General features: G+C 55.4%; 1 protein-coding gene and 1 pseudogene across 2 annotated transcripts; both read left to right on the top strand.

Moving 5' to 3' along the window:
• Window positions 1-17,327: 17,327 nt before the first annotated feature.
• Window positions 17,328-20,121, top strand: LOC142821277 (von Willebrand factor A domain-containing protein 5A-like; annotated as a pseudogene).
• Window positions 20,122-28,346: 8,225 nt separating this feature from the next.
• Window positions 28,347-48,761, top strand: LOC142821175 (von Willebrand factor A domain-containing protein 5A-like). 2 transcript variants are annotated; one of them, XM_075911989.1, is made up of 18 exons: window positions 28,347-28,409; window positions 30,102-30,160; window positions 30,273-30,475; window positions 30,944-31,166; window positions 33,403-33,575; window positions 34,198-34,312; window positions 34,664-34,824; window positions 34,935-35,023; window positions 35,168-35,312; window positions 35,919-35,998; window positions 37,177-37,291; window positions 37,378-37,542; window positions 37,978-38,081; window positions 38,329-38,537; window positions 42,711-42,980; window positions 44,688-44,824; window positions 44,911-45,037; window positions 45,365-48,761. In XM_075911989.1, exons 2-18 carry the CDS (start codon window positions 30,121-30,123, stop codon window positions 45,442-45,444), a joined length of 2,436 nt encoding a protein of 811 aa, XP_075768104.1. In that variant the 5' UTR covers window positions 28,347-28,409; window positions 30,102-30,120; the 3' UTR covers window positions 45,445-48,761. The 2 variants fall into 2 exon arrangements, with proteins under 2 accessions (XP_075768104.1, XP_075768105.1); XM_075911990.1 differs by lacking the exon at window positions 45,365-48,761 and having other exon boundaries at window positions 42,869-42,980; window positions 44,911-45,038.
• The last annotated feature ends 21,428 nt before the right edge of the window (window positions 48,762-70,189 follow it).

Here is a 70,189-nt window from a genome sequence, read left to right on the forward strand (position 1 = left end):
TTTTGCTGGGTCGTGGTACCCACGGCAGCCAGTGGGGGTTCCCCCAGAGCCAGCAGCATAGAAACCAGCCAGGTACCCCCACTACGTCACAACTACCATGTCGACAAAGCAGCTTGCTTTGTCGACAGAACTCAATGTAGTCTAGACGATCTTTGTTGACAGAAGTTTTGTCGACAGTATCTGCCGACAAAACTTCTGTCAACAGAAGCCTGTAGTCTAGATGTACCCTGTGTGAAAAGTGGAGGGGGATTACTCTCCTGTCCATCCCAATCAAAGTATTAACCAGAGTCATCCTGGAATGAATGAAAGATGCCATAGACCACAAACTAAGAGAAGAACAGGCAGGTTTTAGGAAAGGACAATCTTGCACAGACCAGATAGTAACACTTCGGATCATCATAGAATAACGCATTGAATGGCAAGCACCACTCTATATCAACTTCATAGAAAGCCTTCGATAGTGTGGACAGGCAGTCCATCTGGACCATCATGCAACATTACGGAGTTCCAGGCAAACTGATTACCATCATTAAGAAACTGTATGAACAATAGTCTTTCCAGGCCATCCATGATAGAAAACTGTCAGAAAAATTCCGGGTCACAACAGGTGTATGCCAAGGCTGCCTTCTTTCACCATTACTCTTCCTGATTGTCTTAGACTGGGTCACAAAAACAGCATATGCTGACTCAGGAAGGGGACTCCAATGGACTCAAACTAGGAAACTTGAAGATCTAGAGTTTGCAGATGACTTAGCCCTGCTTGCAGACAAATTAGATCACATGCAAGAGAAGACAGATGCCCTACAGGAAACAGCAGAGCAAGTGGACCTCAAGATTAGTCAAGAGAAGACCAAGTTGATGTGTATTAACAACAGACAGGAAGGTGAAATTAAAGTTGAAGGAAAAGCAGTACAAGAGGTAGATCAGTTTGTATACTTGGGGAGTGTTATCAGCAAGAATGGGGGAACTGAAGAGGACATCAGTGCAAGAATAAGAAAGGCCCAAGAAGCTTTTGCTATATTACGACCAGTCTTGGGTACAAGAGCCATTTCACCAAGAACTAAATAATGTATTTTCAATTCCAATGTGAAATCAGTGCTGCTGTATGGCTTGGAGGCCTGGCGCGTTGTCCAGAGCAACACCAAAAGAATTCAGACATTTGTCAATAAATGCCTTAGTCACATTATCCAGCTAAAGTGGTTCACTAGAGCACCAAATGAAACCTTGTGGACCAGAACAAATCAGAAACCACTGGAGGTCCAGATTAAGAAAAGAAAATGGCGATGGGCAGGCCACATTCTGTGTAAGGAATATGAGGAATGTATCACAAGACAAGTGTGAGAATGGAGTCCAAAGGGAAAGAGGGAAAGAGGACGTCCCAAACAAACACGGCGACGAAGCTGCCTGGATGAAGTAAAAGCAGCTGGCTTAACATGGGATCAAATCAAGACTATCGCTAAAGATCGCAAGAGATGGAAAATGACTGCAGAGGCCCGATGCTCCATTAGGAGCCCAAAGGTCTAATAGATAGATAGATAGATAGATAGATAGATAGATAGATAGATAGATAGATAGATAGATAGATAGATAGAAGGCATGTTGAAGGTAGGGGATTTTTCCTTTGTCTTTCTGCTGTGCAGACAGCATTAAAAGCCGAAATAAATTATTTTGACCTGAGCTACGCAATTGTTGTAGCTGAAGTTGCATAGCGTCATTCAACTTTTGCCCATCTGTGCAGGAATGTCCTAGAGTTCTTTGCGGTGGTCAACAAGCATGAGAATAAGGGGGATCCAGTGGATCTAGTAGATTTCCAGAAAGTCTTTGCCAAGGTCCCTCACCAAAGGCTCTTCAGCAAAAGGAAGCTGTCATGGGCTAAGAGGGAAGGTCCTTTCCATGGACTGGCACCTGGTTAACAGACAGGAAACAAAGGGTAGGACTAAATGGTCAGTTTTAAGAATGGAGAGAGGTAACTAGTGGGGTCTCCTGATGGGCCATACTAGGACCAATCCTATTCAACCTATTTTATATCATCTGGAGCAGTGGTCCCCAACGTGGTGCCCGCGGGCGCCATAGCGCCTGCTGGGGCATTTATGTGCACCCGCTGAATCATCTGAGCTGGCCCCGCCCCCGGCACATACGTGCTGCCAGCCCCGGGTGCCTGGTGCGTGGGCGGCCCTGCCCCTGGATGCCCGGTAGCACCGAAAGGTTGGGGACCACTGATTTGGAAAAAAGGGTGAAGAGTGAGGTGGTAAAATGTGCACATGCTATAAAAGTCTCAAGATAGATACGTACCAGGCAGACCACGAAGAGCTACACAAAGATCTCAAAAAAAGCTGAGTGACTGGACAATAAAATATCAATAAAATATCATCTGACATTTAATACTGATAATATTGAATATTGCAAACATGATCCCCACTATCTGTGTAAAATGATGGGGTTTAAGTTAGCAATCCTCACTCAAGACACACACACCTTAGAGTCATGATGGGGAGCTTTTAGAAGACATCCATTCAGTGTACAGCAGCAGAGAAAAAAGCAAAGAGAATGTTGGATATTTAAAAAAGGGGAGAGGGAATAAGTCGGAAAACACCACCTGGCATCGATATACCTCCATGTTACACCCACGTCTTGAAGGCTGCATGAGGATGCAAGATTCCAGCTTAAAAATGGCACTGGAAAAGGTTCAGAAAAGGGCAACAAAAATGACCAGTGACATGGAATGGTTTCTGTTTGAGGAGAGATTAAAATGCCTGGGGCTTGTTAGCTTGGAAAACAGCAGACTAAGGGGGCACGTGATTGAGGTCTATAAAATCAAGACTGGTGTGGAGAAAGTGGATAAGGAACTTTCCCATAATAAAAGAACGAGGGGTCACCAAATGAAATGAATAAGCAGTGGGTTTACAAGAAAGAATAGGAAGCATTCCTTCATACAATGCACAGTCAACCTGGGGAACTCCTTGCCACTGGGTGTTGTGAAGTCCAGGAGTTGAACAAAGTTCTAGAATGAATTAGATAAATGAATGGAGGGAAGGTCCATCAATGGCTATTGGCTAGCTTCTGCTTATCAGGGTCTGGGAATGGGAAACAGGAAGGGATCACGTGAGGATGACCTGTTCTGTTCCCTCCCTGTCGGACACCCGACATTGGCCACTGTCAGCCGACAGGACGCTGGACTGGATGGACCTTTGGTCTGACCATGTCTGGCCATTCATATGTTTTTTATCTTTCTGGTCAGTTAAAATACGAATTGGGTCTCTCTCCTAGATTGCAACGGTCACATCTGCCCATGATGCCTCGCCATTCTGAATATTTCAAGAGATAAGATGGGTGAGGTGAGATCTTTTCCTGGCCAAATTGACTAAAGCTTATTAAGTGCTAATAAAGATCCGCTTCTGAACTGGGTTAGTGCTACAGATAATTCTCTTCTCTGCCAGTCAACAATGGCTGCCGTTAAACAAAAACATTTCCACTGGCTCCAGAAATGAGCCGTGGGATTCCATGGGGCTGGCAGGGTTCAATTTCAGAGGGCTGACGTTGGTGTGTGTTAGTGTTGGCCGATGGGCTAAAATGAACAATGACTCGTTCGCGGGTTGGGCAGACCCTGTGGGGACGGGGTCACTAGCCCCATGGCTCAGCAGGGAGCCCTCTGCACCAAGCCAGGGGTGGGCGAGCGGAGCCATGGCTCCCTGCCTGGCCGTGGGGCTGGAGACATCCCCACAGGTGCAAGTGGCTAGGGAGGCTGCCCAGAGCAGAGATCTCCAGTCTGGGCTGTAAGGGGCGGGTGAGTTCCTGGCTGTGGGGCAGTCTGTGCATTGCTCAATGGCATCTATGCATGGATGGATCTCTGCACTTATGGGGTGGACCCCCTGTGGCCAGGGGCTTCTCATTCTCCTCCACCTCCCCGTTGTCACTGTGCATCTCTGCTGGGTTCTCAGAGCAGCTCACACCTGCCCCTTACACCCCCAGTTCTTGGCCCCCCCGGGCCTTACAGGGGTCCCATTGTTCACTGCTGGAAGTCCCTGCTGGGTACCCCCTGGCACCTCTGTCCTCAGCCTGATCCCAACCCTGCTACTCCCTCTTCTTCCTCAGTTTCCTGCCATCGTAATAATTGGGAAAAGCTTCAACATGAATAATAATCACCAATGTTAGGGGAAAACCCCACGTTCTGCCAGGCCTACTCAGAGCTGGTGTCTGTCCCTAGCACTGACCCTGGCAGCCTTTGTCAGCTCTGCTGTCCCCACCTCCTCTCACTAACCTTCTCCTGGCCCCAGCAAGGTCCGTGTGTAATGTTCAGGCGGGATTGTGCAGAGGTACGGCACCTGTGCATGGCGAAGGGCCGTCTCGGCAGCCATGGATATCCAACCTCGCCAGGCCAGACTCTGTGGTCCAGCACCAAAAATACCTTGACATCCCTCCCGCTGCATGACAGGAAGCAGGGAAGTCAACCCCTCCCAGGGAGAGGGGTGATACCGACTTTCAGGGCTGTGAAGTTGTCAGGTCCCGCGGTGTTAGTACATTTCGGAGCTAGGCTAGAAGTGACTGCTAAAGTTTTTCCTTTTCCACCTAAATTCCGGCATTTTACATTGGGCTCGGAGTCTGAGAGACCCTTGCCAAATCCCCCTTGGATTCCCAGGGTATTACTTATTTTAACAAACTTAGGTTGCTTCAAAAACCATGAGCTTCTAGGGACCAGGGGAGGAAAGGTTGATTTACCTCGGTGGTGGGTCTGTCACAAGCTAAGATCTCTGATGTCTTCTCCTCGCTAAGGGTTTCAGGGACCAGGATACATGTTAATCAGTCCAGTTACTCACCCCACAGCATTCACCTGCCTCGGTGTTCCCAGTAAACAGAACATCACAAGGCAGAACAGCGACTGTGTCTCCATCCCATGTCTGGTACCTGCCCTCAGACACTGCCAAATGGGGAGAGTCTTTTCTGGATCATTATATCTCCTTCCATGGGAAGGGGAAGTCTCCTGAGGCAGGTCTGCATGGGGAACCTAACAAGCAAGGAAACGTTAGTGTCTGATTCATTCTTAGATAACACCAGCACAGTCAAACTTCTAGTCTCCAAGGGAAAGTCAGGATGAGAAAAAAAGCATTTCATCCTCCAGCAAATCTCTCTTGGCGGGGTGAATGCTGCTGAGATTGTGAAGAAATAACTTGCTCCTTCTAGGAATAAATGTTATCATTGAGATTTCCAGGGCTGCCTAAGTGATTTAGACACCAGGATCTCTTCCAGTTCCCTTAGGAAATTTTGAAAGGGTCACCATACTTAAAGGTGGGGTTAAGCACGTACAGACTAAGCAGTTGCTTTGGGGTTCTAACCCCCACAATGGAATAAGTTTCTTTGAACATTATGGGAAGGGACTCCCAGAAATATTCCTCTTTGGGACCCTTGGTGGGCAAGGACCAGCTCTACTACTTTTTCTAAACAAACTTCCTGTTGCCCTCTCTAGAAAGCACACACATGGTGGCTAGTCCCCCTCCGATGACCTTGGCTAATTAGCTCAGGTAAAGTGATTTAGGTACCTCGGCCTGATTTTCCAGTGTCCTCAATGCTGAGGCTTCGCAGCCTGCGTCTGGTTGATGGTTACTTAAGTGCAGGGATGGTGGAGGACCAACAGCAGGGAATCCTGTAAAGCAGCAGGGCAGCGAGCCATCTACAGGGAACTGCTGGGGACACTGCCCAGGGCATAGCTGTGGGGCTGCCCATCAAGATTGGTGGCCAAGGCAAAAGTGGGTTCCCAGCCAAGCAGCAGGGCCCATGGTCAATGGGAACCAGATGGGAGGCAAATGGGCCTGGTCAGGGCTGGGGGGGGGGAGGAGGGCTGGTGGAAGTGGAGCCAGAAATAGTTTCCCCTAGTCCAGCAAAATCCCTCCTCCAGGACTGGTCAGGTCTGGAGGTGCCAGACCAGGGAGGTCCAACCGGTATTAGCATGGTCGATACACGACAGAAGGACATGGACACCTCCCTGTAGAGGAAAGCGTCACACATGGGCCAATTTGGGGATCCATGGCCATCCAGCAAATACACTTCTGCCCTGCCCTGAACTCCATTCTACATCTGCATTCTAATGCTTGCTGCTTCAGTGTGAAGGAAATGTCTGTTGGAACTTTCACAGAAGCACACCTGTCATAATCAGGAGGGCTGACCAGCACCGGGTGACTAAGGCGTTAACTATGTCTCCTGTAGCTAGCCAGGCATCGGGTGGTCATCAAAGAACAATGCAGGTAGGAACTTCAAATGGGAAAAGAGCGGCATTTCTCTCTGTTTCTTTCTTTGAGATTTAGAGAGGTTTCTTCTAAGACTGAAGGAGATGGGAGTCCCATCTCTCTTCCAAAACAGACTTCTTACGGTGTGCAAGTAGGGCAAAGCTTAGATAGTCCATCAGATTTTATTGTTTTCCTTGTTTGGGAATTTGGAGTTAATGGCTGAACTGGTAATGCTGTTTTCTCTCTTTTGTAACTAAAGTTTTGGCCCATGGGGTTCCCCTGAGTATCAGGATCAATTGATGGCTCTCTCCAACTAGCCACTGTACTATACTTGAAACAGTAGCTTTATTTTGATAGTAAAAGTTTTATTCTTTTTTTTTCTTAACCGGTATTGGTTGATCTTCGTGTCCTGAAAGGTCCATCTGTGTGTGTCTGCATGCCTGACTGAGGACCCAGCTACCACAGACTGCAGCAGTGGATTTCTCTTTTCTTTTTTAAGCTCTTTTGGGAGAAAGAGCTTGGGGTACGCCTGGGTTGGTTTCAAGTGTCCACCCCTGGTTATGGATTTAAAATCACATGATGGTGGCAGCGGATTCTCCAAAATCTGGATATTAGGCTTTGGGGGGAAGTTTTTGACCAGAGTCAGGCATGGTTTTGGGGTGCTCTTGTAGGCCCCCACTTCTGCATTGGTCACGTCAGAGTGGGGAACAGCCGTGACGACACCCCTGGCTACTCATTTCAGATATAGAATAGCCAATTCTCACAGACAGCTCCCAGACCATTAGCACACCCACGAGCAGCTGACATTTCTGAGAGACCCTTTTTTCCAAGCCTTCCTCTCCTTTACTTATTCAGTGAGATTTTCTCAGCACCCTACCCCTTGTCGAAACCCCATCTAGGCCCTGAATCGTAATTGCTCCTAGTTCTATAGGCAGCCCTCACTTGTCCACCGAGCAAGGCCTCAGAGAGGTATCAGGATGGGTGGTTCTATTACCAGGGGTGATGAACTGCCTAGGAGAATTGAACCCAGTGCTCTAGGGCTACCAGGAAACCCACATCTCCACATTGCTTTGCTACCTGTCATTTCATGGTGCCTCGCATCACACCATCTGATGGACAGTGGTTTCAGAATTTCCTGATTGGGCCCTTGGTTCTGTCCCTGGTGGGGAACGTACCAAGGAAGAGGGGGTGCAGGCCAGGAAAACAAAACGGGGAGGTTCTCTGGGACCAGAAGAGGAACTTGCGTCTCGGAGGGCAAGAGAAGGGAATGGGGAGAAATGACCTAACAGTAAAATCCCTAGATAAGGACACAAAGAGAGAGGACACCAACCTTCTTAAACTAGCAGAAATGCTCAGAAAAGTGCAGGAGATTTAGCAGGAGCAAACTGCCACTGTCAACACACGGGATAAAATATGGACAGCTGGGTCCCATCAGTTTTCCAACCAAAGGGGTCTCTTCCACCGCCTTGCTGTGAGAACTACAATGGTCTTTAGCCTCCCTCCGACCTCTTTATTTGCCCAACCTCCCCTTCCCCATGGGCCAAGATAAAAAATGGACCATGGAAAATGATCAGCGCAGTGAGGTGGGCGATCAGTTGGGCAAGGCCTTTTGCCTCCTGGAGGTGAGACCTCTGCTGGTGCTTGGTCAGAGCCAGTCCCAGTGAAGTGTAGCCCATTCAGAGCTACGAAGTTGTTCCTGGTCAAGTACCAAGAAATCACTGCTGGTGCTGTGCTGTTTGCATGTAGCCTGTGCGAGGGCAGCGGGGTTGCACCCAGAGCTCACCTTGCTGGATTGGATCCAGACTGCAGGCTGGTATTTGCCCACCCCGGTATTTCAGGATGTCAGCCTCTCACCAACAGACCGTGGGTCTGATACAGGATTGGGAGGGTGAGATTCTGTGGACTGTGGTGCAGGGGGTCACACATGGGCAGAGGAGGATCACTGCTGAATCTCTGCCATTTCACAAACACGCAAGAAACTGAATGTAAAGTAAATTTCATCTAGCTTGTATGATCCAAGATGATATTTTCTCTCATTGCCTCATTCCAAACACACTGGTTAAGACAAACCATGTGTATTAACTACAAAAAGATACATACGAAGTGATGCTAAGGGATAGCAAACAGAGCAAAGCCAATTATCTAGCAAATAAATAAAAATGAAAACTAAACCTAATGCACTAGATGGATAGGATCGGAATTAGCGATTTCTCATCCTGATTGATGACATAATCAGTCCATCAACTTTCCCTACAGAGAGTAAAAATTCCTTTAGCCTGGGACCAAAATTCATCCCAGTTCAGTCTTTGTTGCTTGGATTTTTCCTGTATTTGTCTTTTGTGGGTAGTGAGGTTAAGAGAGGATGTCATACCCCAACTTGTATAGTCTCAGAGGGGAAGCCGTGTTAGTCTGTAGGTAAAACAACTTAAAAAACAGCAATGGTCCTTGTGCATCTTAGAGACTAACCCCCAAAAATAGATAAATAGTATCATGAGCTTTCGTGGGTACAACCCTCTTCTTTAGATGACAAATATGGAGCAAGAAGCACAGAGGTTGAATTGTAAAGCAGAAAAAGGGGGCAGACAAGGAAGGAATGAAAAAACCCCTGTCAATTAAAGTGCCTATGCTAAATGATGCTAATAGAGTGGGCTGTAAGTGCCCGATACTCAGCTGTTGATCTCATTTGGGTGTTGACTATGACGGCCCATCCAGTTTGTGTCTTTGTGGAAGCCCTGGGAGATAGTGTCTGACTGGCATTTGAAGGCCTGTTCCGACGACTCTCTGTTTGGTTCCAGAGATTAGTTTGTAGGAGAAGAGCCACTTTGAGATCCACCAGTGAGCGCCTGGGAAAGTTGAAATGTTCCCAAGAGGTGTCTGTGTGTTGTTACTTTGGTCCCCATCCCTGAGAGTTCCACCACCCAGGCCCTACAGCCCAGCCCTAATCTCTGCCCCATGGCTCCCCTCCACTCAACCCCCCCAGCACCCTCCACTCCAGGACAGACTGTCTCCTGGTCCCCTGCTCCCATCCCAATCCCATTTCCTTCCTGGGGCATGTGTCCCCCACCAGCCCTGCTAGATCCCCTCCCCCCATGTCACCGCCCCTCCTCCCACCCCCAAGCTGTGAGGTCTCTGCCCTTTTGCCCCCTCTCCATTCCCCAGGCCAGTGTCTGCCCCCCAACTCTTCTCTTGTTGCAGGGCGCCAGCTGACTAAGTGCCTGGAAGCCACAATACCCTGCTGGGCTGCAGCGCTGGCCCTGCTGTCTTCAGGCTCTGAGTCCTAGGGACCTCTGTACCCAGCTTCCCATTGAGAGTCCCAAGGCCGGCAGGGGACACTTGGCGCAGATCCCCCTAGCCAGCCTGGGCCTAGCTGAAATGTAACTCGCTGCTGGGATCCCACTGCTACCACCAACGTGGGAGCCTCTGCCTCCCGCTGACAGAAGAGGAGCCCGCTGGCTGTAGCCTCTGCTTTGATTTAGCATAGTTAGTGGTGTTCCTGTAAAGCACCACGGGCTCGGCTTTGGTGGCTGGACTTCCAGGCTCAAGAGAACGAAAGTCCCGCTTGTTCCTTGCTTCACATTTAGAGCCTCTACAGATATTGTGGCCTTTCAGGGGCTTCCTTGTTCATAACCCGAAACTGTGCCCACAACCTTTTTGTGCCCCAGAATTGACACAGACCAGCGTCCAAGCGCCGGCCACGCTCCCCAGGGTGGTTTGGCTGGGAACGTCCACCCGTGTCTGTCAGGGAAAACTACTCGGCCACATTTCTCTTCTCAACCAGCCACGGATCCCCCCCAAATCCCTCGCTGCCCAGGTGACCCCCTCACCCCATTTAACCTCCTGATACCTCCTGATACCACCCCACATCCCAGCTTCACCAGCATCTGCCAGGCAGTTTCTGTCCTCGGAGTCATTGTATAGCCAGACAAGGGTTGTGACACACTAGCCCTGCCCCACACCCTGCATATCGGAGTCCGGACGGCCAGTCCTGGCTCACCTCACCTGGCTGGGGCACTGCTCCCGGGGGAGCCCCGTCGGCGGGACCCACGTCCGAGCTGTCCTCAGAGGCGAAGTCCATGTCACAGTCCATGGCCACGCTGTCGAATGCCTGGCCCGCGAACAGAGACCCCGAGGAGAGGTCATAATCGGCCATGCTGTCCAATGCCTGGATCCCGAGCAGAGGCCCCAAGGAGTCACGCTGGGACTGGAAAACTGGGGGGCTGCAAGAGGCCAACTGGCAGAGACGCTGGCTCCCCGCTGTCGGCGGAATGCATGCCCCGAATGCCATGCCCACGTACAGGCAGGCCACCTGGGGGGCAGAGGGAGAGAGGGAGATGCTGGGGCAGGAAACCCCTCTCCCCACAGGCCCCGCCCCCCACACCTGGCCCTTCCTCCCCCTCATAACCAGAGTCTCGCCCCTCAAATCCGGGGCGCCCCAGTTCCAATGCCCCCAAGCCGGGATCCACCGCTGGCCCTAGGGGGCAGATGCTGGGCCCCACGGATGGATACAAGATGCTGGGGGGGGGATGGGTGGCCCCTTAGCCAGGCCATGTGGGTGTCCCTGCGGCCGTGTGTGGCAGTGTGTCTGACTGTCTGTCCGTCCTTCTCTGGGTCCCTCTGTCTGGGGGACAGCAAAGTCCTTCTATCAGCAGCCAAGCCCCTCCCCCATCCTGCCAGGACCCGCCCCCTTCTCCTGCCCCACGGATCAGAGTCTGGGTTGGCCCCAGGGCAGGGAGAGGGGCAACAGGACATGACCTCAGAACCCAGACACCCCTCCATGTTTCTGGATCCCCCCCACTGTAATCCCCCCCCAAAATTCCTCCCCCCCTCACATCTCACCCCCCACGTGCTGGGTCCCCCCCCATGCTGGGCCTCCCGTGGGGTTACCTGCCAGCGGGACATCCCGCCTCAGCAGCAGACCCTGCACCAGCTGCCCCCGCGCCGCGTCCATCCCCACGTAGGCCGTGAGGGAGCAGACGACCCCCGAGCTCAGACTGGCCTCCAGCACCCGGCTCCGGGCCCCCTCCAGCTGCAGCAGCAGGGCCTTGGCTGCCAGCCGGTGAACGGGCAGCCTGGGCAGGAGAGAGGCAGGGTGAGCTCAGACGCCTGGGTCCAGCCGCGCAGGGAGAGGGGCAGAGGCTGGTGGGGGAGCAGCGGGGAACCAGGGCTCCTGGGGTCCCTCCCAGCCCCTTGAGGGAACTGGGGTTCAGTGGTCACAGAAAGGGGGCAGGAGTGGTGGGGGAGCAGTGGAGAGCCAGGGCTCCTGGGGTCCCTGCCAGCCCTGGGAGGGCAACGGGGTTCAGTGGGCAGAGCCAGGGGGGCAGGATTCCGGCTTGTCCCTGTGGCCCGGGGCAGGACCCCTCATGGCTCAGTCCAGCTGAGTGGGGGGGGGACTGGGCGGGTGGATCCAGTTACCTCTCTCCAGCCTGCGGCTGCAGAGGGAATGGCAGCGTCTCCTTGTAGCTCTGCTCCCGGATGCAATACTGCAGCGTCACGCCCCCACAGCAGCACCTGGGGGCAGGAGAAGAGGTCCAAGTTTGTGTGTGGGAGTGGAGAACATGCCGTGGAACGAGGTGTACCGGTAGTTCGGAATAGGAATCCTAGTCCAAACTACCTAGTTCGAGCCCCGTGTAGCTACACGGGGTTCGAACCAGCGGGGTTTTAAAAATGGTGGCTCCCCGCTTATGCAAATGAAGCCCGGGAAATTCAAATCCCGGGCTTCATTAGCAAGTGCGGTATGCCTACATTACCCTGCTAGTTCGAACTAGGAGGGTAGTGTAGACAGACCCTCAGACCCGAGGGTGCCCCGGATGGGCCTGGTGCTCTCACCTGGGGCTGCCCATGGAGCTGGGCGTAGATCAGGCACCGCTGCCCAGGGAAGATCACCTCGGGGGCTGGGCCCAGCAGGGCCGCCTCCATCCCGGGGGGCAGGTCCCAGCTCAGCGCGATGCAGGTCACGGCCAGCTGCAGGGCCCGCTTCAGAGACTGCAGCGCCTGGGGGGACACCGCACGGGTGGGGCCGGACGCCTGGCTCCTCTCCCGCCTCGGGGGGGGGGCTGCACTCCTGGGATCTCACCTTGGGCTGCATGTGGTCCTGGCCCGTGATGAACTCGGCGCTGCCCCCCCCGGCCCAGGCGATGCCTTTGATCAGGGCCGTGGAGGCGCCTTCCCCGATGCCGAAGGAGAAGCACCTGCCGGGGGGCGGAGCCTGAGATCGGAGATGGCAGGGGGAGGGGCCATGCTGTGGGGGAGGGGCCAGGCAGGCGGGGCTAAGGGGCAAGTATCCTTGGGGCTATAATGGAGCCGGAAAGAGGGGGGGGGGTTCCATGCTCTTTCAGTATCACCAGGGGTGCTCTGCATCCAGCCCCCAAACTCATTACGGGGACCCTGGGAGGCCACCTCAGCATCACCACAAGCCCCTTCACTAACCCCCCAGACCCTGGTACGTCGGCCCCCACTGGCTGGTCCCTGCCCCAGGGCCCCTGGAGAGCCCCTACCTGGGCACTGCTCCAGTCCCCGCCTGGGTAGCTCAGGAGAGTGAGGGGGCAGTTGGAGACCACGTGCTCCGTGCCATGGGGTGACTCCAGCATGGCTCAGTGTGTAGGGCAGCTCCCCCGGGGGGGCCTGCGGGACCCCCTGAATGACGTCCTCTCTGGCCCAGCCTGCAGGAGGAGACACGGGGGTGAGGGTGGAGGGGAGAGGAGGGAATAATAGGGGGAAGAGAGGATATGGGGGCTGGGGGAAACACTGGACAGTGGAGGGGGGTTGGGCTATCAGGAAATGTTGGGTGGTTGGGGGGTCACACATGCTGGAGGAAGGATTACAGGATTGTGGGGGAGCATAGCCAAGGTCGGGGGGCTATGGGGTTAGGAGGCCCCGAGGGGTGCTTCCCCTGTGGGACGCATGGGGCCACATCTACACTGCTTCCCTCTTCCGCAAAAGCCTGTGCAAAGGCAGCACAGATTAGCATATTGCCAGACTTCATTTGCATAATTAACGAAGAGCTGCTTTTGCACAAAAACCCCTCTCGCGCAAGAGCCGTTCTTCCTGAAAAAGAGAGGAACCCTTTTCCTATGGGAAACCATGGGATTCCTGGGGGGGCACAGCAGCGATACGGGGCACAGTGAGCTAGGGGGCAGGCTCCCCATGGGGTATACGGGGGGAAGCTGGGGCTGACAGTGGGGCACGTAGCAGGGCGGAGGAGGACTCTAGGATTTGGTGGGATTTGTATTCACTCCGGTTGCTTTGTATGAGACTCTGCTGGGGGGGGGGGGGAGAGAAGAGTTATGTAGAGTTGAGTGCAAGTTCCATCCTGTGTGCGAGCGCCTCTTGGTGGCTGGAGGGGGCCTCGCAATATTTACACACCTGGAGTCAATGCCTACGCTGTGGTCAGGCCTCTTCTTTTACCCCCCCCCCCCCCATGCGCGCACACACATCCGGGTCTGGTTTGCTGGAGTTGGGGAGGACACAGACCTGCCCACTCCTCTGGGGCCCAGCCCAGGGGCCCGATACGTAGCAGTTACCTGCCAAGTCTCAAAGCCCATAATCGCCGTCACTTCCCCGGGGTGCGGTTTCCCCCAGCCCTTCCCAAGGGCCTTGTTGCTCAATCCCCCTTGTGCGGGATCCGCAGGGTTGGCGCCAATCGGCCGTTAGCCGCAAGGATCGCGCCCCGCCCAGCCACGAGAACCCAGCGCCCACTCGGAGCTGTCCAAGGTCCTGCTGCTCCCCACTAGGCCCAGAGAGCTGCCTGGGTTGAGCTCCAGTCAGGGATGGCCAGGCCTTAGCTAGTAGCACCTTATAGTGCAGCCTGCCGCATCCTGATTGGCTGTGGTGAAGGCTGCCCCTCTACCCTCCTTGGAGGACCTCTCTGCTGCTCCTGCTGCTGGCCAGGGTGCTGAAAGGCCTCCAGCGGGGAGGACGGGCTTTCTCCGCAACCATCACAGAGGAGGTGCGCGGGGAGGGGTGGCCCCGCCCTCTCGACACCTGACGCAAGGGGGAAGATGCAGCCAGAGACAGCCCCACAACATCTGGGTCCAGGAATCTGAAAAAAGCAGAGGCCAGGGCTTCCTGGAGGGCTGGGACCAGTGGGGCGGTGGGTGAGTTAGTGTTTGGCTAGCTCAGGGACGGGGAGCTGGCTAGGGGACCCTTTCCTTGACCTCGGCCAGGCTGGCTGCTCCTGGTTCCTGTCACAATGAGTCTGGGTCTTCTGAACCAACAAACCTTCTCTTCTACCTGCCACCTGAGAATCACGTCTGGCTGCAGCTGGGTGGTGGTGTGGGGGAGGCAGGTTTGCAGCAGAGTGTGGAGTGGAATGGGGCACATGGCAGGGGGTCTTGCCGTGGGGGGGGTGAGGTGGGGGAGGGGACATGTCATGAGGGGACGTGGTGTGGGAGGGGGGACTCACCCTGGAGGGTGTAGGGGGAGCACAGCACTATGGGCAGTACCTGTCCCTTCTCACAGAGCTGGGCCTTCACGCAAGTGCCCCCCAGGCAGGCCTGGAAGGCTTAGACAGCTGCCTGGGCGTCCAGGGGGAAGACGAAGACGGCCTCCATTGGCCCTGCCTCCTCGTTCCGATAGCGCAGCTCGCAGGCCACGTCTGCCACGAAGCCGCGGAGCAGCAGCGCCACTGAGCCGCTGCGCAGGGGCACTAGGAGGAGGAGGGGGGTCAGCCACAGACCCCTCAGACCTCCACCGGCCCCGTGGAGAGGGGAAGCCACGGACCCCACAGAGCCCCATCAGCCCCGGGGAGGGGGGCCAGCTATGGGCCCCACTGACCCAGTTGAGGGGGGGACCGCCATGGGTCCCCCATCGACCCCCGGGAGGGGCCTCCATCAGCTGGCTCTGCTCACCCACTGCTCTGCCCCCTGCCCTGACTCACCTGGGTTCTTGGTGCTGGTCAGGAAGCTGTAAGGGCAGATCTGTGGGCGGGATCTGTGGGGCAGAGCGGGGGAGGGAGGTGAGACAGCAGGACTCAGGGAACCGACCGGCTGGAGTCCCCCCTGCCCGGGGTTCCCATCTCGCTCCTCTCGGCAGGAACCGGTTTCCCACCAGCACTGTATCCTCACTTCGCCCCCAGCGCTCTGAGCTCTGCCGGTCCCCCGCCAACTTGTGCTTGTGCCTAAGAGTGCTTGTGTGTGTGTGTGTGTGTATGTGTGAGAGAGAGAGTGTGTGTACATGTGTGTGTGTGTGTGTGTGTGAGAGAGAGAGAGAGAGAGAGAGAGTATGTGTGTACATGCTTGTGTGTGCGTGTGTGTGTGTGAGAGAGAGAGAGTGTGTACATGCTTGTGTGTGCGTGTGTGTGTGTGAGAGAGAGAGAGTGTGTACATGCTTGTGTGTGCGTGTGTGTGTGTGAGAGAGAGAGAGTGTGTACATGCTTGTGTGTGCGTGTGTGTGTGTGAGAGAGAGAGAGTGTGTACATGCTTGTGTGTGTGTGTGTGTGTGTGTGTGTGTGTGTGTGTGTGTGTGTGAGAGAGAGAGAGAGAGAGTATGTGTGTACATGCTTGTGTGTGAGAGAGAGAGAGTGTGTGTGTGTGTGTGTGTGTGTGTGAGAGAGAGAGAGAGAGAGTATGTGTGTACATGCTTGTGTGTGAGAGAGAGAGAGAGTGTGTGTGTGTGTGTGTGTGTGTGTGTGAGAGAGAGAGAGAGTATGTGTGTACATGCTTGTGTGTGAGAGAGAGAGAGAGAGTGTGTGTGTGTGTGTGTGTGTGTGAGAGAGAGAGAGTGTGTACATGCTTGTGTGTGTGTGTGTGTGTACGAGTGTGGGTGTATCATCTCACACGTCTGTGAGGGGGTGGGTCGCGCTACCTGCATTACCAATAAATGGGGCGTTTTGCCTTGTTCCCCTGCAAAGATCCCAGGCACCGCTTGTCAGAACAACAGCAGGGCCTGCGGCAGGGAGTCCCGCAGGTTCACCACGCCCCAGCCCAGCCTCAGCCCCTCTCCCTGCCCAGCCCGGCCCAGGGGCAGGGAGTCCTGAGCGGTAGCTACTCTCGGGCCCTGCTCTCTGCAGCTCCAGCGGAGAGAGCCCGGGCCCTGGCAGGCGGGGGCCCCTGGGCGAGCAGATGGAGGGGGGAAGGGCAGGCCGGGGGGGGGGGGGGTTCCCCGCGCGGGGGTGGTGCCTTCAGGAAACTCTCTGAGCAGAGAGAAAAGTGAAAGTGACTTTCCAGTCCGGCCCCGCCCCCTTCCCAGCCAGGGAGCGTCTGCAAACTCCCCTCCCCACCTCCTCCCAGGGAGCGTCTGCAAACTCCCCTCCCCCCGCCCAACGCAGCCAGGGAGCCCCCTGGGGCGGGACGCGGTATTGTGCAGCCTCCGCCCTGAGCTGGGTCTGGGAACCTGCGGGACTCCCTGCCACTGGCCCCAGCTGGGCAGGGAGAGGCGCTGAGGCTGGGGAGGGGGTGGGGAACCTGTGGGACTCCCTGCCGCAGGCTCTGGTGTTGTACTTACAAGTGCTGCACCGGATCTTTGCAGGGGAACAAGGCAAAACACCCCATTTATGATGAGACACACACAAGCATGCACACACACCCCACGCTGTTCCCAGCAGTTGCTCCCCCAACTGCAGGGGCCAGGTGAGTTGGGGGAGAGAGGAGGGGGAATGGGTCTGTGCACCTTGTGTGGATGAGTCGACTCGGGGTCCCCATGCGAGGTGCTGCACGTGCCCAGGGTGCCCCCTCACCTGCGGCTCCACAGTGTGTGAGTTTTCCGTGCAAGGGGCCTTCTGGCGGTGGACCCACGAGGTGGCTGTGGGTCCAGGCTTCATTCTGTGGACCTGATTCCCTAGCCCCACTGATCTCCTTGCGTGTGGATCCGGCCTCCAGTCCAGGCAAAGGCCTGTAGGGGGCTGGCCTCACAAGCCTGGTGCATCCACACCCCCTTCACTCCCCGGGGCAGGAAGCACAAGGGAGCGCAGGCCCCACAGGACACCACTCAGAGCCCTGGGGACAAAGAGACGATAACAAAGTCCACGGGAAAACGGTTCCTGCCAAGAGGAGCAAGATGTGAAGCCACAGACGGGGCGGGGGCCGGGCAGGGGGCACCCTGGGCCAGTCCATCCCATGAGTCCTGCTGTCTCACCCCCCTCCTCCACTCCACAGATCCCACCCCACAGCCGAGATGTCGGCCTATGGCCTCCTTACCAGCGCCGAGAAACTGGGTGAGTTAGGGCTGGGGGCAGAACCATGGGTGGGCGGGACCATCTGGCGAGGCCCCACCTCCAGAGCTCGTGGGGAGGTCTGTGGGGCCAGTGGTTGACCCCACTCCCCAGGACCAGTGGGGCCTGTGGCTAACCTCCTCCCCCGGGGCCGGTGGGGGTCTGTAGGGCCCATTGGTGACCCCCCTCTCCTCAGTGCCCCTGCGCAGCGACTCAGTGGTGCTGCTGCTCCGCGGCTTCGTGGCGGACGTGGCCTGCGAGCTGCGCTACCGGAATGAGGAGGCGGGGCTGGTGGAGGCCGTCTTCGTCTTTCCCCTGGACGCCCAGGCAGCCGTCTACGCCTTCCAGGCCCACCTGGGGGGCACCCGCGTGGAGGCCCAGCTCCGCGAGAAGGGACAGGTACCGGGCGAGGTGTCATGGGGTGACGGTGTGTCCGACAGGTGCGGGAGCGGGCGAGGGATTAGCCGTGGGGTGACGGTGTCTCCGGCAGGTGTGGGAGGGGCCGTCGGTGACGGTGTCCCTGGCAGGCACGTGAGCAGGCGGGGGAGGGGCTATAGCATCACGGTGTCTCCGGCAGGCAGGGGAGCGGGCGGAGGAGGGGCGGTGGTGACGGTGTCTCCGGCAGGCGGAGGAGGGGCGGCGGTGACGGTGTCTCTGGTAGGCATGGGAGCTGTATGGGGAAGCGCTGGCGTGGGGCCAGACCTCGTTCCTGCTGGAGGGGGCTGGGGCCGGGGACGACGTGTTCAACTGCTCCCTGGGGAACCTGCCCCCCCCGGCGCGGAGGCGGCACTGACCCTGCGCTACGTCTGTGAGCTGCCGCGGGAGCCCTACGGCGCCGCCTGCTTCGTGCTGCCCATCGTGCTGCACCCCCGCTACACCCCCCAGGGTGAGTGCCCCTCCCCCACCACAACCCCCCAGGGTGAGTCCCCCTTCCCCTCTGTGGCCCCCAGGGTTAGTCCCCATCCCCCACCATGCTCCCCACGGCAAGTGCCCCCTCCTTTGCCACACACCCCACTGTGAGTTTCCCCTCCCCCGCTGTGCCCTGCCTGCGCCCTCACCCCTGCGTTTCCCCCTGGGTGCAGATCCACCTAGTCAGCCTGGGCCTAGCTTAAATGTAACCCGCTGCTGGGATCCCACCGCTGCCACCAATGTGGGAGCCTCTGCCTCCCACTGACAGAAGAGGAGCCTGCTGGCTGTAGCCTCTGTTTTGATTTAGAATAGTTAGTGGTGTTACTGTAAGCACCATGGGCTCGGCTTTGCTGGCTTGACTTTCAGACTCAAGAGAACAAAATTCCCGTCTGTTACTTGCTTCACATTTAGAGCCTCTATGTGTATTGTCGTCGTTTATTGGCCACATCGCCTGTGGGCCCAGTTTTCCTATGAGTTTGTGCCTCTTTAACTATGGATCACGCTCATGCTGCTAGAATCCTGCGACTTGACTCAGTTGTAGCCAACAGAGCATCTGAATTCATCCTAACTTCACCCCCACAGCCCTGACCCCCGGTTCTGTAACCCCTGCCCCTCACAGCCACCGCTTCCACCTGCATCGTGAGGAGGGAGGGGGTGTCCATGGGAGCAACGGCCTTGAAGTTTCAAATTTCTCCCCGTTTTTCCAAACGACTAAAGGGTCCCTGTAGAGCCCCACTGAGACAGCTGTGCCAAGTGAGGGGTGCCTGTGTCACTAGTCCTCACGCTTCACCCTAGAGGTAGCCTGTGACGGACCAGGCCGTGTCTGGGCACAGCTTAGGGCGTCCGCTCAGGGCGAATTGCTCAAATCCGGGGCTCTTTACAGTCCCCTTGACTGGCGACCTCTCCACACAGGCCACAAACCAGTCTCACAGAGCGCTTCAGCTGCCTGCCTGAAGCCTCCCGAGCAAAACCCCTCCTACACCCCAGCAATATCCGTGCCCCAGATGGCCCCGGGCCTCATACACAGGTGGGGGGTCCTAGCACCCAATCCCACCTACCCCAAACAAGTTCTGTCCGGTTCCAAGAAACCAGCCACAGATCCCTGGTCAATTTACCCTCTGGACCTTACCCACAAATCACGCTGGGCCAATCCTTTAGGATCTATATCTAAAGGTTTATTATTACAGGAAAGAAAAGCCTGAGAGTAAGGTTATTAAAGTACAGTACGTTACATGCACTGAATCTCCCAGTCCTCGATGCAGGCTCTAGCAGAGATGTTACAGCTGCTGGTTTAAAAGTTCTTATTGCACATCCTAGGATCAGGATGGGTTCACAGGTCTTCCGGGCTCTTCAATCCCTGCAGTGCTGCCTCTGGGATGAAGTGCTGAGCTGAGAACAAAATGGCATCGACCGCATGGCCTCTTTATACCCCCTTCCTGGCCTCTTCTGGTCTCAGCCGGTCACCTGGTCCTCAGCCTCTCTCTGCTGGCAGCTCTTGGGTCTCCGCCCTCCTGCTTTAGGTGTGTCTTTGGGCCATCAAGGGCCATTGTCCCACAGGGCTTCGCTACTCCGCCTGTCCATAGCAATGCTTAACCACATTCAGAGAAATATTCAGCTTCCACACAGATTACAGATCTACACACACAGACATTATACACTCACATAAACAGTGTACACAGGATCAGAAAACAACAAGCTCCCATTCAATACCCCACATGGCTCCCTTTTATACCAATTTCTGGGGCCAACACCCCCACCTAGGGGTGCAGCAGCGATCTGGCTGCTTCCCTCCAAATCGGTAATGTGACACCCCCTGTTGACTTTTCTTTAGCTTCTCATCCGCTGTAATCCCCAGGGCCTTTTCTGCCGAACTGCTACTTAGCCAGTCGGTCCCCAGCCTGTACCAATACTTGGGATTCTTCCATCCCTACGGCAGGACTCTGCACTGGTCCTTGTGGAACCTCGTCAGATTTCTTTTGGCCCAACCCTCTAATCTGTCCAGGTCACTCTGGACCCTCTCCCTGCCTTCCAGCATCTCGACCTCTCCCCCTAGCTTAGTGCCATCCGCAAACTTGCTGAGGATGCAACCCATCCCCTCAGCCAGGTCATTAATAAAGATACTGAACAAGATGTGCACCCAGAAAATGGTACGAGTTTCCTGTTGTGACCCTTCTGACTAAAATCCGCTTCCTTTCTGTATGTAAATCTATTGCGTGGCCCGGGCCAAATCTGGCAGAAATTGGCGTCACTGTTTTACTGTCAATCAACATGCGCTAACGTGGGACAGTGGGAGAAAGAACCACTTGGACACTAGTGGAACGACAGCTGATTTAGAACAGATCGAGATGTGGAATACATTGACTCTAAGGCCTTGTCCATGCTCTGTCCAGGGTTGCGATAAATCAATCTCCGTGTGTGCTCCCGTTGGTGCCAGTAGTCCTTCAACACAAGGAGAGTAGCTGGTGCCGACGGGAGAGCAGCCCCTGCCGTTTTTCACACACCCAACGCCATGGTATGTTGACTTCAGCTACTCTCCTTGTGTGACTGAAGTAGATGGACGGTGCCTGTTAGTGTAGACAAGCCCTTAGGGAGCTACAGCGTTTTATCCCAGCAGTGGGGGTGTTCCTGTTTCCAGGATTGGGGGTTCTATTCTTAGGCCACACCTCCACTTTCTCTGCCGGAGATTGACCTGCTGGTGTTCATGTTAGCAGGTCTAGTGAAGACCCACTACATCAAATGCTGAGTGCATCAGTGGTCAGTGCCAGGGTTCCTCATAGCAACAAGGATTAAGGGAAAAATCACTCCTGTTGGCCTCCTAGGCTGTGTCTAGACTACATGCCTCTGTCGGTAGAGGCATGTAGATTAGACAGATCAGCAAAGGTAAATGAAGCCGCGACTTAAATGATCGCGGCTTCATTTACATTTACATGGCTGCCGCGCTGAGCCGACAAACAGCTGATCAGCTGTTTGTCAGCTCGCCGCTAGTCTGGACGTTCCACCTGTCGACATCAAAGCCCTTTGTCGGCAGACCCATTATTCCTCGTGGAATGAGGTTTACCGGGGCTGTCGACAAAGGGCTTTGATGTCGACAGGGGGAACGTCCAGACTAGCGGCGAGCCGACAAACAGCTGATCAGCTGTTTGTCGGCTCAGCGCGGCAGCCATGTAAATGTAAATGAAGCCACGATCATTTAAATCGCGGCTTCATTTACCTTTGCTGAACAAACAAATCTACATGCCTCTGCTGACAGAGGCATGTAGTTTAGACGTACCCCTACTGTGAAGACGGCGCCAACCTCGGCTTAAGGTAAGCTGACTTCAGCTATGTATTTTACGTAGCTGGAGTTGCGTACCTTAAGCTGAGTGGCCAGGCCTAATGTCGATTTATTCTCTCTACTTGAACGTTCAAAAAGGGGTCTTCCTTTCCTTTCCTTTCCTTTCCTTTCCTTTCCTTTCCTTTCCTTTCCTTTCCTTTCCTTTCCTTTCCTTTCCTTTCCTTTCCTTTCCTTTCCTCCTGGAGAAACTGGAGAAATGTTTGGAAGATTCGGGGGTAGCCGAGTTAGTCTGTGCAGGATAAACTTAAAAAACAATAAAGGGTCTGGTAGCACTTTATAGACTAACCAAACATGTCGATGGCATCATGAGTTTTCGTGGGCACAGCCCACTTCTTCAGAGGAGGGGAGTTTTAAGGTTAGGAGGTGCAGAACCAAAATAACTGTTGTGAGGTACATAGCATGACGTTTAATAAGGACAAATGCAAAGTGCTCCACTGAGGATGAACAAGCCGTGTCACACACACAGAACGGGAAGCGACTGTCTAGGGAGGAGTCCCGCAGAAAGGGATTGTCACGGCTCACAGGTCGTGCCCACACTTGGCCCCTCGGCTCCTGGGTGGAACCCCCCCCCCAGTGCGGCAGCCCCTTCTCGGGGAGCCCCCTCCTCTCCCACAGCGTGAGACGGCCCTTTCCCAGGGAGTCCACTCCAGTGCAGCGACCCTCTCTTGGGGGGCCCACTCTCACCTGAGGGGTCCGCCCCTCCGCCTCCGGGACGGTGCCACTCAGGGCCTTAAGCTGCCTGCGTTCACTGTGAGCCCCCTTGGGGGGTCCCTTCTCTCTGGACGCCCAGGGCCTCCCCTCCCAGAGGGAACAGCACCCCCCTGTTCTCTAGACCAGAGCGACTATCAGCCAGAACCAAACAGGAGGGTTTGTTGAGCTTTGAACACGGCAACGGGTCTCTCAGGCCAGTCGGCCTGGGCCCCCAGCCCCACGTCAGCCTCCCCTGCAGCCAGCTGAGCCCTGCTCTCCATCCCCAAGAAAACAACAGCCCCCAGTCTCCCAGCAGAGCCTCCAATACCCCCAGCAACATCCCCTCCCCTGTCCATTGTCTTCCCCTCAGGCCACCTCTTCTCCTCGTCCAATGTTCTCTCCTCGCTGGGGTCAGCTGGGTTGGTTGCTGGGGTCCCCCTTCTGCAGCCCCTTGTCTGTCATCTGGCCAGAACCGGCTGCGTCCTTCAAGGAGGGTTGGGGTCATTGGGGTCCCAGACACCAGGGCTCCATCTCTCGGCTGTTCTCTGAAACAACAAACTGCCCCCCTTTGTCACATTAAACCAGCAACTCCTGGGCACTGAGTGCCCCCCTGAATGTAACACCCCCCTCTGAAACCCCCACACTCCCCACTTCCTCACAGGGATCTAGAGGTCAAGGGGGGTCATAAGTTAAATGGGAGTCAACAGTGCGATGCTGTTGCAAAAAAAGCCAACGTGATTCTATGCTGCATGAACAGGAGCGTTGTGAGCCAGACACGAGAAGTCATTCTTCCGCTCTGCTCTGCGCTGGTTAGGCCTCAGTTGGAGTCTTGTGTCCAGTTCTGGGCACCACATTTTAAGAAAGATGGGCAGAAATTGGAGAAGGCCTAGAGAAGAGCAACACACATGATGGAAGGTCTAGAGAACGGGAGCTAGGAGGCAAGACTGAAAGAATTGGGTTTGTTTAGTTTAGAGAAGAGAAGATTAAGGGGGGACGTGACAGCAGTTTTCAGGTGTCTAAAAGGGTGTCACAAGGAGGAGGGAGAAAAATAGTTCTCCTTGGCCTCTGATGATAGAACAAGAAGCAATGGGCTGAAACTGCAGCAAGGGAGGTTTAGGTTGGACATTAGGAAAAACTTTCCAACTGTCCGGGTGGTGAAACACTGGAATAAGTTGCCTATGGAGATTGGACACACAGCTGTCAGGGATGGTCCAGACCAGGGGTGGCCAATCCACGGCTCATGAGCTGCATGCAGCTCCTCTCCCCCAAAAGTGTAGCTTATGAAGCTGCTCCTGCACCCCCTCCAAATGGCCCCTGCCTCTGTCCTGCCCCCAGCTTCCCTGTGTTCACTGGGGCAGTGATTTAAAATAGCTCCCAAGATGGCAGCCGTCAATGGGATATGGCCAAAAAGTCTGAGCTTGTTTCTTAAAGGGGCAGCCTCCTTTTTTTTTGGTTTGACAATTCTGGGGGGGTTTCCTTTTTTCCTTCTTCGACAATGCTGATGCAGCTCTTCATGTTTTTTCCTCCACTGTTTCAGCTCTCTTTGATAAATGGGTTGGCAACCCCTTGGTCCTGCCAGGAGGGCAGGGGACTGGACTTGATGACCTCTCATGGTCCCTTCCAGTCCTAGTACTCCCCTTTCATTTCCTTCTACCCCCCCTCCGCACTTTGGGACCGTTACTCTAAAAGAACATTCACCACATAGGATTTCTCCAATGAGGGCACATTCTGATGCCAAAATATGGCTGAAACTGTTTGAAGAATGAGGAGTTTGAAGATGAGAGTTGCAAACAATGGGGGGATTTTGGCCTTTTTAGTTCTATAACGTGATTCCTCCCTAAATATTAGAGAACAATTTACACCAGTCCTGGTTCTATCAAAGCAATAGCGCCGATGCATCGGTGGGTATCGACAGATGAAAAAAGACCCAGGTCCAGTTCCATAGCTGGTGTAACTCTTACGCTACGTCTGCATTGGCATGACCTTGCGCAAATACTCTTTAACACAAGAGTTGTTGTGTTAGAGTATTTGCGCCAGAGAGCGTCTACAGTGGCATGTACCTTTGCGCAAGAGCATCCGTGCCAGTGTAGATGCTCTCTTGCGCAAGAAAGCTCCGGTGGCCATTTTAACCATCAGGCTTTCTTGTGCAAGAAATTCATGTTGCCCGTCTACACTGGCATGATTTTGCTGCCTGTCTACACTGGTGGGGAGTTCTTGCACATGTTCTAATGTATGAAATCAATGCTTCTTGCACAAGAACTATGACACTCCCGCTCTCATGGTCAAGAAGTGTTCGTGCACAAGAGGGCTTATTCCTGAGCGGGAGTGTCATAGTTTCTTGTGCAAGAACTCCCCACCAGTGTAGACAGGCAGCAAAATCATGCCAGTGTAGACGTAGCCTTCATGACTCTAGGGGTAAAACAGAAGCGATAGTGATTTACGTCCGTTGTGTGGTTTTGTCCGATGATCTTACAAGGAGGAAAATCCTACAGAGTCAAATACCATTTTCACAAATGCTTTACTTGAAGGTTGTTAGTTGAAAGGGATTTTCATAATAACTGGCATGACAGAGAAGGGACAGAGCTGAAATAAAAAGGAACCATAATGAATCTGGTATTTTGCATGCGCTTAGCTTCCTTAATAGGGGGATCTCGGAGCAGTGTGTCAGATTACAGTGTGGTGTGTGTAGGAAATGGGGAATGATGGAGAGAAGAGACTGGGTTTCCATGCAGAGTCGGTATTTTTGGATATTCTCTGATTCTAAAATACTTACACACGCAAAGGGTGGTGGTGAGCTGGGTGAACTGTGCTGCATACACAATTTAAAACCAACGTGACTGATGGTCTCTCAATAAACCGACGTGGCGACAAGGCGGGAATTCCGCCTCTTGGACGAGCTACTTTGGGGACTTTCTAAGGACTTTCCTCCCGCAACCCACTCAGGGGATGCGGAGCTGGCTGGGAAATGGAGTTTCCATCCCCCAATGGATCCCAACGTTCCCATCTCTGTTTCCAGCTGGGCTCAATCCCTATGTTTCAAACTGTAAAAATGCCCGTTTTGATTCCGAAGCGCCCCACTCCCGGAAGCAACCCCCCTGGCGGCGTGTAGTACAGCCGGGACAGCCCGACCCCTCCGGTGCGGGGCGCTTTCGCCTCCTCCCGCCCCCCCCTTTGTCCCTGGGGCGACCCATCCCCTCCTCGCAGCCCCCCTCCCCCCCGGCTCGGTGGCCGACGAGTGCCGTACCTGCATGAGCACCGCTCCGACGGTGGATCTCCCCACGCCGAACTGGTTCCCGACGGATCGGTAGCTGTCCGGCGTGGAGAGCTTCCATAGGGCGATGGCCACCCGCTTCTGGAGGGGGATGGCGGGTCTCATGTGAGTGTCCCTTCTTTGCAGGGCAGGGGCGAGCCACTCGCAGAGCTCCAGGAAGGTGTCCCTCCTCATCCTGAAGTTCTGGGTCCACTGTCCTCCCAGCGCTCCAGAACGATGCGGTCCCACCAGTTGCTGCTGGTGTCCAGACGCCAGATGCGGCAGGGCACGCCAGTGCCGGGGCGCCGCAGCGGCTCCTCCACGGCCCCCAGGGCGGCCAGGCGGAGAGGCAGGGGGCTGACGTTCCCCAGGTGGTGCCAGGCAGCCTCGAGCCATTGCTGGCAGGCTTGCAGCAGCAAGTCCAGAACGTGCACCAGAAGGTGCAGGGCGAGCTCTGGCTCCATGTTGCCACCTGCGGCCCCCCCCCCCGAAGGGAAGCACCGACACAGACGGGCACAGAGACCAACGCTTTGCTGTCCCTCGGCGAGGTTGGCAAGCAAGCAGGAAAAGCTGAGAACCGGCTCTCGGGGGGGGTCCCTTTAAGCACGAGCCTCAGATAGCCTCAGACAGCAGCCACACAAAGCAACTACTGACCTGATGCCCTGCCAGAACCGGTTTCAGCTGCCCTTAAATGCCCCCCTGCGTCCAATCAGTGTGGACGCGCTAGTTCGAATTAGCAAAACGCTAATTCAAACTAGTTTTTAGTTCTAGACGCGTTAGTTCAAACTAGCTTAGTTCGAATTAACTAATTCGAACTAAGTTAGTTCGAACTAGCGCTGTAGTGTAGACGTAACCAGATAGACTGTAAACTAGGTTTGGATAGATAGATAGAGGGGGGCGTGGGGATAGATAGATAGATAGATAGATAGATAGATAGATAGATAGATAGAGGGGGTGTATGGGGATAGATAGATAGATAGATAGATAGATAGATAGATAGATAGATAGATAGATAGAGGGGGTGTGTGGAGATAGATAGATAGATAGATAGATAGATAGATAGATAGATAGATAGATAGAGGGGGTGTATGGGGATAGATAGATAGATAGATAGATAGATAGATAGATAGATAGATAGATAGAGGGGGTGTATGGGGATAGATAGATAGATAGATAGATAGATAGATAGATAGATAGATAGATAGATAGATAGATAGATAGATAGAGGGGGTGTATGGGGATAGATAGATAGATAGATAGATAGATAGATAGATAGATAGATAGATAGATAGATAGATAGAGGGGGGGTGTGGGGATAGATAGATAGATGGATGGATGGATGGATGGTGTGCCTGGGAATAGACAGATGTCGTAACTTCGCCCTAAGAGCTCTGAGCGGTGTCCTGAAGGGTTGGCACCTCCTTGGGCTTCCCACCCCAGGGAGTGAAGGGGGTGTGAATGCTGTGGGCGTGAGTCCAGCCCCGTTGCCCGGGCTGGAGGCCGCATCCATGTGCAAAAAAAGATCAATGGGTCTGGGACTCAGGCCCACGGAATGAAGCCCAAACCCACAGCCACCTTGGGGGTCAGCTTCAGGGCCCCCTCCTCCGTGGAGGGGGATGTGGCAGTGCTGAGATGCCCCCCAGAGGCAGGTGCATGTGGGAGGGGGCAGTGTGGAGCCACAGGCGAGGGGAGATGCTGGCCACACGAGGCACCCCACACAGGGACCCCCGATCGCGTCTTGTCCCCATGGGGAGTCCCGACCCCCCCTCCCCTCCAACTCATCTATCCCCTGCGGTTGGGGGGAGCCAGAGTGAGTGTGTGAGTGAGCGGGTGTCACACACCTGTGAGCCGGGAGGGTTGCTCTGTAAATGGGGCGTTTTGCCTTGTTCCCCTTCTGAGTGCAACCGCAGAGCCTGCGGCAGGGAGTCCCACAGGCTCATGGTCATCCCCCTGCCCCGGCCACCCCGCCCCCTGCGGAACCAATGGGGCTGGAGAGACCCCCTCGCAGCGGGGAGACCCTTCCCGGCCCTTGCAGGCGGGAGGCCGTGGGGGGGAACCAAGGGGCCGGGGGGGGGGGAAGCAGGTGGAAGGGGGCGGGGCGGGACGGACACTCGGGGCAGAGTGAAAAGCGAAAGTCACTTTCCAGTCTGGCTCCCCTCCCCAGGTAGCGTCTGTAAACTCCCCCCGTCGTCCTCCCCCGCCCCCGCGGAGCGTTTGCAAACTCCTCCCGTCGTCCTCCCCCGCCCCCCGCGGAGCGTCTCCAAACTCCCCCCCCCCCCCCCCCCGCCGTCCTCCCTCCCCTCTCGCGGAGCGTCTGCAAACTCCATCCTCTAGTCCCCCAGCCCCCGGAGCGTCTGCAAACTGCCCGCCCCTCCCCAGGGATGCTCCCTGGCTGCATTGGGCGGAGGGAGGGGAATTTGCAGACGCTCCCTTGATCCGTCGGGCGGGGGGAGGGGAGTTTGCAGGCGCTCCCTTGATCCGTCGGGCGGGGGGAGGGGAGTTTGCAGGCGCTCCCTTGATCCGTCGGGCGGGGGAAGGGGAGTTTGCAGACGCTCCCTTGATCCGTCGGGCGGTGGAAGGGGAGTTTGCAGGCGCTCCCTTGATCCGTCGGGCGGGGGGAGGGGAGTTTGCAGGCGCTCCCTTGATCCGTCGGGCGGGGGAAGGGGAGTTTGCAGGCGCTCCCTTGATCCGTCGGGCGGTGGAAGGGGAGTTTGCAGGCGCTCCCTTGATCCGTCGGGCGGGGGGAGGGGAGTTTGCAGGCGCTCCCTTGATCCGTCGGGCGGGGGGAGGGGAGTTTGCAGACGCTCCCTTGGGGCGGCGGGGCTGCCAGCTGTCTGACTCAGAGCTTCGCGCAGGGAGCAGGTAGCAGAGCGCGGATCGGTCCCCCCCCCCCCAGATCCCTGGCCCCTCCCTCCTCTCTGGCTCTGGCACCCCCAACCCTGGACTCACCCCCCCGACCCGGGGCTCGGCCCCTGAGGAACATCCCCGGCCTGCCAGGGCGGATCTGGGGGTGCCTGGTGCCAGGGGACCCCTAAACCTTCCTGCCCCCTCTCTGGTCCCCTGCTTTTCCTAATCCCTGGGTGGCTCTTCCTGTGCCTGCCGTCCTGCTCTCCGTGGCTCTCTGGGGTCCTGGGGGGTTCATCCTGCCCCCCTGCCCAGAGACCCGATGCCGGCTCCGCACCAGAAGCAGCCGCAGCTGCCAGTGCCCTGGCTGGGGAACCGTCACTTTCACGGCGACTCCCTTTCTCCAACCGGGCCATTGGGTGTCAGAGTTAGATTTCAGGGACCCCCCCCCCCCCCCCCGCTCTGTCCCACACCTGTAGCGCATACCCCAGAGCCAGGGGAAGGGTACTTCCCTGTGGGGGGGGAGGGTGGAGCAGGGCTGGGTACTGCAGGCAGACACCTTTGCACCAAAGGAAAGCGCCCGTGGCTGGGGGAGGGAATTCGACTGACGGGGAGGAGGGTTGTCAAGAAGCCCTGAGGGTGACCTGGGTCCTCCCAATGTTCCCACCCGGCCTCGGAGTCGGGCATTGTCCAGGGATCCGGAGCCCCTGGGACACGGCAGCTCTTGTGCCCCCTCCGGTACCCTCAGATCTCTGCCCCTCCGCGGAGACTCCCTGGCTGTCTTGGAGCCGGGATCCTGCTGCAGGGGAAGCAGCCGGTGTCGCCGTTCTCCGGGCGCTTGGACACTGGCCCAGGGCTGGCGGGGTGGTGGTGGTGGACACTGGTCCAGAGGTGCGGGAGCGGAGGGCAGGATGGCCTGTTACTGCCCTGGTATGTGGCTCCCAAGAGCTGTGGGGAGAGCAAGCAGCCCTGCCCCCCACTCTAACCACTACCCCCGCTGCCCTCCGAGACCCAGGGAGAGAACCCAGGAGACCAGGCTCCCAGCCCCTCTGCTCTCACCACTAGGCCTGCGTGCTCCGTTTGCCCCCTGCCGCCGCCCAGGATGCCCCTAGGCACTGTGTGAGGAGGCACATGCCGTCTGGAGGAAAATGGATTTGGGGATGGTCCAGGGAGTGGCTGCCTGCCAGACACTGCGGGGCTACGGGCGCATCCCCATTCCCACTGACCAGCACTCTGCCCCGCCTCCAGTGCCACCCCCATCGCTCCTATTGGCCAGGAATCCTGACCAATGGCAGAGCCCACAGCCACTTGGTGGTGCCCCGCCCCCGCGCCCCCCTACTCTGCCTGGGCCCAGAGCACCTATCCCCCCCACTCCCCTCCCCCTGCCTGGACCCAGAGCCCCTTCCCCCCAACCCTCCCCCTCCTGGGCCCAGAGCCCATACCCCCCCCCACACCCATCCCCCTGCCTCGGCCTGGAGCCTCCTCCCAGTCTCCAGACAGCTGGATTCCAGCTCTAGCTCCTTCCTGCACCCCTCATGCCCCTCCCAACCCCACTCCAGAGCCCGTGTTGGGGGGCAGGGATCCAGGGGCCAGAGAGGAGCTATCGCTGTCATCTGTGAGCTGGGCCTGGGAACCTGTGGGACTCCCCGTCAGAGGGCCTGGCTGGGAGCGGTCATGGTTCTCATGAGCCCTGCTATCTCTGCCCCACAGATCCCATCCCCCAGCCGAGATGTTGACCTACGGACTCCTGACCAGCACCAAGGACCCGGGTGAGTCAGGGCTGGGAGGGAGCCATGGGTGGGCTGGGCCATCTGGCTGAGGCCTCTCCCCCAGGCCCGGAGGGGGTCTGTGGGGCCCATGGCTGACCCCCATTCTCCCCAGTGCCCCTGCGCAGCGGCTCAGTGGCCCTGCTGCTCCGCGGCTTCGTGGCGGACGTGGCCTGCGAGCTGAGCTACCGGAACGAGGAGGCAGAGCCGGTGGAGGCCGTCTTCGTCTTCCCCCTGGATGCTGAGGCGGCCGTCTACGCCTTCCAGGCCTGCCTGGGGGGCACCTGTGTGGAGGCCCAGCTCCACGAGAGGAGAGAGGTACCAGGGGAGGGGCCATGAGGTGACGGTGTCTCCGGCAGGCGTGGGAGCAGGCAGGGGAGGGGCCATGAGGTGACGGTGTCTCCGGCAGGCGGGGGAGGGGCCATGGGGTGACAGTGTCTCCGGCAGGCGTGGGAGGGGCCATGGGGTGACGGTGTCTCCGGCAGGCGTGGGAGGGGCCATGGGGTGACGGTGTCTCCGGCAGGTGTGGAAGGGGCCATGGGGTGATGGTGTCTCCGGCAGGCGTGGGAGGGGCCATGGGGTGACGGTGTCTCCGGTACGTGTGGGAGCGGGCAGGGGAGGGGCCATGGGGTGACGGTGTCTCCGGTACGTGTGGGAGCGGGCAGGGGAGGGGCCATGAGGTGATGGTGTCTCCGGCAGGCGGGGGAGTGGCCATGGGGTGATGGTGTCACCGGCAGGTGCGGGAGTGGACAGAAGAAGGGCCGTGGGTGACGATGTCTCCGGCAGGCGAGGGAGATGTACGAGGACGCGCTGGCGGGGGGCCATACCTCGTTCCTGCTGGAGGAGGCCGGGGCCGGGGGCGACGTGTTCAGCTGCACCCTGGGGAACCTGCCCCCCGGTGTGGAGGCGGCGCTGACCCTGCGCTACGTCTGCGAGCTGCCGCGGGAGCCTGACGGCGCCGCCCGCTTTGTGCTGCCCATCGTGCTGCGCCCCCGCTACGCCCCCCAGGGTGAGTGCCCCTCCCCGCCACACTCCCCAGCATGAGTCCCTTTCCACCACCTCACTCCCTATGGTGAGTGCCCCCTCTCCTACCACACCCCCCATGGTGAGTACCCCCTTCCCCACTATGCTCCCCACAGCAAGTCCCCCCCGCCATGTGCCCCACTCCACTCCACACCACACTCCACTGTGAACCTGTTACAGGATGTGGGGAGACCCCAGGCCCCCTTCTCCCCCCCAGCTGCAGCCAGACGTGATTCTCAGGCAGCAGATGGAAGAGAAGGTTTATTGGTTGAAGGGACCCAGCGTCGCCCGGACTCATTGTGACAGGAACCAGGAGCATCCAGCCTGACCGAGGTCTGGGAAAGGGGCCTATTGCCAGAGCCTGCCTGGCCCCCCAAGCCAGCTCCCCCCTCTCTGACCTAGCCAAACACTAACTCACCCACCACCCCACTGGTCCCAGCCCCCCCAGGAAGCTCTGGCCCCTGCTTTTTTAAGATTCCTGGACCCAGATGTTGTGGGGCTGTCACTGGCTGCATCTTCCTGCTCGCATCAGGTGTTGAGAGGGTGGGGCCATACCCCAAATGCACCCCTCCTGTGATGGTTGTGGAGAAAGCCCGTCCTCCCCGCTGGAGGCCTTTCAGCACCCTGGCCAGCAGCAGGAGCAGCAGAGAGGTCCTCCAAGTAGGGTAGAGGGGCAACCTTCACCACAGCCAATCAGGATGCGGCAGGCTGCACTATAAGGCGCTACTAGCTAAGGCCTGGCCATCCCTGACTGGAGCTCAACCCAGGCAGCTCTCTGGGCCTAGTGGGGAGCAGCAGGACCTTGGACAGCTCCGAGTGGGCGCTGGGTTCTCGTGGCTGGGCGGGGCGCGATCCTTGCGGCTAACGGCCGATTGGCGCCAACCCTGCGGATCCCGCACAAGGGGGATTGAGCAACAAGGCCCTTGGGAAGGGCTGGGTGAAACCGCACCCCGGGGAAGTGACGGCGATTATGGGCTTTGAGACTTGGCAGGTAACTGCTACGTATCGGGCCCCTGGGCTGGGCCCTAGAGGAGTGGGCAGGTCTGTGTCCTCCCCAACTCCAGCAAACCAGACCCGTGTGTGTGTGTGTGTGTGTGTGGAGGGGAAAGGGGGGTAAAAGAAGAGGCCTGACCACGGCCTAGGCATTGACTCCAGGAGCGTAAATATTGCGAGGCCCCCTCCAGCCACCAAGAGGCGCTCGCACACAGGATCCTGTACACGACTCTACACAACTCTCCCTCCTGCAACACATGGGACAGCAGAGTCCCATACAAAGCAACCAGAGAGAATACAAACCCCACCATGGCCCAGAGCAGTGGTCTCCAACCTTTTTACACCCAAGATCACTTTTTAAATGACAGACCAAGCCAAGACCCCTTCCTTGAAGCCCCGCCCTCTCTATTCTCCTCCGCTCCATCACTTGCTATCCCCAATCCTTATACTGCTACTTTAAAAAAAATTCCCACCATTCCTCGCAGCTCCTCACCTGTGCTGTTGCTCGGTGAGTAGCTGCTCCTCAAATGAGGAAATCTAATGTAAATGTCCTGCGCAGGCGCACAGTTCAGAGAGGGCTCAACAGCTACTCTTAGAGCCTCCGAGATCTACCAGTAGATCGCGATCTACTGGTTGGTGACCACGGTCCCAGAGCATCCCTCCGCCCTGCTACATGCCCCACTGTCAGCCCCACCTTCCCCCCCGTGTGTCCCATGGGGAGCCCGCCCCCAGCTCACTGTGCCCCGTATCGCTGCTGTGCTCCCCCAGGAATCCCATGGTTTCCCATAGGAAAATGGTTCCTCACTTTTTCAGGAAGAACGGCTCTTGCGCAAGAGGGGCATTTTTATGCAAAAGCAGCTCTTAGTTAATTATGCAAATGAAGTCTGGCAATATGCTAATCTGTGCTTCATTTGCATAGGATTTTGTAGAAGAGGGAAGCAGTGTAGATGTGGCCCCATGCGTCCCACAGGGGAAGCTCCCCTCGGGGCCTCCTAACCCCATAGCCCCCGACCTCTGCTATGCCCTCCACAGTTCTGTCCTCCAACATGTGTGACCCCTTCCGCCACCCAAAATTTCCTGATAGCCCAACCCCCGGGGTTCCTCCAATGTACCCTCTGCCCCCCTATGTTCCCTCCTCCCACATCATCCCCTCCCGCATCCTCCCATCCCCCCAATATCCCCCCCTGCTCTCCCCTTCCCCGTCCTCACCCCCGCCTCTCCCCCTGCAGGCTGGGTTGGCGAGGACGTCATTCAGGGGCTCCCCCGGGCCCCTCCGGGGGAGCTTCCCTACACGCTGAGCCTGAGCGCCACGCTGGAGTCACCCCACGGCGTGGAGCGCGTGGTCTCCAACTGCCCCCTCACCTCCCTGAGCTACCCAGGCGGGGACCGGAGCAGCGCCCAGGTAGGGGCCCCGGGACAGGGACCAGCCAGTGGGGGGCAGAGGTACCGGGGTCTGGATGTTGGGGGGGGGGGGAGCATTGAAGGGACTTTTGGTGATGGGGAGATGGCAGGTCCCAGAAAACCATCTGGGAGTCTGCTGGGGGGAGATGTGGGGCAGAGCAGTGGGTGGGCCCCAAAACTGGGGGGAGGGGGGATAACAAGGGACACACACGGTTCTGGGGAATTTCCCCATTTCCCTCGGGGGAAAAGTCCAGGGCTGAGACTAGCCCATGAGGCTGAAATCCTGGTCCTGCCTTGGGCCTCAGTTTCCCTTGTTCTCTGGGGGATCCTCTCCTTTCAGTGGAAGAAAAAGTGGGGGGCGTTCCAGTTCCCCTGCTCCCATGGGGCCCCCGTGGAGGTTGCACTTGGGGGGGGAATTCACCCCCCAACCAGGTAACTGTCTCTTCCAATGGGAAAGAACCAAAACCATTCAGTGCTTGGTGGTTTCCTCCCCAGAAGGGCCCAGTTCCTGCATCATCCTTGGGGGTGGTTTTCCCACCCCTCCTCCCCAGGCTGGGCATGAGAGCCAGCGGGACCTGGCCCCAGGGGCTGGGGAGCTGATCATGTCTGCTCCCTGCCCCCAGGTGTCACTGGCCGAGCAGCCGCCCTGGGACCGGGACGTGGAGCTGCTGGTGTATTACGCGGAGCCGCACAAGCCCAGCGTTGTGCTGGAGGCCGGGCTGCCCGGAGCGGAGCCAGGTACATGGCAGGTGGGGGGCTGCACCCCCCGTCCCCTGAGTGGGGGAGGGCTGCGGTTCTGTGACATGGGGGGGCGAGAGAGGTGTCGGTGGGTGTGGTGGGATGAGGGGGATGGTAAGGGACAATGGAGGTTTGAGGTATCCAGGGGCGGATTGGGGGTGCGGGTTGAAGTAGGAAGGGTGGTCGGAGGTGCTGGGGTCCATCTGATGGGGGAGGGGCAGAGGTGTGGGGGTTGGGCTCCGGGCAGTCGGGGGGGGGGCATGGAGGTCCTAGTGGAGAGAGGTGTGGGAAGGGCGGAGCAGTGGGGTCAGGGCACTGGAGACTCTCACGGGGCTCACCCCGCCTCCCCAGGCTCGCTGATGGGTGACCCGGCCGTGATGGTGACCCTGATGCCCAACCTGCTAGAGGCGACAGCGGCCGGCGAGTTCATCTTCCTGCTGGATCGCTCCGGCAGCATGGACAGCACCATGGACGCCCGCGCCGACTCCCCCACACGCATCGACTGTGCCAAGGTACCGCCAGGCCCAAGGCTGCACTCGATGGGCCCATGGGGCCGTCCCAGGGAGCAGCCCCAGCTGGCTGGACCTGGCGTGACTCTGTCCGTCTCTCTGTCCAACCCCAGGAGACCCTGATCTTGCTGCTGAAGAGTTTGCCCCTGGGCTGTTACTTCAACATCTACGGCTTTGGGTCTGAGTTCGAGTCCTTCTACCCGTGAGTCCGAGGGGAGGGGCGGGTCTGTGGGCTGCTGGCTGGAGGGCAAGGGCTGTGTGGGATGACTGGGTTGGGGGCAGAGCTAGGCGGGGGGCTAGTCCCCATCTCTGGCTGTCCTGCCCTGACCCCCGGCGCCCCCTGCAGGCGGAGCGTGGAGTACACCCAGAAGACCATGTCCAAGTCCCTGAAGCGCGTCCGGCGGCTCCGTGCCGACCTGGGGGGCACCGAGATCTTGGAGCCGTTAGGAGCCATTTACCGCAGCCCCTGCCGGGACGGGCACCCGCGCCAGGTCCGGGGGCCATGGGGAGCCTGGGGTTGGAGGGCTGGGTGGGTGGGGGAGGCCGGGGGCTGAACCTCATCAGACCTGGCTGGGATCATGGGGGACACATGCAGTCGGGGGGAACATGGGTAGCTCCCAGCAGGTCCCTTGGGCACTCCGGCGGGTTGTTCTCTCCAGGGGCTGGGGAGAGGGGGTGGGTGGGGGTTGGGCTCCCAGGTAGACATGGGGAGAACTGTGCACCACTGCGCACATTGAGTTGGACGCAGCAGTGCGCTGTCTCCCCAGTCAGGCAGGTAACATGTGTCCCGGGAGCGCTGACCAGGGGGGTGGTGGCTGGTTCCCCAGGGCTGCCCAAAAGGGCTTTAGGGAAGTGGGGCTCACATGCCCCAGGGAGCCCCCACAGAGCCCGGAGACGTCAGGTCCCTTCCAGGGGACTTTGTCGGGGACTCGGCTTCATGTAACTTGTCTTCTCTGCCAGGAGGGCTCTGGGCGGGGGGGGGGGGGGGGAGGAGTGATGTGTCTGGGGATCTCTGGGGGTGGGGGAGGGGCAGGCTCTATGGTTCCCAGCAAGGGGTGTCTCCAGTTCTGAGGGTGTCTCTCCTCCCCCCCCCCCAGCTGTTTGTGTTCACGGACGGGGAGGTGTGTAACACTAGGGAAGTCATTGCTGAGGTGCAGCGTCACCAAGGGTCCTGCAGGTAATGGGGCCCCCTTCCCCCCAGTGTCCTCCACGCCCTGCCCCCCAGCTCCCCACCAGCCTTTCCCCCCAGTTCCCCTCCAACCTCTCCCCCCAGCTCCCCTCCAACCTCTCCCCCCAGCTCCCCACCAGCCTCTCCCCCCAGCTCCCCACCAGCCTCTCCCCCCAGCTCCCCTCCAACCTCTCCCCCCAGCTCCCCACCAGCCTCTCCCCCCAGCTCCCCTCCAACCTCTCCCCCCAGCTCCCCACCAGCCTCTCCCCCCAGCTTCCCTCCAACCTCTCCCCCCAGCTCCCCTCCAACCTCTCCCCCCAGCTCCCCACCAGCCTCTCCCCCCAGCTCCCCTCCAACCTCTCCCCCCAGCTCCCCACCAGCCTCTCCCCCCAGCTCCCCTCCAACCTCTCCCCCCAGCTCCCCACCAGCCTCTCCCCTCAGCTCCCCTCCAACCTCTCCCCCCAGCTCCCCACCAGCCTCTCCCCCCAGCTCTGCTGTCCCTGTGCCCAGCGCTCGGCCATGAGTTCCGATCTCCTCGCGCACACCCCAAGCTGCTGGCCAGGGTGGCCTGGGGCCTGGGACCCTCTCCCCAGCACTGGCCCATGTCTTCCTGCCCCTGCCCTGCCCCCATTTCAGCCCTTCCCCCCAAGTCCCCCCCAGCGTTGCTGTGCAGAGGGGGCCGGGCTGTCCCATTTTCCATTGCCAGGCCGCCACTAATCCCCTTGGCCGCCCTTGGCCCCTCCTGTCCATGTCCCCTTGAGCTGAGGGGCAGGTGATGGCAGTGGGGGGGATTGTACCCAAGGGGGCAGGACGGGGAAGGTGACTGTTGCTGTCGACATAGACTCAGAGGGGGCCTCTATCCCCCGTTGTGTTGGGAAGTGGAGTTCTGCGTCCGCTGGGCCCCCGGGAGCTGGGCAGCCAACGCGCATCACAGGTGGCCCCAAAATACCAGCAGTGGCGTGGGAGGCGGGTGCTGATTCCGGGGGGGTCTCCCAGGGTCCCCACAATGGGTTTGGGGGGTGGATGCCGAGTGCTCCCAGCGATACCCAAAAAGGTTGGAGATTCCCCCCTCCCGGCTCCAATATCACCCCAATGATACTTGCCCCTCAGCCCCGACTGGCCAGCCCCTCCCCCGCAGCACAGCCCCTCCCCCTCCCGTCTCTGACCCCGGGCTCCGCCCCCGGCAGGTGCTTCTCCTTCGGCATCGGGGAAGGCGCCTCCACGGCCCTGATCAAAGGCATCGCCCAGGCCGGGGGGGGCAGCGCCGAGTTCATCACGGGCCAGGACCGCATGCAGCCCAAGGTGAGACCCCAGGAGTGCAGGCCCCCCCCCCCCGAGGCGGGAGAGGAGCCAGGCGTCCGGCCCCACCCGTGTGGTGTCCCCCCCAGGCGCTGCAGTCTCTGAAGCGGGCCCTGCAGCTGGCCGTGACCTGCATCGCGCTGAGCTGGGACCTGCCCCCCGGGATGGAGGCGGTGCTGCTGGGCCCGGCCCCCAAGGTGATCTTTGCCGTGCACCGGTGCCTGATCTACGCCCAGCTCCGTGGGCAGCCCCCGGTGAGAGCGCCAGGCCCATCTGGGGCACCCCCAGCCTGTGAGAACCCCACCTAGGTGATGGCTCTGGGCCCTAGTGATGGGTATTGGGGAGGTGGGCTCTGCACTACCTGGCCCCATTGTTGGCAACAGGGTTTGTTCACTCTGGCCCCTAGTGATGGCTGGTGGGGAGGTGGGCTCTGAGCTACCCAGCCCCATTGCCGTCAGTGGGACTTGTGCTCTCTGGCCCCTAACAATGGCCAAGGCAGAGGAGGGTTCTGTGATGGCAAGAATAATAGTTAACTCTGGCCCCTAACGATGGTCATTAGCTTGCCAAGGTAACTTGCTGTGTTATTTAGAAATATTTACCACTTTGTCCTGTAAATTGCATGGGGGGGTCCCTGGGCATCTTCCCCCCCCCCCTCAGCACACAAAGTTTGATCTTTCCCCTGCCCGCAGCCCCCAGGCACTGCCGTGGGGGGCGTGACGCTGCAGTACTGCATCCGGGAGCAGAGCTACAAGGAGACGCTGGCGTTCCCCCTGCAGCCGCAGGCTGGAGACAGGTAGCTGGGTCCTCCCGCCCAGTTCCCCCCCCACACACTCCGCTTAGCCACACCGAGCCGTGAGGGGCCCTGCCCCTGGCCACAGGGACAAGCTGGTATTCTGCCCCTCCCCCCGTGCCTACTGAACCCTGCTGCCCTCTCGGGACTGGGAGGGATCCCAGGAGACCTGGCTCCCCGCTGCTCCCCTGCCCCTCCTCGCGTGGCTGGACTCAGGCGTCCGGGCTCACCCTGCCTCTCTCCCGCCCAGGCTGCCCGTTCACCGGCTGGCAGCCAAGGCCCTGCTGCTGGATCTGGAGGAGGCCATGAGTGCGGGGGCGAAGGGGGCCTGGAGCCGGGCGCTGGAGGCCAGTCTGAGCTCGGGCGTCGTCTGCTCCCTCACGGCCTACGTGGGGGTGGACACGGCGCGGGGGCAGCCGGTGCAGGGGCCGCTGGTGAGGCGGGACGTCCCGGTGGCAGGTAACCCCACAGGGGGGCCCAGCACGCAGGGAGCACCCAGAATGTCGGGGGGTGCTGGTTAGAGGGGGAGCCTGGCAGTTGGTGGCAGTGGGAGGGATCCTTGCACAGCCGGGAGGGGTGTCAACCATGAGGGGGCGTCGTGGTTATGGGCTAATATCCCTTTGCTCCTCCCCCTGCTCCCATGGGGCTGGGTTGCCCCTTCCTTGCCCCTGTGGGATCTCATTTGCCCCCACCCAGTCCTGGGGCGGGGGGGGGGGGGTTGGGGAGTAGCAGGTGCTGGCAGGATGGAGCTGGGGTGGGGGCCCCTCCCAGCTGGAGAGCAGGACCCTGAGACAGACAGATGGACCCAGACAGGCAGCTGGAGAGAGAGTCAGAGCACCCAGAGGCGGGGACAGTGACTGAGCCAAAGACGGGGAGACGCAGACAAACAGACAGACAGACCTAGATGCAGACGGGGAGATGCAGACAGACAGACCTAGATGCAGACGGGGAGATGCAGACAGACAGACCTAGATGCTGACGGGGAGATGCAGACACACAGAGGGTATGTCTACACTAGAAAGTTAGTTCGAACTAACGGACGTTAGTTCGAACTAACTTTCCTATGCGCTACACTAGCGCTCCGCTAGTTCGAATTTAAATCGAACTAGCGGAGCGCTTAGTTCGAACTAGGTAAACCTCATTTTACGAGGACTAACGCCTAGTTCGAACTAGCTAGTTCGAACTAAGGGCTGTGTAGCCCTTTAGTTCGAACTAGTGGGAGGCTAGCCCTCCCCAGGTTTCCCTGGTGGCCACTCTGGCCAACACCAGGGAAACTCTATGCCCCCCTCCCGGCCCCGGACCCCTTAAAGGGGCACGGGCTGGCTACGGTGCCCGTGCCAGGTGCAAGCCTGCCAGCACCCAGCTAGCAGACCCTGCACCTGGCACGGCACAGAGCCACCCACCCGATGCCCCCCAGCCCACCCCCTCTTGCCGGGACCAGGCTGGCGGCTCCCGGGAGCTTGCCCTGGACCGCAAGAGGCGGGCACCTTCCTGGGCTAGTGCGGACATCGTGGACCTCGTCCACGATCTCCGCACTAGGCACAGGAAAGTGGCCGTCTAGGGCAGGAGAGCTGCCAGCCTGGCCACCCAGGACCAGGTCTGCATGAAAATCAAGGGGGTCCACTGAGACCCCCGACACTGAGCCCTGAGCTTACAATGGCCGTCCTGGGTCAGACCAAAGGTCCATCTAGCCCAGTAGCCTGTCTGCCCACAGCGGCCAACCCTAGGGACCCTGGAGGGGATGGACCGAAGACAATGACCAAGCCATTTGTCTCGTGCCATCCCTCTCCAGCCTTCCACAAACTTTGGGCAGGGACACCACTCCTACCCCCTGGCTAATAGGACTCCATGGACCCAACGTCCATGACTTGATCTCACTTCCCTTTAAACTCTGTTCTAGTTCTAGCCTTCACAGCCTCCTGCAGCAAGGAGTTCCACAGGTTAACTATTTGCTTTGTCAAGAACAACTTTCTCTTACTAGTTTCAAGCCTGCTACCCATTCCTTTCCTTTGGTGTCCTCTAGTCCTTCTTTATGGGAACTCATGAAGAACTTTTCTGAATGCACCCTCTCCACCCAACCCCTGCTTTTACAGACCTCTATCCTGTCCCCCCTCCGTCTCCTCTTTTCTAAGCTGAACAGTCCCAGTCTCTGTAGCCTCTCTTCATCTGGGACCTGTTCCCAACCCCTGATCATGTTAGTTGCCCTCCCCTCTCCCAGCCTTTCTCTTCCCCTCTCCCACCTCCTTTTCCCAGTCTCCCCCAGTTTTTTTCAATAAAGACAGAGTCAATGTTGGAAGAAACGTTATCTTTATTTTGTACATCAAGAAGAAGGGGGGCTAGGGAAGGGCAAGTGGAAGGAGGTGAGGGAGGAATGGGGTACGAGCCCCCGATGGGGAGGACTGGGCTGGCTCTGCGGGCTTCTGGGGGTGGAAGCTCTCCTGCAGCCCCCCAATTACTCCCTCTCCCCAGATGGCAGCCTGCGGCAAGTGCAGCCGGGCTGATGGCTGAGTGGTGTGATGTGCCCAGTGTGGGCACTCAGGGCACTCCAAGCCAGAACTTCTTTGCAAGCGGGGCACCCCTTAGAACTGTGTGTCCGGGGTGGGGGTCGGGACCCTTTAAGCGCAGCCCTCGGCTAGCCTGAGACAGTATCTCCATGCTCTAAGTCCTCCTTTTATGCCCTGCCGGCACTGCTTCCGGCCATCCTTAAGCCCTGTTCAGAGTCCACTCAATGTGGACTTACTAGTTCGAACTAGCAAAACGCTAGTTCGAACTAGTTTTTAGTTCTAGATGCGTTAGTTCGAACTAGCTTAGTTCGAATTAACTAATTCGAACTAAGTTAGTTCGAACTAGCGCTGTAGTGTAGACGTACCCAGACAGACAGACCTAAACGCAGATGGGGAGATGCAGACAGACAGACACAGATGGGGAGATGCAGACAGACAGACAGATCTAGACGCAGACGGGGAGATGCAGACAGACAGACAGACAGACCTAGACACAGACGGGGAGATGCAGACAGACAGACAGACAGACAGACAGACCTAGACGCAGACGGGGAGACGCAGACAGACAGACAGACAGACCTAGACGCAGACGGGGAGATGCAGACAGACAGACAGACCTAGACGCAGATGGGGAGACGCAGACAGACAGACAGACAGACCTAGACGCAGACGGGGAGACGCAGACAGACAGACAGACAGACCTAGACGCAGACGGGGAGACGCAGTCAGACAGACAGACAGACCTAGACGCAGACGGGGAGACGCAGTCAGACAGACAGACAGACCTAGACGCAGACGGGGAGACGCAGTCAGACAGACAGACAGACCTAGACGCAGACGGGGAGACACAGACAGACAGACAGACAGACCTAGACGCAGACGGGGAGACGCAGAAAGACAGACAGACAGACCTAGACGCAGACGGGGAGACACAGAAAGACAGACAGACAGACATAGACGCAGACAGACAGACAGACAGACCTAGACGCAGACGGGGAGACGCAGAAAGACAGACAGACAGACAGACCTAGACGCAGACGGGGAGATGCAGACAGACCGACAGACAGACCTAGACGCAGACGGGGAGATGCAGACAGACCGACAGACAGACCTAGACGCAGACGGGGAGACGCAGACAGACAGACAGACAGACCTAGACACAGACGGGGAGACGCAGACAGACAGACAGACAGACCTTGACGCAGACGGGGAGATGCAGACAGACAGACAGACAGACAGACAGACCTAGACGCAGACAGGGAGACGCAGACAGACCGACAGACAGACCTAGACGCAGACGGGGAGATGCAGACAGACCGACAGACAGACCTAGACGCAGACGGGGAGATGCAGACAGACAGACAGACAGACCTAGACACAGACGGGGAGATGCAGACAGACAGACAGACAGACAGACCTAGACGCAGACGGGGAGATGCAGACAGACAGACAGACAAACCTAGACGCAGACGGGGAGACGCAGACTGACAGACAGACCTAGACGCAGACGGGGAGATGCAGACAGACAGACAGACAGACCTAGACGCAGACGGGGAGACGCAGACAGACAGACCTGGAACAGGAGACGCAGACAGACCGACCCAGAATGGGAGATGTGGCTGCTCTGAACCCAGACGCTGACGGCCAGGCCCACACGGGGAGACACAGACAGTGAAGCAGACCCAGACCGACCAACCCACCCAGACGGCCACAGCCCATCGCTGTCATGAGCCTGGCTGGGAGGTGCCTTGCCCCCCCCACAGCATCCTGCCTTCATCCATGGGGCACAGTGCCTGCCCCCACATCCCCTGGGCCTGGGGGAGGGGTCCCAATGGGAAGAAGCATGGGGACTGGTTCTGGATGTCACAGCCCAGGAGAGATGGGTCTGCGGGGTGGGGAGGGGGAGCGTGTGCCAAGCCCTGAGTGAGTTGGTGGGGGAAGGGGTTGGGCAACACGTGGGAGGGGTCCCGGCAGCTCTGAGCATTGGGGAGGGGCTGGGATTTCTCCGTCTCCCCCGAGCCTGTCTCTATGGGTGCCTCTGTCTGTCCCTCTCTCTGTCCGTCATTCTCCGTGCCGCTCTTGTCCCTGCCTCCGCGGCGCCTTGTCTCCGTGCTGTCCACGAATGAAGCCACCACGCATCATGCGTTTCATCACCTGGGCAGGAGGCGATTGGTGGGCTGCTCGCAGGTCATGCGTAACCTCCAGCACTTGGTTGTGACACGCTACTGGCACTTCAGTGAGCTCGAACGGCTCCCCAAATCGAGCCTGTGCTTTCGCCTCCCTCAGAAGTGTCTGTCCTGGCTCCACTGCATCCCAGAGCGCCTCCGGGGACATCTCCAGTGCCGGGGCAGCGAGTCCTCCGACCCCGAGGTCCCGCCGGAGCCCGTGCCCCAGAAAGGTGCGTGGGGACTGGGACCAGGCATCAGAACGGGGGGGGGCAAGCATCAGGATCGGGGGCGGAGACGGACGGAAATTCCTGAGCAAAAGAATGGTCGTGATGCCGGGGAGGAAGAGGCGTCCTTAACGGGCTGGGTTTGAAGTGAGGTGACACAAATCCTCTTGCCATGAAATAAATTTAAAAAAATGAAAGAAGCTTCCAAGCGAGAAGCTGGGATGTGGGGTACGAGTTTGTGGTGGCCTGAGAAGGAATCCCCTGCTGTTTTCTCTCAGACACATGGATGGAAATTCCTGGCAAAAAACGTAGCTGAAACTGGGCTTAGGCTAGGACATGTGTACACCTGAGTTATGGGGCACAGATCATTGTGGGCGCAGTCCAGTTCATAATCAAAGAAGGCCACGAAAGGCAGGAATTTGGAAGTTTGGAATCCCCTTAAGATCTGATCCCCTTAAGACCCGCAACCCTGATCCCTGAGCTTCCCCTCCCCCTTCTTCCCCTGGCTTCCCCCTTCCAGTTCCCTCCTCCCAGGCTTCCCCCTCCCCTCTTCCACCCTCTCTCTTCCCCCTCCCATCTCCTTTTCCCAGTCTCCCCAGAGGTTTCTCCCCCTCCCCCCAGTTTTGTTCAATAAACCCAGTTTCTATTTTTATTTGACATCAGGAAGTGGGGCTAGGGAGGGGTAAGTGGAAGGACGTGAGGGAGGAATGGGGCACAAGCCCCCTGTGGGGAGGACCAGAGAGGCTCGGGGTGGATGCTCTCCCTCAGGGCCTCCTGGATCCTGACAGCCCCCCGGATGGCAGCCTGCAGCAAATGCAGCCGGGCTGAAGGCAACGACCCCACGAGACACACCAACGTGCCCAGGGGCAGCTCTGGCTCCATGTGGCCGAGTGCTGTGGTGTCCCGAGTGTGGGTACTCAGGGCACTCCAAGCCAGGACTGCTTTGCTGTCCCTCATCGAGGGAGACAAGCAAGCAGGGAACCCTGAGAACTGTCTGTCCGGGGTGGGGGTGGGGTCCCTTTAAGCACGGAGCTCAGTTAGCCTCAGGCAGAAGCCCCACACAATAAGTTCCAACCTGATGCCCTGCCGGCACTGGTTCCAGCCTTAACTTCAGTTCAGGGTCCACTCAGTGTGGACATGCTATTTCGAAATATCAAAATGCTATTTTGAAATAGTTTTTGTGTATAGATGTGTTATTTCGAATTAGCTTAATTCGAATTAACTATTTCGAATTCAATTAATTCGAAATAACACTGTAATGTAGACGTACCCCTACTTCCTTAGAAGCTCATGTCTTTCCCTGGAAAGAAGAGTCCTTTGCAGGAGGATGCTCCTGAGGTCAGATTGTGTGTGAGAATCACCCTGGGGACATGGGCTTAATGGCTGAGACTAGGACATTAACAGGGACCCAAGGGAGTTGGGTGCCTAATTGTGAATAGTGTCATCCCATGGGTGCAGGACAGGGTAGAGTTAAGGGTGTCCATGGAGGGGTCAATGGTGCAGAGAACCAGATAAAGCATGCCCAGGAATGGGGCTTTAGGGCTCAGAGGAACAGGTAAAGGATGCCCTGGAGTGGGGCAGAGTTAAGGACACCCATGGAGGGATAGAGTAAAGAAGTCACAGAAGGTCACAGTTAGGGTGTAGACTGTCTCCAACCTGGACAGGCCATCTCATTATACTGAAATAATGACCCAGCCCCATCTCTCTTTTCAGAGCGGGCAGCAGAGGAATCTCCCCTGCTGAGGCTGGTGTCCCTGCAGAACGCCGATGGCTCATGGGACCTGGGGCCCCTGCTGGCCGCCGCGCTGGGGGTGAGCAAGACCGACGCCAGGGGGAGAAAGCCCAGTGAGGTGAGTGCAGGGAGGGGAGAGTTGGAAGGGCAGGAAGTCCCCAGACCCACCCTGTCTCAAACTGTCTCTGCCCCCTCCCCCCACAGGATGTGGCCCCCAGTGTCTGGGCCACGGTGCTGGCCGTGGTCTGGCTGCACGGCCGGGCCACGGGGCAGCGGAACGAGTGGGAGCTGCTGGAGGTCAAAGCGGTGGCCTGGGTGCGGGACCAAGCAGGTAAGAGGGTGCGTGTGTGTGTGGGGGGGGGAGTGGGCAGGGTTCAGGGCATCATCTGGAGAGCTCCTGCCTCATGGGAACCCCACAACTCCAAACCCCACCCTGCCCCCCCACACCCCTGCCCCCAGCCTATCCCCGTCCCAATCCCACCATCCTGTGGCAATTGCCGTGCCCCATCCCCCAACACCTTTACTTTCCGACCCTCGTGCCTGTCCCCCCATGCTCTGTGATCTCTTTGCTCCTCCTGTTCCCCTCGCTCATGTCTTCCCCCGGCCACTCCCCATTTCCTGGGCTGGTGTCTCCACATCGATCTTTTTCTCCTTGCAGGGCCCTGGCTGAGCGAGTGCCTGGAAGCCGCCAATGCCTTGCTGGGCTGCAGCGTGGACCCTGCCATCTTTGGACTCTGAGCCCCCCGGGATCCTTGCACCCACAAGCTACCCTGGGCCACCAAATGGGAGCCCCGAGGCCAGCAGTGGGCACTGGGTTCCGACCCCACTGGCCAGCCTCAGCCCAGCCTGGAGCTAACTCCCAGCATGGATCCCACTTCTGCCACCAATTTGGATGCAAGAGTCTTCTGCTACCTTCAGTGGAGCCATGGCTGCCCCCTGGCTCCAACCGCTGGCAAGCTGCTATTGAGCAACTCCTGTGCCACTCACAGCCATTGTCTCCTTTCAGCATTGTGGGGGGTGGCCAGTGTCAACGTTGCAAATTGCTTCGCTTTTTCCAAATAATAGAGGGGTCCCTGTCTCAACAGTCCCCATACCCCATAGGTGGCTGCACTGACCCTGCTCTGCATGAGCCACCCAATATAATCTAAGTCCCTTCCACCCAAGTTCGGCTTTGGGACCGACACACAGACATGATCTTTGGGTGTTGAAACACAACCCCCTGTGGTCGTCATGGCAGCTTTCTCCTTACTAGAGAGTCCCACCTGTGAACAGCAGCCCAGGCATTCGCCCCAATGACTGATTCGCACTGACGAACGATTCACGCCCTGCCCAGATTCAAGCTGGGCAAACGGTTCCCAGCCGGGCAGAGTTCGGCCGGCAAGTCCGATGCCGTGGGGAAGGCTGGTAGGTGGACGTCGAGGCCACGTGCCATGTGTTGTGAATTCATCCCATTCATGGATGCACGTTTAACCGTTTCATCGATGACCTGATGCTTATCAGTTTCTTAAATGATTAAACTTCCCATCTGGGGCCCCACTGGCGGCCGACAGCCCACCAGGAGCAGGGTTGGCTGCCACTCCTGGGAGGGGGCGGAGCTACACCCCCTCCAAAACGTTTAACCGTTAACTGGTTAACATTTTTCTCTGTGGTTTTTTTACGTCCTTCACCTGCATCAGTCCCCTTCAAAGTGCTCCCCCAGTGTGACCCTGTGCTGGTCCATGTCCTTACCTCGGCTGTGCCGCAGCTGAGAAGGTAGCTGCCCCCCAGGCCTGATCACCATCCCCCCCATTGCCTGGTGCTGTGGGCAGCAGAGAGTTTGAGTCATTGGACTTTGGGGGCTCTGGTTGTTTGAAAATCCCACTAGATACTGATCTGCATTCATAAACGCCCATATAGCTTTAAACCTTTATCCCGTAATGCTCACTGAACACCAGTGTGACCCAGGCACCTAATTCACTTACACACTCTTGTGATTCCCACGAGGAACCTCTCCCTCTCTGCCAGTGCCTCACGTGTGTGCAAATCGGCCCTTTTGCCTTTCTTCCTGAGTTCTCTCTGTGCCCGTGGAGGAGAATATTCTTTTCCACCTCCCACGGGAGCAGGGAGAAGAAATACATTGAAGATTTCGGCTCACCCGGAGATGTTGGTGACGGGGGACCGGTACGTGGCAAAGGTAGGACATCGGCGTGTAACTCATCAAACTTGCAAAGACACCGCAGTCAACAGTTCTACTGTCTGCCGGCTTTTCCTTGGCGGTTAGATGGTCTCCGTCATTAAAGCAATTGTTTGGTGGCCTTAGAAAAAACGGTCCCTTCCCACCAGTTTGAAAGTCCCAGTAGTAGAATCGCCAAGGGAAATCTCCTCCCAGAAAGGATCAGTTATCCTGGCTACTTAACGAATGGCAGGAGTCGTTTGTGCGCTCATAAAAAAGGCAAGACAGACACGTCCATCCCGACCACCGATCTGAAGATGCCATGGAAAGATGCCAACTTGTAGATCTGTATTCTCATAGGGTATGTCTACACTTGCCCCCTCTTTCAAGAGGGGGGTGGAAACGAAGGCGTTCAAAATTGCAAATGAAGCCGGGATTTGAATTTCCCATCCTTCATTTGCATATTCACTCTATGGCAGTATTTTGAAATAGCGCGCTGTCTAGTCGGAGTTATTTTGAAGAAAACTCTTCTCTCGAAATAACCTTTCTTCCTCATACACTGAGGTTTACCAGTTATTTTGGAAGAAGGGTTTTCTTTTGAAATAACTGGGTCTCGACCATGTTTTTTTATTTTGAAATAGCGCCATCGTGCAAATGAAGAGCAGGCAATTCAAATCCATGCTTCATGCATTTTCATCCTTCTCTTGAAAGAGGGTGCAAAGGTAGACATCCCCCTACATCCCCGGTGGATGCAGAAAATGTCCGAGGAAACTTCTAGTCCCAAGAAATAATGTCGGCACTCAAGTCTAGGCAGAGGTCACAGCTGAGACAGTAAAACATAGACCAGTATCCCCTCCAGGTCAGACTTAGGCATCAGATTGGCGGCGGACCCCTCACTTTGGCATCTGTGCATGCCTAGCACTTTGCATCGGGGCGGGAGGGAAGGCAAAGGGGTAGACTAGACACAGAGATACCCCACGTTGCATGAGACCGATCAAGGGGACTTCTGTAGCTGTAGGACCAAGCAGGGAGCGTGGTAGGACCAAGCAAGGGTTACAGATGGTCGTAATGAGCCATAAATCTATTATCTTAGAATCCCAGGATGGGCACAGACCTCAGGAGACATCCAGTCCAGCCCCCTGTCCAAAGCAGGACCAACCCCAACTCAATCAGCCCAGCCAGGGCTTGGTCATGCTGGGACTTAAACACCTCTAGGGATGGAGGTTTCACCCCCTCCCTAGGGAACCCATCCCAGTGCTTCCCCACCCTCCCAGGGAAATAGTCCTGGTGTATCCATGAGGGGAGGAGAGCTGCAGGGAGCCCCCGTTACTGGCAGGGCTGGTGGGCCTGGCCTAGGGAGTTGGAGCTGGGAGGTCCCTCTTGGAGATGACACACGGGGCCGGGGGTCACACCCGTCTTTGCACTGTGCCCCAGAGAGAGGGGCCGATGTGGGGTGAGGCTGGGAACCAGTTGGACCCACCCCCTGTGATGCAGTGTGCGGAAGGGGAGGGGGGGCGTCCGCTCCTGTGGCCCTGGATCCTGTCTGGCTGGGCAGGCCCTGGTTGCTGTGTAGTGCTGGGGGTGACCCCTACTGGCCGGTGTCTGTAAGCACGGCCCAGCGGGGGGTGGTCCCTGGGGAAGGGGTTCGAACAAAGGAAGTGGACCTAGAACAGTACAGGGGCCTGTGAACCCTCTCCCCACCCCCGTCTGTCTGCCCATCCTCCTATGTCTACATAGAGCCTGGGCTGGGCTGTATCACTGAGAAGCAATAAAACCTTCTACTCTACTGCCTGGAGGAAAGTCACAGCTGGCTACAGACAAGGGTGCAGGGTCGGGGGTCCCCAACGTGTGCCCCCCCCCATTGGCATCTAGCCGACTGGACACACTCCTCTGCTTTCCCCTTGACCCTACCTCTCAGAGGGTATGTCTACACTACCACCCTAGTTCGAACTAGGGTGGCTAATGTAGGCAACCGAAGTTGCAAATGAAGCCGGGGATTTGAATTTCTCAGGCTTCATTTGCATCTTGCCGGGCGCCGCCATTTTTAAATCCCCGCTAGTTCGGACTCTGTGCCCGTGGCTACACGCGGCACGGACTAGGTAGCCTAATAGGATTAGGCTTCCTATTCCAAGCTACCGGTACACCTCGTTCCACGAGGAGTAACGGTAGTTCAGAATAGGAAGCCTAATCCAAACTACCTACTCCGTGCCGCATATAGCCGCGGGCACGGAGTCCGAACTAGCGGGGATTTAAAAATGGCGGCGCCCGGCAAGATGCAAATGAAGCCTGAGAAATTCAAATCCCCGGCTTCATTTGCAACCTCGGTTGCCTACATTAGCCACCCTAGTTCGAACTAGGGTGGTAGTGTAGACATACCCTTAGTTACAATGTATGTTAAGTCTGTATCCTGCCTTTGGTCTGTGAACCCAGCATAGTTACATGAGGGCCTTTCCCCATGTCAAGTAATTCCATGTATTGGAGGGGGCTGGGGACTGACCTAGGAACCATGTTGCTCAGGAATATGTATGTGACCTGTGGAACGTGTGGGAGTGTGAATAAGAAATACTCTACCAAAAACCCGTGTGGGATCCGTGACCTTTCAAGGCACACAAAGACCCTGCAAGCAGACACCTTCCAGGAGAAGGGTCCAGAAAATTTCTTTTTCTCGTGGACAAGAAGTAGCATCCCAGCAGAAGCCTGGGACCGGCCCGAAGTGAAGCCTCCTGAAGATCCGAAGGGATCTCCCAAGGAACCTCGTGGCCGACTCTCCGGGAAGCTGATGCCAGCATGTCAGCCACCAACAAAATCTAAAGTAATCCACACCGTGCTTGCAGCACGCCTCCCAACTGCCTGCATGAGTGTGTGTGTGCGTGTGTGTGTCTGTGTGTGATCTTACTCTTAAGAATTTGTGCCAATAAATAACCCCAAAAGCAACACAGCACCAACTCACCCTCAGTCTGGGTTTGTTCCTCAGAAGATCTGAGCAAGTAGGACAGAGTGGGTAGCGCAGCCGGCCCTGTACCACCCACAGCAGCTGGGCTTTCACCGTCCACAGGACTGGGGTTTGGCCAACGATCCGTCATCCACCCATGGGGCCCACGGCATTTTGGGCTGCCCTGGCTTGCCGAGCACGGCTCTTTCTGTTCTGTTTGATTGTCCCCCCCTTAGTCGGCGGAAGCAGTTGCAGTGCAGATGAATATTGCACGCTCCTTGCATGAGGGATGGAGGGGGTGAGTGATCGTGTGGCCTAGGGGTTAGCGCTCTCACACCAAATGTGGGAAACCTCAAGTCCATCCCGCCTGCTCCAATGCGTGATTAATTAATGACACACAGGCCTAGGGCTTCCACCGGATAGAGCAACAGAGACCCACAGAAAAGTCTCCCAGGTGCCCCTGCTGAGAGAGACCCACAGAAAAGTCTCCCAGGTGACCCTGCAGAGGTCGCTCACCTGAGAAAGGTTCAGTTGCCTTCTCCATGTCCGTGAGCCGGGCAAACTGCCCCTGGGTCTGTCACCTGCAGCCATGAGCTACAGGATAAAAGTGACCCGGCTCCTCGAGAGGGCGCGAAAATTGCAGCGTAACTTCCCCATCATTCCTCGGGGCTTTGAAAGTCTCAGTCAAGACAGAATCTGGGGGCATCAAAGGCCCGGCTCCCAGCCAGGGGTCGGCTTGTGCATTTTCTCCCTTCCCTCCTGCCTCTCGCATGGGTCAGAACCATGGGGAAAAGCCTCCAGAAAGTGCATCTGTCTGTCTCTCTGTCTGTCTATCTATCCCCACACCCCCCCTCTATCTATCTATCTATCTATCTATCTATCTATCTATCTATCTATCTATCTATCTATCTATCTATCTATCTATCCCCACACCCCCCCTCTATCTATCTATCTATCTATCTATCTATCTATCTATCTATCTATCTATCTATCTATCCCCACACCCCCCCTCTATCTATCTATCTATCTATCTATCTATCTATCTATCTATCTATCTATCTATCCCCACACCCCCCCTCTATCTATCTATCTATCTATCTATCTATCTATCTATCTATCTATCTATCTATCTATCTATCTATCTATCTATCTATCCTCACACCCCCCTCTATCTATCTATCTATCTATCTATCTATCTATCTATCTATCTATCTATCTATCTATCTATCCCCACACCCCCCCTCTATCTATCTATCTATCTATCTATCTATCTATCTATCTATCTATCTATCTATCTATCTATCTATCTATCTATCCTCACCCCCCCCTCTATCTATCTATCTATCTATCTATCTATCTATCTATCTATCTATCTATCTATCTATCTATCTATCTATCTATCTATCTATCCCCACACCCCCCCTCTATCTATCTATCTATCTATCTATCTATCTATCTATCTATCTATCTATCTATCTATCTATCTATCTATCTATCTGTCTGTCCCCACACACCCCCTCTCTATCTCTAGCTCCATGATCTACATATATTCAGGTGCTTGTGTGGATCAGACTCCCTTTGCCAAACCCAAATCAACCCTTCCACACGAAAGGCTCAGTCCCAGCTGGCGGGGTCACCGGGTTACAGCTGCACATCTGGGGCCTCTGGTCTCAGCGTGGACCTGCCCTTCTGTTCGTATGGGGCCCCCTGATGGCTCCCTCCTCTCACCGTCCTTCCCTCCCACACCCTCCGTGGCCACCCACCAGGGTTGCTCCACAGGCCCTTCCATGTGTGTGATCCCTGCAGATCTTCCTTCAGCCATCGGCTGAGTGACCAGCCCGTCTCCCCCCATCCTGGACCTTTGGGTGGTCCCATGGGAAACCAAGAGCAACAGCTGAGAAAATATGAGTTTGCCATTGGAGACACACACATGGCAATGGTTTGGCGGGACAAAAGTTCGGCTTTATTGCCCAGCCCCTATGTCTGAAGGAGACAGCGCCAGAGGTTCTTCTCCCTCAAGGTCTTTCTGCCGCAGTGAGAGTGACTCGGTGTCTATACGTTAATACATGTGGCTGTTGTGACCCTCCCAGCTCTGAAATAGCCTGTGCAATCCCTTCCACATTCCCATAATGGTGTGACTAGGGATTAAGACCTTCCCACCCACCCAGACTTTTTCCTAATTCATTCTCACTGGGGGAAGCAAAACTTCAGGTCCCTCAGAAAATCCCACCCCAGCAAGGAGGAGATGGCGTCTCCGACCAACAATCCGTTGACACCCTGTTTGGATCAGACATACTCCAAACTCCCGAGCTCCTACCTCCTCTACAGCCACCTGGAACAAACCCACAAATGAATCAACCCATAGACCAAATGAAGCCAAACAAAAATGAAATCTTTGGGCCAACATCAGCCAAACCTCTCATTTCTCAAGCACCAATTTTCCATCCAAACACGCAAGAGAGAAAGACGGCCCAATGTTCACAAGGGACGTAGGTTTGGCTGTTGATATTGGATGTGCTGGGCTCGGATAGGATGGAGTTTATTACACCATAAATACATAAAATGAGACAGGGATGGGCAGACAGATTTAGGAATACCTACATAGGTTCTGATTGCATTCACACTGGACTGATCCATCACTAACTAACTATGATTTCATTCAGTTCAGTTAATCGGGCTTTTCCTCCTTCATGAACCTATGGCACTGTCTGCTTGCAAAGATATAATCTGGTCCTCCATTGATGACATCAAATGAAACCATGACCCAGGACGGATGAAGGACATTTTAATTCTTGGAGACTAATCTCCACCCAAACAGTTTCTTCGATGCAGCTTTGAGCTCCCTGTTCCTCAGGCTGTAGATGACCGGATTCATCACTGGAGGCACCACGGCGTAGAGAACACCCACCACGAGATCCAGACCTGATGGAGCACTGGAGGGGGGGAGGTTAGGTAGACGAAGAAGGCTGTGCTCAGTAACAAGGAGACCACAGCAAGGTGGGGGAGGCAGGTGGAGAAGGTTTTGCTCCGGCCCTGCTCCGAGGAGATTCTCAGGCTACAGACTGGCTATGCCGTGGCTGGCAGAGGCAGAGGGATAGGCAAGAGAGAACCAGGCTAGGCAATGGGTCTGGGGAAAGCATTTTGGAAGTGTGGATGCAAGCCAGGAATAAGAAAAGGACAGGATCTGTGCAGCCAAAAGAAAGACCAGCAGATAGGGAGGCAGGAGAGGGAAATGAGGGGGAAATGTCCAATAATAATAACAACCCTGGACAAGGATGTTAAGAAAGTGATTTTCTACACCCAGAGAAGGGCAAACGCCTCTCCCGGCTGAGAGGTCTTCATGGCCACCAAATGGTGGTCCATGAACGAGGCCGGCCGGATGCCGGAGAAATGGGCTCGTGATAAGTGGAATCAAGATAATTAAATGTGGTCCAACTAGGTGTGGTGCAATCAATCACTTCCCACCTGGAAGTAGATGAAGGTGGTGGTGTTGTCCCAGTGCTGGTCACCCAAAACGTCCACCAGGGAGTGGAGATCTATGATCTCCCTGAGGATGCCTGCCTGGTCATCTGAACACACCTTCTCCAGGCATTATTCCATCATGCCACAAGTAGTAGGCTATACAGCAGTGGCTACAGCAGTCTTATTCTCTGCTGATACGCATTACCTCCAATTCCTACCATCCATCGTGGGCTCTGCTTTGTAGTCACCGACAGTGGAGCACCCACGGGGACATCACCCGAAGAAGAAAAGGAAGCTATCACTTTGTGCAGCAATGACTGTTCTTCGAGGCGTATGTCCCCGTGGGTGCTCCACAGCCCTTCCTTCTTCCCCTCTGCTCAGAATTACTTATACTCGGGTACAAGCAAGGAACTGAGGGGGAAGGGACAGGCCATGCATGAGGCAACTCTCAAACCGCCAATGGTGTGAGCCGCCTCCTGCGCATACCTGGCCCGACAGGAAACTACTAGGGAAAAAGCTCTGAAGAGCAGCTCCAGGGATGACCTGTCACCAACAGTGGAGCACCCATGGGGGGGGACCTCGAAGATCAGACAATACTGCACAAAGTGAGTAACTTCCTTTTATGCGCCGTTACTTGACCGCTTAAAGAAACAGGGTTTAACAGATTAAAAGCGAATAAAATGAATTAACAAAGGACACAGATGTAGGGCCAGGATCCCAGTAATAACTATGTAAGATCTTGACCACAGTCTCTGCTAAGAATCGTTCACATATGCCCGAAATGGACGGGCCTGGTCTGAGGCCAAGCTAACAATGGACAATACGTGGCTAAAGAAAGGTTGAGATAAGCAGGGAACAGACATATTTGTTTAACCAGGCATAAACATGCTGAGACAGCACTGCCCCAGGTGGAGAGCAGGAATCGGGGCCTTCTCATGCGTTATGGCAGATCATTCATGAAGAGGGGGCTCATAGTCTGTTCCCCAGGGTTCAGGGAGAGGGCTAACATGTCAGTATGAGTTACGGCTTCCGCCCCTCCCAGATGGCAACCCGAACTCAGGGGACATATTGATAACCATGTGCAATTGTCATTGCTGTGTGTGTTTGTAGTTAGATGAGGGCCGAAAGCCATGGTCACCAACCAGTCGATCGCGAGGTGTTCCGGGCCTCCCATTTCCCCCCTCTGCCAAGAAGCCCCATTACCTACCTCGAGCACAATGCAGGTAGTGGCAGCTTCCTGCGGGGTGGACGGAAGGTCCTACAGCTGCACGTCACTTCTGGGGGTTCCGGAAATGCACCGGTTGCCTCCTTGTCCCAGCTCCTTGGCGTTCCAGGAACTTACCAGTACATCTCCCGGGGCGTGCTGGGACATCCCTTCTCTGCGGGAGGGGGCGTTGGCCCCAAGGGGTCATGTGTGCGGGCTTCCCTGCTCAGCAGGAGGGGGAGGGAGCGTGCAACGGGACTTCCTTCCTCCATGGGAGGTAGGGGACAGGTAGGGGACTCCCTACCCCCACTGGCACCCTGTCCCTGAACCCTGTTTCCTCTCCCCTGCTTCCAGCCACAGAACTCTGCCCCCTTGGATCCCCCTCTGCAGAAACCTGTCCTCCTGCCTCCCTGCAGAAACCTGCCCCCTGGCACCCTGCCTCCTGCTGCAGAAATGTGTTCCCTGCCTTCCTGGCACCCTATTTCCCCTCCCCTGCCCCCACTGGCGCCCTGTTCCCTGCCCCAGCACCCACTAGCACCCTTCCCCAGTACCATGTCCCGTGCTCCCAACTGACTTTTCCGTGGGCCTGACTCAAGACAGGTTCCCTGCCCGTCTCATAAATAAAGACAATGCAGAAACTTTTTGTGTTTGACATAATATTTTATTTTGCCAACAATAATATTTTATTTAGCCTGGCCAACAAACCCCCAATTGGGGCCAAGCCCCCATCTGGCCATAGCATCATAACACTCCTGCACACCCCATTCCCCCAGACCCTACATCTGAACCTATCATGCACTGGAACCCCCTGCCCTGAGCCCCTCACATACCCCAACCCAAATTCCTGCACCCTCACATCCACAAGCCAGTGGCTTGCTTAGTACCCCAACACTGCCCGGCCTGGAGTACCCTCCCTGAGCCAGCGTCCCCTTCTCTACCTCCTCCTGCATCCAGATTTCGTCCCAGAACTTGCACCTCTCACCCCTTCCCACACCCAAATCCCTCATTCTCACCTCAGAGCCTACACATCCTGTCTCAACCCAGCGAGGATACGGCTAGACTGCAGGAGTTTTTCAGGAGTCTGCATCCAGGGATGCGTTTGTTCTTCTGCTTTTTTAGTGGACGAGCAAACATGCTCTTTGGGTCACTCCTATATTCCTCTTTCCACAAGGCTTCCAAAAGAAGGGTTTTTTTCTGACATTTGGTCCAGTCTAGACAGGCCAAATGTTGGAAACACCTCTTCCTGCAGAAGAATTGGGGGAAAAAGCAGCAGTATAAAGATTGGGGGATAGCAAGTGATGGAGAGGAGGAGAATAGAGAGGGTGGGGCTTCAAGGAAGGGGCGGGGTTTCAAAGAAGGGGCAGGGTAGATCTTGGCTTGGTCTGTGATCTTGGGTGTAAAAAGATTGGCGACCACTGGCCTAAAACATGCAGCACAAGCCTGGTTTCAGGCCTGAGGCCTTGTTAACAATGGGCAAAACCTGGCTAACATAAAGCAACGCTAAGCTGTGAGCAAGAGGCCAACCCCAGCTCACAGAACTTGGCCCGCACAGGGCTGAGAGCACAAATCACTACTTGGTGCTAGGTACCGACTGCAGGACAGTAATTGGTACCGGTCGTAAGTGGGAAGCACATGATGTTGCTAGGTCATTAAAAAGACCTTGGTACCCACTCCTCCCAGATACAGACCCAGGTTCAAGAAAGGATCTAAAATGACAACATGATGGATGGAGATATCTAAACAAACCATGAGCTACAGGGTGATTGATGGGAGGTATTTAAGTAGCGAGTGGTAACCTGACAACATCAGAGTGTGGCAACCTGACAACGTCAGCAGTGAGGTGTGACTGGTTGTACCTGTATATAAGGTGGTGTCTTGGGGGGACAGCCTTTGAATGACCTACGGGGCAGTGGGACTGATAGAGGCCACTGATAGAGTCATTCCATTAGGCAAATCGCATATCTTATTTCTAGTTTATTTCTAAATAGGCTCTTTTGAAATTGGCTGCTGCCTAGAGAGTATCACGTTTTGAAATAAAGTGCTATTTCAAGATATCCCCTAACCCTCATGGAATGCCAAAATACTGTGATGCTGAAATAGCGTGCCCGTTATTTCGAAATAACAGGTGGTTTGCAAAGCCATGGGGTGACTATTTCAGAATACCTCTGGTATCCCAAAATAAGCTTGATATGTAGACATACCCTAACACTCCCAATCGTGCACAGAATTTCATTCTAGCTGTGTCTAGACTGCATCCCTTTTCCATAAAAGGCATGCAAATTAGACACATCGCAATTGCAAATGAAGGGGGGATTTAAATCCCTCCCGCTTCATTTGCATAAACATGGCTGCCGCTTTTTTCCGGCTCAGAGCTTTGCCAGAAAAAAGCGCCAGTCTAGACGGGGATCTTTCGGAAAATAAAACCTTTTCCGAAAGATCCCTTATTCCTTTGTTAAGCTCCTTACCGACTCTGGGCACCTGTGTTCCTGTACAGATCAGTGAAGCGAAGGACATTACTGATATACATGTCTAGTATGAAAGATAAAAGCTGAGAAAGTAGGAGAACTACAGGCAGAAAGGAAGAACTCAAACAAGACAAGGCAAAATAAGGTCAATTTGAGGTAACCCTCTTTTTGATGAGTCAAATGGGCCAGGTGTAAATATTCTTTTTATATACATCAGTTCTTCTCTATTTTACTGTACGCCAAAACTTGTTCTTTCACACTGCATGCCTGTTACAGAAATCAACCTGTTTCATACCAGCTTTTCTCAGGGCCTGATGGACCTCCTTGTTTCTCAGGCAGTAGATAACAGGGTTGATCAAAGGTATCAGGATTGTGCTCGTGACAGACAATATTTTGTACAGGATCGCGGGAGGCTGGAACAGTGAAAGCACATAGATTGTCAGTCCGCTCACATAGTAAACTGCAACCACAATGAGGTGGGAGGAGCAGGTGGAAAAGGCCTTTTGCCTCCCAGTGCTGGAAGAGATTCTCAGGATGGTGGCGATGATACAAATGTATGTTGCCAAGGTAAACAGAAAGGCCCCAATACTCAATACGACAGACAGAATAAATGTCACCAGTGCCAGAGTCCGGGTCTCGCCACAGAACCCACCATCGGATGCAAAATCACAAAAGAAATGGTCAAATACGTTGGAACCACAGTATGTTAATTGCAGAATAAAAATGTGTATCATGATGCTGTAGTAAATGCCGAATATCCAGCATCCTGCCACCATGTGGCCACACACCCTGCCATTCATCAGAGCGGGGTAACGGAGGGGGTGGCAGATCGCTAGATACCGATCAATACACATGGCCGTGAGCAGCAGACATTCTGCATTGGTCAGGATAATATAGAAGTGAAATTGCACGATGCAGTTCTGCAGAGAAATGGTTCTGTCCCCAGTCGCGAGGCTGCCAATCAGCCTGGGCAGGGTGGTGGAGACGTAGCAGATCTCCACAGCGGACAAGTTGGCCACGAAGTAGTACATGGGGGTGTGAAGGTGCCGATCAGCCACCACTAGCACAACAATGAGGAGGTTCCCAGCCACAGCCACAATGTAGATGACTAGAAACACCAGGAAGAGGAGGGGCTGCAGTTCAGGGTCGTTCCCAAACCCAACAAGGATCAATTCCACGATGGGCGTTTGGTTTCTTCCTTCCATAATACGTGTCTGGAAACAGAAAATCATCAGATACGCATGGAGCACCTGCAAACAGGTTATACTGTTGGCTATGTGGGCAGAACCCTGGGATCCCTAAGCTCATACCACTGTGTCTCTCCACTAGAAAAATGAACACAGTAAGCAGAGGAAGACTGTTGCATTGTGGGCTTGACCTTCCGAGAAATTGGAACCAAATGCATTGCATCTTCATGAACGACAGAAATACCCACCCAAGTGCCTTCAACACTCTGAGATTTGAAGTATCTTCATAATGTGGAGGCAGGAAAAGGGAATAAGGGAATTTGTGTGCAGCTATCTTGGTCTTGTTAACAAGAGAGCAAGAGTCAGGCTAAGTCTGTGGCCTGACAGGGCGAGATCTGTAATTAGACGCTGCCTTCGCCTCTCGCCTCCATACGGAGATACGGATAGAACGCTGACTCTGGCAGGGACCTTGGGATAAGGAGCATCTGGGTGGAACTAAATAACTGTTAGCCATTGGTGTTTGTAATGGGAAGGAGACTAATTGTTATTGTTATTATAGCTAATGGACACTATATAAACCGCTTCATAATTGCTTGTATTCGAAGATCTGCCTTGGGGGGGAGGGGTCTTCTCCCCCATCTGAACCAGTTTTTCCCTTGCTGCCACTCGTAATAAAACTGCCTCTGGCTACTTGTTGCTTAGGAACGCACAGTGAGGACAATGTTTTCTTCCACAATAACGTGGAGGACATAGCACAAGTCAATTGAGTGGAAATGGAGGATATTTAAAGCTCACACATGGGCATGTCCATTCTAGAGCTGGGAGGTGTCGCTCTCAGCTGGAGTGACATGACGGAGCTTTCATAAGGATAGCAGCATCAAATGAGCAAGGAGAACAGAACAGCCGAGCCAGCGGCTGGGGACATACACCTGTGTCCCTGCCTGGGATCTCAGATGGCTGCGGGTAGTTAGTCTGTGCTGCCGAGGCTACGCTGCTAGTTTTAGCATCCGAGCTCCATCAAGGGTCGTGTGTGTCGCTCTAGGGCGGCAGGGAATTAGCCTTTTGAGGTTGAGCAGAGATAAACCCCATGAGAGGAAAATCCAAACCCCCAAGCTTTGGTATCAGGTCCAGCCAGTATCTGCTGTGGCAGCAGATTCAAAGCAACAAACCCACCCTTTGAAAGATGGACACAAAGAAACAGACAAGGACACAAAGATGCGGATTGCTTAAGCACTTGGGGGGCATCAGGCAGGAGGCGGCTTTAGTGACGGCAGCAGTGGGAGCCGGCTGCTGAGGGGCAGCCGGGAGAATGTGCCTGCCTTCTGCCCTGAGCCGCAGCCCACTGGCGGCAGGGGGCCCATGCGGTGACAGAGCCGGTCCCTCCCGCCAGGAAAGCAGCAGCAGGGAGGGATAAGAGAGGGCTGGTGCTATTTCTGGAGAAGGGGGAATTGCTAGTTTCTAACGGGTCCCCCTGCAGTGGCTCCTCTGCTTCCCGCTGGGGATCCCTGGTTGCAATGCGGGGCCCTCCACAAACTCTCCGCTCTGGCTGCAGGGAGGGCGAGGCAGCCGGCTAATCCCAGGCTCTACCAAAGCCCCAGGGGTGGCTGGGTCTGGCTCGCTCCTGCGGCTGCGAGCCCCTTTTCCCCTCACACAGACACCCCCACGTGGTCCCAAGCCGGCCGGCCGGAGCTGGGAGCCGCGGCTCCTCCACTCCGCCCGCCGGCTCAGAGTTGAGGAGATCTCCCTTCTGGAGGCAGGCTCGTCATTTCTCAGTGGTGACAGCAGAACTGAGCTGCTTTCTAGGAGGAAAAAAATTCAATGCTCCCAATTTGAAAGATTCTTGGCTAAAGCTCCCAGGTCAGTCTGATCCATAGGCCTGGCTCTTCAAACACGGGCCGCACCAAGAATAATTCAACCACCTCCTTGACATCACCTCTGATTTTTAATGCCCCTTAAGGGATTTAGATACCAACTGCCTCACAGTGTGAAAGGAAGTTGGGCACCTGATGGCCGAATGTGCACCCACATTTCTCGTCTTGGCTGAAGTTGCAAAGGGCTATTCCCCCTAGGGAGGGTTTTGTTCTGCTAAGCTACACACACACTTGGTGTCTCACATAACACACACTTTGTTTATCTTATTCACAAACACACTGTCTCCAAAAACACACTCTCACAATTCACACACGCACACACATGCATGCTGTCTCTTTCATGTTCACCTCCCAACGCATACTTGTGGGCTGTGTCTACAATGGCCACTTATTCCGGAAAAGCAGCCGTGTGACGGGGTGAGGCTACCCCTCACTAAAGGTGCCCCCCCCAGCGAGGAAGGTAGAAGCGGCGTGGCTTTTCTCGCCGCTGCCAAGGACGCGGTCGGCGGGGTAGCTGGGACACGCCGCTCGGCAGGCGGCTTAGCCGGCGCGGCCCCGAGCAACGTGGGGGGTGACGGGGTGAGGCAACCCCACACTGAGGGTGCCCCCCCCCAGCGGGGCAGAAAGAAGCGCCGTGGCTTTCCCCGCCGCCACTGAGGATGCGGTCGGCGGGGCAACCAGGACACGCCGCTCGGCAGGCGGCTTCACTGACGCGGTCCCGAGCACCGCGGGGGAAGGACCCCCCGTGCCGGGATCGGCAGGGGCAACGGGGGAGGAATGCCACCCCACCAGCCTCAGGGCGGGCGGCCCCGCAGACGCCCCCAGTTAGCCCTATTCCCCACTGATGCCGGTGGCAAGGAGGATGCCGGGGGTGAGTAGAGACAGCTGGGGAGGAGAAGGTGGAGCCGTGGGGGAACGCAGGTGCAGGCGTTCTGGAGGGGCAGAGGCGGCACCCTCCCCAGGTATAAAACCAGCAGAGTCAGAAGAAGAGGGGGCGAGGAGCAGGACGTCGGATGAAGGGACTGAGAGGCACGAGGAGGCAGCGGGACAAGCTGGCCGGTGAGCGGATGAGCGAGGGCGTGAGGAAGCAGCCCAGGGCGGGTGTGTCCTGGAGCCCGCGGGCTGATGTGTTGAGGGTCCGTGCCCCATCAGCCAGGTTGGGGGAGAGAGGATCGTCTCCCCCGCCTTAGGGCCCTGGGCTGGGGTCTGGAGAGAGGGAGGGCCCGGACCCCCCTCACCTCCTCGCTTGAGGGATCATCTGGGCAACCGAAGGGAGGGTTGACCGGGCACCATTTTATGAAGACCGGGAGCATCTGGGACGGCAACTGGGGCAGGGGGACTGCCCAGGGCGGGGTGAGCCTGTGGACCCCGTAACAGGCCGCTTTTCCGGAATAACTTGCCAGCTGTCTACACTGGCTGCTTGCTTTTCCGGAAAAGCAATGACGATCTAATGTAAAATCATCATTGTTTTTCCGGAAAAACTATGCTGCTCCCATTCGGGCAAAAGTCCTTTTCCAGAAAAACTGTTCTGGAAAAGGGCCAGTGTAGACAGTCCAGTAGTCTTTTCCGCAAAAAAGCCCCGATCGCAAAAATGACGATCGGGGCTTTTTTGCGGAAAAGCGCGTCTACATTGGCCACAGACGCTTTTCCAGAAAAGCATCCTGCCAATGTAGATGCTCTTTTTCAGAAAATGCTTATAACGGAAAACTGTTCTGTTTTAAGCATTTCTGGAAAAGGATGCCAATGTACACGTAGACGTGGTGCTGCTATGACTTCCTGAAAGGCCCATATGGTCTTTGTAAATTTGTCCTTCCAAACTTTTCCTATAAAGTTCCTTAACTGGTCTGAGCAATTCCTCATTTTGTTTCTCTCTTGAACTTCCATTCAGTTCTTTGCGCAGGGAATGCTACAATGCCTGATATGTCCTGGATGAAGTAATTATCACTAAGGCAAATTTGTAACATTGCTATTTCCTGCAGTTGGGGCACTTAGCAGGTAACACCTTAATGAACCTGCACTCAGTGACTGAGCATCTTTCCCTAAGGCTGTGTCCAGACTCAGGGTTTTTTTCGGGAAAAGTAGCCTTTTCCCGAAAAAACTTCTCCTGCATCCAGACTCAAGCCGCGTTCTTTCAAAATAATTTTGAAAGAACGCGGCTTTTCTTTCGATGGCGGTAAACCTCGTTTCACGAGGAAGAACGCCTTCTTTCGAAAGTTCCTCTTTCGAAAGAAGGCGTTCTTCAATGTAAATAGGGCTTCCTCGAAAGAGAGCATCCAGACTCGCTGGGTGCTCTCTTTCGAAAAAGCGGATTGCTCTTTCGAAAGATCCGCCTGCAGTCTAGACGCGATCTTTCGAAAGAGGCTCTTTCGAAAGATGCTTTCGAAAGAGCCTCTTTCGAAAGAAGCCTGCAGTCTAGACATAGCCTAAGATACAAAGGACTCATGATTATAAGATGCAAGACATTGTTTGGTACAGGACGGTTTGGCCTCTAAATCACATGAAACCATTTGGCCTCTAAAACCATAATTACCTGCTAACAGCATAATAACGTGCACAGGGCAGGCTGCAGATGGGAAGTTGACTGATGGAGAAGTACAGCTGTCGATGGGCACAAAGCAGCCCAACAAACACCAGGCTCCCTTTTGTTATGTTGCAACCCGCACAGTGTGACGTGGAGGGTGATGAATTGTAAAGGAAATCGCTGTGCTCAGTCAGTTCGTTGTAAAATACAGTCAAGAGATCACATGGCCAATGTCAGTCACATCGTTTGCTGTAACCCAGCAACAATACGGCGCAAGAAGAAGGGAAAAAGTGACGGGATGAATCAGTTGATATTTATCTGCTCTGATAATTCCCTCAGAAGCACCTGATGTTGGCCAGTGCTGGGAGACAGGGTCCTGGGGCAGCTGAACCATTGGACTGGCCTAGTCTGGCCATTATTAAGTTCCAAATCCGAGAGCCGCCCATTGCTCTGTCCTAGGCAGGTTTTCCTACAGCTCGTCTGGGCTGGGCTGGCCCCCAACGTTCCACCTGGAGTTGGGGACCCCTGAGCCTCTGAGCCCCCAGCCTGGGATCCCGCTTGCACTGTGCTGCAGACAGCTTCCCCACTCATACTTCTCTTCCCACACCCTCACAACAGGGACACGCCCATTTTCAGGGAAATGCCGGGCTCCCTGACTGGACACTGCTGAGGGAAGCTACAGTCGAGGTAACCACTGGCAGCCCAGGGTACGACCCCTGGGCTGCACCACCTGAACCAGGTCAAACCACCAACAGGGAGGAATTTTGTTAGGCTGTTCACACCGCCAACGTGGAGAGGAAAATGCGCAAGTGAGCTAACCGAGATGAGAATTTTTTCTCCCACACATTGCACTTAAAGGCTCACTGGTTTAGGTAAAACTACACACAAGTTGATTAACTGCAAACAGTAGGCTCATGTGGATTTCAGGGACATCAGAGCAGATTATCAGCAACTAACCAAACACAAACTCTGCAGAACAAACAGGGCAGAGTTGGGAGGAACGAGCAGATTCTCACCCGCAGTGAAGGTACCGGCCGTCTGGCAGTTTCTCAAGGCACAGGTTGCATTTGCTTTGCAGCTTGGGGTGCTCGGGTTTCCAGACACCGGGTAAGATGCCTTCAGCCTTCCCCCAGGTGAATGTGTCTTCCTCAGCTCTTTCCTGGGGTTCTCTTGTATGGGGAGTGAAAATTGCTGATTCCACCCCCAGCATTATATAGCTCTGGCAAAGAGGAGGATCCGTTGTTTCAAAATTGCTTCCTGGACCAGACTGTGGAAAAACAACAACATGGGAGGAGGAACCCAGAGTCATGTGGTCTGATTCCCTGCCCTTATGCACACTTTTGGTCTCTCTCGAGCATTTTCAGGAAGGCTCCGTCTGTGGGAGTTGGGGTTCTTCTGAGACCTGTTATTTCCCCCAGTGTCTCATTACAAGGCTCAGTGATCTGTCTAGAGTGAAAACACCTTCTCTACTGGAGGAGCAACTGTGTGAATCCATTGGAAATACAGATACATGCTCCATATTCATAATGAGAGATACAAAAATAATCACAGTCAGTAAATTGTAACATTCCCAATGACACCTCAGAGATCCCGCCTTGCAAAAACTGCTTCAGATTTGTGCTATAATGGTATCAGAATAACAGGTAGGGATGTTCCATGGCTAACTGGAGACGGTACCGGTAAGAATGAATCTTACAGGTATGCCAATTGATTAGTCTGCTCTTGCCTGTGAAGCCCACTAGTGACTTCCTGGCTGATATAGGGCAGCCCCTCCCAAGGTGGGACTGAACAAAACTGGCCCTAGAACCAAACTTTAGGGCACTGAGCTAGGAACCAACCACCAACCTGACATAGAGCCACTGATCACTTCCTGTGGGCCAAATAATCCAGCCAGCTTTCTATCCACCTTACATTTATCCAGTCCATTTCCGTCCACCTTATATTTATCCTGTCCATACTTTCTTTACTTGCTGGCTAGAACATTGTGGGAGATCATATCAAAACCTTTGCTAAAGTCAAAGTGAATCACATGCATTGACTTCCCCATGTCTGCCTGCCCTCTTGAGCCACCCATAACCCTGTCCTGCTGGACCCAATCTTCTTGTCTCCCCCAGACAAGACACAGAGTTGGGGGGGGAGGTACCATCCCATGCAGAGCAATGCAGACATTGAACCACTTCAGCTCAGGAGGGATACACCTCTAAGGCACAGCACCCAGAAAGCCATCCCCCAGCAGAGACCAAATTCCTGAATGAATCCTTCTTTCTTTCTCTGTATAACATTTTACAAAGTGAATGCTGCTCAGATGAGCTCCCTTTCCGAATGCAAGAGAGAGATGCACACTGGTTGCTCCCCCCAAGCAACAATTATTTACCCTGGGCATAGTAGCGAACAAAAGCATTTTATTAAGTGCAAAGGGTACGATTTGTATAGTTTCAAGTGAAAACAGGCACATCAAAGTAAGTTCCTAAATTAAAATGTGTAGACAATGCTCAGCTTGTTGTAATTCACCATGAAACTTGTTGCATGCAGACTCTGACCTCAAACAGCTTTCAGGTGAAAAGGTTCCAATCAAAGTTGGTTTTTTACTCTGACTTGGGTCTCCAGCCCTTCAAAGTTCTTTGTTTTCTCTTAGAGTGGGCCAGGCACCTTGACAAACCAGCTGAAGTCCCAGGGATTAGGTTTCCCCTTGCTTAAATAGTCTGGCCCTCAGAATGGGAATCTTTTGTTTGGCATCACTTTTCCCATGGAATATCACCAGGTGCAAATGGATTTCAGTACCTGGTGGTATGGCCACAGGTCTTCATAGGAGCAACCACCATTGGGACATACAGAACAAACAAGGCTTTATCCATGGCGTAGGGTTGATCACCAAGCCATTAGGCCTTCAGGGCACATTGACAACCCTTAACAAAGCCAACGTGATTCTGGGCTGCAGCGCTGTTTTGAGCAAGACAAACAAAGAAATTTTTCCACTGTACTCTGTGCTGAGTAGGCCTTTATTGGAGTTTTGGGTGAAGTTCTAGGACCCACATTTCAAGAAAGCTGTGGAGAAATTGGAAAGGATCCAGTGAAGAGTGCAAAAATCATGAAAGATCTGTGCTGGAAGACTGAAAGACTTGGATTTATTTAGACTGGAAGAGAGGAGACTGAGTGATAGCACATTGCAAGTACTTAAAGGGTGTTACAAAGAAGCATGAGAAAAATTGTTCTCCTTCACCTCTGAGGAGAGGGCAAGAAGCAATGGGCTTAAATTGCAGCAGAGAGGTTCAGGTTGGCTGTTAGGAATAACGGTGAGGGTGATTAAGCACTGAACAGTTGCCGAGGGAGGTTGTGGAATCGACATCTCTGGAGAGATTTAAGAGCAGGTTAGACCAAGGTCTCTCATGTTAATGGATTTGAACGGGAGCAGACAGATCACTGGTGCACCCGCGGGGGGGGAGGGGGGGGCTTTGTTCCAAATTCTGGACCAAGGGGACAATGTGAGGTGTCAACCAAAAGCTTATTCTCTCCTGATTCTGTGTCTGGTGCTCAGGTATGTGTGTGATGCTTGTATGGGGAGTTATGGTTATGGGCTCTGGGCTGGAGCTGTAAATGTTCTCTGTCTGGGAAGGAGCAATGGGCCTGGACGGGCTGTTGTGAGAGGGATAGTTCAGTGAGCGGCTGTGCTCCCTAGCCCTGCTCCATGGACACAGGCTCTCGGAGAGACCAATACACACCTGAGGGATGCGTCTGAAACCTGCCGACTGGCCAGTGCTTAATGGTCACTTGCATGTGAAACAGAGACAGGTCACTTGATCATGTGACCAGCTCCAGTCTGGGGGAGACAGAAATATAGAAGTGCCATGAGGCCGTCTCCCTCTGGTCTTCAGTCTTGCTACTGATCTGAGATGCAGCCTTGCTAGGGACAGAGAGCGGGAAGGATTGCTGACCCATCCCGATACAGCATGTACACCAGAGACTTCCGAGCTAGCAGTTTGTAACATCTCTGCTAAGAGCCTGCATCAAAAACTCACTGATTGATGCATGTAACTTATGCTCCTTACCAATCTCACTCTCGACCTTTTCTTTCTTTTGTTAATAAGCCTTTAGATTTTAGATTCTAAAGGACTGGCCCAGTGTGCTCTCGTGGGTAAGATCGAAAGCGTAAATTGACCAGGGACTGTGGCTGGTTCTTTGGGACCAGGAGGATCTGTTCGCGGGTGGTAAGATCGTGTTTTATAACGTCTCACCTGTGTGTAGGCCCGGGGCTGATTGTGGCACAGGAAGAGCTGGGATGTCTGAGGGGTTTTGCTCGTGAGGCATCCTGTTGGCTGGATTGGCCACTGAAGTGCTCGGTGTGACGGGTTTGTGACCCATTTTGGGAAGGTCTCTAGTCAGGGGCTGTAAGTAGCCCTGGTTTTGAGCAACTCTCCCTGAGCTGACACCCTCAGCGGTGCCCAGACCCGGCTGGGTCCGTCACAGCATCTCTCAGGGATAACATGGATGGTGCTTGGTCCTGCCTGAGGGTAGGGGACTGGGCGTGATGACCTCCCGAGGTCCCAGCCAAATATTCGCTGAGGCAGATGGTTTACAACCACCCACGATTCCCAAAGAGGGGCTGTCCTACTGGGAGTTTTTCCAAAGAACTGAGCTCCTGCCAGGCAGTGTGTTGCAGTGATGCCAGAGTGCAGATAGAAATGTTTTTTACTGTAACAAAAACCAGGACTATGTAGCACTTTAAAGACTAACAAGATGGTTTATTCGGTGATGAGCTTTCATGGGCTAGGCCCACTTCCTCAGATCAAATAGTGGAAGAAAATTTTTACTGTGTAAGGCTACCAGGCTATGTCTACAATGCCAGTTTTTGTGGCACAAAAATGCTAATGATTTAATTCTTTAGTTCAATTCTTCTCACATTTTGGTGGTAAAAATGTTCCCGCATTGGTGCATTTCTGCCTGGAGGAAGGAGGCCCCTGGGCTGCTGTACAGGCTGACATTGGCAAAGTTGCTGGTAGCTTTTTGGTGCTCTTTTCAATTTCATCATTTCCTTTTATTTTAGTAGTGAGCGAATTCAGCTCTAATGAGCACAGAAAATTGTTTCCAACCCCCTTCTGTTTGCATTTCACCTCTGTATCAATATGGTTCTTGGTATGGAAAGAGACAGATGTGCCTTGACTCTTACAAGAATAGGGACAGGCAGGAAATGCCACTTGGAAGGACACTAAAACTCCCAACCCTGCACAGAATGTCATATTTTGTTTTCGCATCTACAGTTGTGTCCTACTTTCACTCACTGTGGGTACGTCTACACTACAGCACTAATTCGAACTAAGCTAATTCGAATTAGCGCATCTAGACTTAAAAACTAGTTCGAATTAGAGTTTTGCTAATTCAAACTAGCATGTCCACACTGAGTGGACCCTGAACCGAGGTTAAGGATGGCCGGAAGTAGTGTCAGCAGGGCATCAGATTAGGACTTAGAGTGTGGAGCTGCTGTCTCAGGCTAGCCGAGGGCTGTGCTTAAAGGGACCCGACCCCCACCCCAGACAGACAGTTCTCAGGGGTTTCCCACTTGCAAAGAAGTCCTGGCTTGGAGTGCCCTGAGTGCCCACACTCGGCACATCATAGCACTCGGCCATCAGCCCGGCTGCACTTGCCGCAGGCTGCCATCTGGAGGGGAGGGGGTCAATCAAGGGGCTTCAGGAGAGCTTCCACCCTGAGGAGCCCTCAGAGCCAGCCCAGTCCCCCCATCGGGGTCTCGTACCCCATTCCTCCCTCACCTCCTTCCACTTACCCCTCCCTAGCCCCCCTTCCTGATGTACAAAATAAAGGACACGTGTGTTCAAAAATAGAAACTCTCTTTATTGAACAAAACTGGGGGATACTGGGAAAAGGAGGTGGAAGAGGGGAAGAGAAAGGGTGGAAGAGGGGAGGGCAACTAAAATGATCAGGGGTTTGGAACAGGTCCCATATGAAGAGAGGCTAAAGAGACTGGGACTTTTCAGCTTAGAAAAGACAAGACTGAGGGGGGATATGATAGAGGTCTATAAAAGCATGAGTGGCGTGGAGAGGGTGTATAAAGAAAAGTTCTTCATTAGTTCCCCTAATAGAAGGACTAGAGGACACCAAATGAAATGAATGGGCAGCAGGCTTCAAACTAGTAACAGAAAGTTCTTCTTCACAAAGCAAATAGTCAACCTGTGGAACTCCTTGCTGAAGGAGACTGTGAAGGCTAGAACTAGAACAGAGTTTAAAGAGAAGTTAGATCAAGTCATGGAGGTTTGGTCCATGGAGTGCTATTAGCCAGGGGGTAGGAATGATGTCCCTGCCCTCTGTTTTAGAAGGCTGGAGATGGATGGCACGAGACAAAGGCTTGGTCAGTGTCTTCGGTCCATCCCCTCCGGGGTATCTAGTGTTGGCCGCTGTTGGCAGACAGGCTACTGGGCTAGATGGACCTTTGTTCTGACCCAGTATGGCCATTCTAAGCTCAGGGCTCAGGGTTGGGGGTCTCACTGGACCACCTTGATTTTCATGCAAACCTGCTCCTGGGTGGCCAGGCTGGTAGCTATCCTGCCCTAGACGGCCACTTTCCTGTGCCTAGTGTGGAGGTCATGGATGAGGTCCACGATGTCTGCACTAGACCAGGCTGGCGCCCGTCTCTTGCAGCCTCGGGCAGGCTCCTGGGAGCTGCCAGCCTGGTCCCAGGAAGAGGGGGAGGGCTGGGTGGCAGCGGGTGTCTGGCTCGTGCGGTGCCAGGTGCAGGGACTGCTGGCTGGGTGCTGGCAGGCTTGCACCTGGCATGGGCACTGTAGCCAGCTTGTGCCCCTTTAAGGGCTCAGGGGCTGGGAGGGGGGCAGAAGAGTTTCCCTGGTGGTTCCCAGAGTGGCCACCAGGGCAAGCTGGGGATGGCTAGCCTCCCACTAGTTCGAATTAAGTTGCTACACAGCCCTTAATTCGAACTAGTTAATTCGAACTAGGTGTTAGTCCTCGTGAAATGAGGTTTGCCTAGTTCGAATTAAGTGCTCCGCTAGTTCGAATTAAGTTCGAACTAGCGGTTTGCATGTGTAGCGCCTATAAAAGTTAATTTGAACTAACGTCTGTTAGTTCGAATTAACTTTGCAGTGTAGACATACCCTAATAGATTAGTAAGACAGGATTTCCCTTTACGGAAACCATGTTGACATTTGTCCAACAAATTATGTTCTTCTACATGCTTCACTATTTTATTCTTTACTATTGTTTCGACTAATTTGCCCGGTACTGAAGTTAGACTTACCGGTCTGTAATTGCCCGGATCGCCTCAAGAGCCCTTTTTAAATATTGATGTCACATTGGCTACCTTCCAGTCATTTGGTACAGAAGCCGATTTAAAGGATAGGTTACAAACCACACATAATAGCTCAGCAATTTCCCATTTGAGTTCTTTTAGAACCCTTGGATGAATGCCATCTGGTCCCGGAGATTTGTTAACATTAAGTTTTTGTATTTGTTCCAAAACCTCCTCTAATGACACTTCAATCCGGTGCAGATTCGGGAATCTCCCCAACATCCTCAGCCGTGAAGACTGAAGCAAAGAAATAATTTAGTTTCTCTGCAATGGCTTTATCATCCTTCATTGCTCTTTTTATAGCTCGATCATCTAGGGGACCCACAGGTTTTTTAGCAGGCTTCCTGCTTCTAATGTACTTAAAAAACATTTTGTTATTT

This window comes from Pelodiscus sinensis, chromosome 30 (genome assembly GCF_049634645.1).
Source record: "Pelodiscus sinensis isolate JC-2024 chromosome 30, ASM4963464v1, whole genome shotgun sequence".
Taxonomy (NCBI): domain Eukaryota; kingdom Metazoa; phylum Chordata; order Testudines; family Trionychidae; genus Pelodiscus; species Pelodiscus sinensis.

Excerpts from the sequence above, each read along its gene's own strand:
- LOC142821175 (XM_075911989.1), top strand. The coding sequence starts at position 30,121 with ATGTTGACCTACGGACTCCTGACCAGCACCAAGGACCCGG. Across the intron at positions 34,313-34,663 it reads GCTGCCCGGAGCGGAGCCAG|GCTCGCTGATGGGTGACCCG; the intron begins GTACATGGCAGG and ends CCGCCTCCCCAG. Across the intron at positions 35,024-35,167 it reads GAGTTCGAGTCCTTCTACCC|GCGGAGCGTGGAGTACACCC; the intron begins GTGAGTCCGAGG and ends CGCCCCCTGCAG.